This window comes from Camarhynchus parvulus, chromosome 1A (assembly GCF_901933205.1).
Source record: "Camarhynchus parvulus chromosome 1A, STF_HiC, whole genome shotgun sequence".
Lineage (NCBI taxonomy): Eukaryota > Metazoa > Chordata > Aves > Passeriformes > Thraupidae > Camarhynchus > Camarhynchus parvulus.
The window spans coordinates 11,618,746-11,690,834 of record NC_044586.1 but is presented as its reverse complement, the minus strand read 5'-3'; the positions used below and the strand labels follow the sequence as shown (position 1 = coordinate 11,690,834).

Sequence of the window (72,089 nt, the reverse complement as noted above, 5' to 3'; positions counted from 1 at the left end):
TATATTATATTATGTTAGCCTTCTGAAACATGGAGTCAAGATTATCATCTCTTCCCTTGTCCTGGGGACACACAAACACCACCACACCTGTGTATCTCTGAGCCTTGTAGTTTGCAGATAAGGAGACAGATAAGCTTTCTCACACCTGTGCTGTGCAGTTCTTTGCATTTATCTGGTTGCTGTGTGCACTATAAAGTCTGTTTGGAGTATTTTTTTTAAAGTCTGCTGATATGAGACATCTGTCCCCATAAACAGCTCTTTACTCTAAGGCCTTTTGATGGTGAGGAGGATGAACAAGATGGATATTTTCTGTGAAAGCTGAGCTTGTAGTTTGGTACAAACAATGATGTGGTAAAACTTCAAGTTGTAAAAAAACAAAATATTAAATCACCACACCTTGGATTTTCAAATGCTGTTAAAGGATTTCCATGACTGAAGCTATAACTCATATTCTTCCCCAGAAATAAAGCAGCATAGCATTTAGACTGTTTAAAAATTCTTCATGCTCATTGGACTGTACTTTTTAAGCAAATTACAAATACTTGCATCTAAGCCCCAGAGATTACAGAACCAAATTTATTCCACTATACTGAAGCAACAGGGCAACAGCACCATGCTGAGGTGTGGGAGATTCAGGTTGGGCATCTGGAAAAAACTTCTTACCAGCACAGTGATGCCATGCTAGAAACAGCTATGCAGAGAGGTCAGAGATGTTCCATTCCTACCACTTTGGAAGACCTGGCAAGAAAAAAGCAGCCTGACAACTCAGTATTTCCCATTCTGTGCACAGTGCAAGGGGTTACAGCTCCAGTTGCTTCCTTTAATTAGAATTTCTTTAGGGTTTTGAAACTTCTTGTCATAAAGTGAAACCAGTTTACGCTCATGGGGATAGAAAAAAAATCTTTGAGGTAACTTTAACTGGAGACTGGTAAATATTTTCCCCTTGAAGGCAATCTCATCCCCTGGTTGGGAATTCAAACTCTGAGTGGCCCTGCCCAGCTACATGAAGCAGACAGAACAACATTAGTTCCAACTAACATCAGCATTTACTGGGATTGGCCAATTGACCAGAACAAGATGTTTGCTTTATTCCTGTCTCATTCCCCAGCACAAAGCTTAGTTTCACAGCAAAGCAGATTAATTTTTCACAATTTTGAATGCTTCTGTACTTGTTTGTTGTTGTTGTTGTTCTAATCAAACCATCAGTTCTGCCTCCAAAAAATTTCATGTAACCCACACCTGAAAGGAAAAGCACAAGTTTGAGAGAAAAACCAGTTGCTTACAGACTTTCTTGAAGTGTGTCTTAAAGTCACCACTCTAAGAGATCTCCCTCATATCTGTTCTCAGAATCTGCTCTACTTTTGCTTGGGCTTTGATTTTCCATAATGGTGACAGCTTCCTTCACCATACTTTTTATCCTTTTATGCTCCCCTTTCAGCAGAGCTCTCACATTACAGCTGGAATAGCCACCATCAGCCAGAGCAGGCCAGCCCTGGAAATTCCTTTAATCAGCTCCCTGATCAGGAGTTTACATGTGAGCCCCCACATAAAGCAGCAGTCACACCCCCCTTCAGAAATGACTTAAAGGATGCTGGGTCTTGCCCAGCTGATGAGTGAGCAACCCAGTCAGCTGTGAAAAAGGTCTCAGACACAAGGAGGAAACTTGACCTTGTTTTTTGGCTGTTTCCACCAGCTGTAATCTAGATAAATTCAAATCCTGGTCCACCAGTGCAAATATTTGCATAATGGGGAACTCATTTTTCTCATTAAAGTTGCCATGTTAGTTTTAATGAGCATTTTAAGTAGTAAATATTAGAAGTTATCATTAAAGTCTCCAATTACAGATTCATTTTGGTATATGGGTCTCCATGGTTTTTGGGTTTTTTTTTTTCTTTTCTTAAAGAGAGCCTAAAATTAAGGTAAAGGGGAGAAGATTTAAAATGTACTCTTTGAAATTTTGGAGCTTCTTTTGTAATAAATATGATAACTTAGAAATAGGTTCTATACTGCTGACTTTATTTATTTCAACAGCCTGAGTTAGAGGTCACAGTTCACCTGGGAACCCAGATAAAAACAAGCAATGTGTTAAAGTGCCCAGGGAGACTGAGAGCATATTTTTAAACCTATTTAGAGCCTATTTTTAAACCTTGTTCCTACTTAAGTAAGGAGAATGGAAAAAGACCTGGGACACACCAGCGGAGAGCAGTTAATGGATGGGTAAAGTTTGTACTGTATCTGTCATTTGGTAAATGCTGAACAAAGAGAAAGGAAAAGACATCATAACTATGGAGGGAAGAGCCCAAAACTGCATGGAAGAACTTCATACTGAAATAATTTATTTGTTATGCCTCCAAGGCAGAATGCTGCAGCAATCTGCTATTCTAACAGCAGCAATAAAGTTGGAGATGGTTTTTTCACAAGATAAATCCCGTGTTTCCTCCTTAGTTGATGTAAAAATTAAGGGTTATCTGCTAAAATCCCCAGATCTCAGCAACTCTGCTGTATTGACCAGCCTCAGTTGAAGTTCTTTAAAAATACATCAATTAATCAGCAGTAATTACTAATAGAGGCATTAGTCCTGTCCTTACAAACCTGACATGGAAGCTGCCCTGAGAGCCCAGGCACTGAGTAAGCTGAATTAAGTGGTTCAGGAACCATCAAAAACCTTGTCATAAGAGAAAACTTTAGCCTGGATTGTTCCTTTCAAGATGTTTGAAGTCTTAAGAAACCACCACAAGTTGCATATAAAACTTGGAATTTTTATTCCTAAAGCATGCAAGCACTTTAAGAAAAAAGCATATAATGCAACTTACATACAGAACTCCCCTTTAATATTGCACATCTGAGCCTCTGCTTACAAAGTACAAAAGTAAAAGGAGCAGAGTGCTTAAACTTCATTGTCTGCATAAGTGCTGTGGTTCAGAATGTACTGCAGGAAAAGAACAACAAGTTTTACCTGTTCTTGAGGAGTTTACTGCATTCCCACACCCAAAGGCATTCTGTTGATTGTTGCTCACCTGTCAGATCAATGAAAGCCTCTGGGCATCAGTGAAATCTCCTAGGGACAGGGTGCCCTTCAAAACAAGCAGTTTGCTCTGGCATCAGCTACCAGAGCTGAGTTAACCTCACCTTGCCCACCTCAAACACATAGGGACAGCTCCATTCCTTCAAATCTCCACCTCAGATCATTTCCCAGGGACAATCCAAGCCACCTCAGCAAAGCATTGAGGTGGCAGTTTGTTAATGCTTTGAAAAACCTTATTAAAAGGACCATTTTTGCACCAAGGGGAGGGAAATTTCTGTGTTTTCCAGGAGCCCACAAGTATGTGAAATGATGATGTGCTGCCCTTCAAAGATGGCAACCAGAAGATGCACCAAGCATTAGTCTGGCTTTTAGAAACATTGATCATATCTATATCTATATCTATATCTATATCTATATCTATATCTATATCTATATCTATATCTATATCTATATCTATATCTATATCTATGTACCTAAACTATATCTATAATATAATAAAGATATATAATCATATATAAATTTTATATATTATTTATTTATAATATATATAATATATTTACAAATCTATTATATTATTGTAGATTATAAATATATATAATGTACTTATAATTTATAATTTATACATAATTTTATATATTTATTTACATATACATAAATATATAAAAATAATTCTAAATGTAAATAAATAAATAAATAAATAAACAGTGAGATTAATTGAGAGCACCTGTTTCAGATAAAGTGTTTTATTTTTATTTTGCTGCTTCCTGGTAAATTGCTTTTGATAGCTGTTGAACAAACTTGATATCAGAAAGCCTGAATGCTCTGAGCAGAAGCAGCAGCACTCACAAGCACTCAGACTGAAATCTGCACAGCAAGTTCAGGAGTTGGTTGGGTGTTACTTCAAGATTAACTTCAAGATTAAATAACTAAAAAGATTTTTTTTCTTTTTTTGAGATTTATTGTTTCTGACAGACAAATGTAGATTAAATATATTCAGCAACTCCCACACATATTTATTTTAGGAGCTTCCTCGTGCAAATATGGTACCCCAAGGGCATTCTTTTGCCAAGCGAGATTTCATATCATCTAGGTTGTTTCTGGAAAGGTGTGGAATCTATTCAAGCACACCAAATTCCAATGTCTCTCTCAATACACCTGTGTGTTTGAGTGCATCTGTACCAATTTGTGTGCAAGGCTTGTGATAAGAATGTTCTTGAGAATGAATGGAGGGGGGGAAGGCTAAGTATTGAAAGTTGAGAAGGACCAACAGTAAAATTACATTTTTTAGTCTGTCTTCTCATGTTTCCAGCAGATGCTCTGCATTGGAACAGAGAGAAAGGGTCTGATCTTCAAATTAAATTACAATCCAATGTCTGTGTCTAGAAGAAGTCACATTACTTCAAAAGTCACTCAGCCTGCGCTGACAACAGCAATTTCTGACCCAGCCTCAGCGCTCACAAATGCTCAGCTGCCCTCAGATGCCAGCTGCACATTGGCAACAGAGTGCAGCTCTAAAAATTAGTGCACCTTTTTTTTTTCTTCTCAGAAGTATTAAAAACCACACAGGAAAATTACAACAGTTCTGCAACCGAGGCAGAACGTTGAACCTGCCCGAGCCATTCTCTCCCTTGAAAGTGACACGCCAATTACAAGTTTCATTTGGCTGGGGGCTCTAATTTACTACATTTCGGCATTCTGCTGAAGCTGTAGCTTTGTTTCCCCCTGCACAGGCCCAGCCCATGCCAGGAGAGAGCCAGATGCAGAGATAAAGCTGAGCAGAATTTATTTGGCAGCTCCTCCCCACAATCCTGGAAGGAGGTGCTCAGGTGCCAAGTTTAGACAGAAGCCTCTGCTGCATTTTGGCTGTTGCCTCTAAAGCACGTCTGCAGAGCCTTTAGGACCACAAATTGAGGCCCCATGCCAAGAGTTGACTGTAGGAAAGTGAGAAAGTGGCATTTTTACAATATTAATTTTAAATGCACTCTGCATGGACAAGAGGAGCAGTGATTGATCTCTGCAAATTCACCCTGCACCTAAAAGAATACAGAAAATACAGAAAAGCAACTGTTTCTCCCTCACATTGCAAAGGAGAATCAGAAGGGCAAATAGCTCAGGTAAACTAGAACAGCTGGTTTTTCTAGCCCAGTTCAGGCAAGGAACCCCTTGGTAGAAACAATCCCTTCATATTTCAGAGTACCCTTCTCATAATGTTAATAATAAAAGCACAGTCTTCCAAAACACTTCTGCCAAAATCAGAAAAAAAGTACAAGAACACATGGCTCAGGAAGGTCTGCCTGCCAGGGAGGACAGGACCCAACAGCTCTTTTTAAGAGCTGTTTGAAGATCCTGACTGCAAACTGTCAGCTAATATTCAGAATTTATTAAGGCTTGTGCAAATGTAGTTCCTTTAATGACACCACTAAAATCATCTTCTAAGCATTCAAAAAAAAATACATTTCTAGCTTGGCCAAAATGGAAGACAGCTTAATTAGAACAACCAGCTTTTCAGACAGAGCATAACATTTGGTATTTCAGCTCTGTAGTTTTATAGCTCTGCAGGAATTACCTTGTGGAAGCTGAGATCTGCTCAGATTTCTCCTCAAGTTAATATGCTTCCTTTCACAGGGAATGCTCACCTCGTGTTTATGCTAATAAAATTATCCCTCATTATTTTGCCTGTGTTGTATATTCTCTTCCATTTCTAAACTACAAAGACCAACAGAAAAAAATTCTTCCAGCAAGGCCTGTGGCATGCCCAGCTAAGAAACCATCAAGAGAAGTTGGAACTGAGCTAATTTCAATGGCTGAACTGCTTTTCTCTTAATCTTGTACAGCATCAGAGTTGGCCAAGTCAGAAGCATGAGACCATTTCCAGCTTCTCCCATAGGCTCAGTGCTCTAAGAGGATGAAAAATCCTGCATGAATGATCTCGCTTGGATAAAGGAGATGGATGAAACAAGACAGATTGGATGGAAAATAAATTAATCACTAATCTAACAATATATATTGCAGCTGTTAGGGTTTGGTAGGACACATTCTAGAATGTGTAAACTGCCATAATCTCTGGAAATAACCAGTTATCTCCAGCAGAAGGTTCCAAAGGGCCACAGGATGGCCTTACCTTTAGAGAGGGTAAAAAGCAGGTCAGTAATTTAGAGATCAGTCAAACCAACTTGACCTCTGGGCTGATATATTAATCTCCATTCCAACAATAAATAAGGTCAGTCTGAAAGTGCCTCATTCTTTGCCTGCTAAAGATTTACTAGGTGTCACCCAGATTTGAAAAATGCTTCTCCCATTGAAATTCAGCAATGGTACACGAGTAGATTCCCTGGTTGCCCTCACCACTGCATCTTCTCACAAACTCAACAAAAAACTCCCGAGCAAGTAGAAAGATGGCCTGTGATTTAAGGTGAAATTTGAACTGAACTGAAAGAGAAAAAAAATGAATGAAATCAAAGAGTGATAGCCTCAAGGTGTTATGAACCACCAGCTAATTTCACTTAGAATGCCTTTGTAAAGAATATGTTTCCAGTCTGATACCCTTAATATCTAGTTTTCAACTAACTGCTAATGGCCAGTCCTTGCAATGCTTCCCTAGTGGGGTTCATCAACACATGATCATTCAGCAGCTTTGTGGAGCACTTAGAAGTTCAAATCTTGTAGAAGATATTTACTGTGGAAAGTCAAAGCAGGCAGCCATGACAGCTGCCTTCACCGTACAGGACACAGAAATATTATTGTTCAATCTGGATGTCACTGCTGGCCCAGAGTGTGGTTTTGTATTAGTTTAAGCCAACTTAAATGGTTGCTTTTCCTCCCTCATGACTATACTTGCCCTCTGCCCACTCTCGCATCAATTCTGGCATCTATTTGACTCCTCCTTCTGTATTTTCCACCTTGGCTGAGGCTCCTTTGAGGCTGTAGCTCCACAGCCAGTTCACCTGGGTACCAGGTGAGTGTGGCATTCACTGGGGCAGGCACACACGGCCAGGGACAGGCTGAGGCTCTGCCTGCAGGTGTCCCTGCACATTTTGCTGGGCCATGTCACCAGCCTTGGCTGTGACTCTGACACTCATGACCTGATGGGCACCTTACTCTTCAGAGGAGAGAGACTCTTGCTGCCATCTTCAGCAGAAGTCAAGACCACGAGGACAGTAACTGGATCTCTTAGATATCCCTCTTTCTTGCTATTATTTCATGCAATTGATTGATATCCAGTGCCTTCTGGCCAGGTGGAGTCCCATGGCAGGTCTCCAGGCAGTCAGATCACTGTGATGCCACACCTTCAGGTCAGGGCTTTCAAGGAATGATAGAGTGAGCCAGATCCCCTACACCTGGTGTTACTGATCAGAAGAGAAGCACTCCAGGAAAAAAAAAAGGTCTCCAGTGTTTGCATGCTTGCCCATCACACCAGGCTGCCATGCTCTGTTCATGCAGTGAGCCAGGAGAGTGGGACTCAACATTTCATGTTGGTCTGGACAGGGCTTCTCCCTTCCTCTTTCCTTCTGAGGACAAGAGTCATCCTTTTCAAGTCTTCTCTTGCTCAAAGCCATTTGACTCAGGTCCCAGACCTGCACCTCCTCCCGAGGCAGATGAGAAAAACCAGAAGCTTTGTTGTTCACATTGCTTCATGATCATGGATGATGTAAATTGCCCCCAAAGCAATTAATTTCAGGAAGCATTCTCTTGCCCACTGAGTCAGGAACACAGCCACTAAACAAGACATAAAGCTACACATCACAGCCCATTATTTCACTAATCTCAGAAGAGCTGCAGTAGCATGTCTTACTTGTGACTCACAAACCCACATTGTTTGGATTCTACCTGGTAACTTAAAGCCTTGAAATGCTGTCCTGGTTTTCTCTTCTGGATCAGCTCAGGACTTGCATCCTGGAAAATTGCAGCCTCAGACCCCCAAGGGGGTTCAGCATCTCAGCCACTGATAGTCCCAGAGCAGACAGCCCACAAGAGATTTAGAAGAAGATTTAGGGAAGGTGCTGACTGACTGTAATGAGGCAAAGTGGAGGTGCCCAGGTAAAAAGCTGACCTTGTAAAGCTGACCTTGTCATCAGCAACTGACAGGACACACTTGGATAGTTTCTGTAGAGAAACATGAAACAACACATGGATCATCAACAAAAGGAAGTGTTCTGTGTCAGGCTGCTTTCCCCTCACCTCTACCTGCCAGTCAGGAGAAAAGCTGGAATTCTGCTGCTCAACTGTCCCTAACTAGTGCTACCATACCTCCCTGCTGCCTCCTCAGTCTTTCTGAACTATCAGGACCCAGGACATCCCTCTGGCTGTCCTGAGCAGCCAAGATCCCTGCCAGGGGTCTCAGAGCCCCTGGCACAGAGCCCAAAATGCCTGTGGTTTTGATTAGGACGCGTGGAGCAAGTTACCGACCTCAGATGGAGATCTGCAAGCCATGACAAATTAAGTAGAATGATAGTGAATTTATCACAAGGTGAAAAATAGATTTTGGGGTTTTTAGAATGGGAATTCAGGGGGGCAAGATGGAGGGATCTGGGCATGTCCAGCCTTTCTCCTTCTTCTTCTTGGCCTCCATCTTCTGCTGTGATGTTGGCACTTACAGATTGGTTTAGAGTAGAAGCTCACTGTCTAACATAGGTGATAGGTATTGGAAGGTAATTGTAAACATTGTATGTGTAGTTTTTAGTATAAAGACATAACACAACCCCGGGGGCAGGCAGAGTGCCTGGAACTGTCCTGCTGGACGGACCTTGGCAGGGCAGGAGAAAGAATTTTATAGATAAGATACAATAAACAACCTTGATACTGAGAAATGAAGAGCTCTGTCTCCTTCTTCAAGCGCTGGGCTGGGAAAAGAGACTTTAGAACTCTTCTCGGGCTCACTCTGACCAGCGAGAGACCCCGACACTGAACCAGCCTTAGAGGAAGGAAAGAGAAAAAGCATCCAAGTGGGAGTGTGCCCCAGCTGTGCAGGTTTCAGCTGCTCCAGATGTGGGATGGAAATAGGGCTGCAGGTCTCCAAGTGCCACCCTCAGGAAGGCGCTCTCCTTGCTCCAAGGCTGCTGAGTGCACAGGAGGTAAAAGCTCAGGGTGGGGTCACAGTGTTGACACATTTGGTCTGTGCCATATGTGCTCAGCCAGGAACTGACTGGGTGTCACTCCCTGGCTCCTTTGTCTGCGGCTGTGATTGCTGCAAACCACAGCTGGCCAACTGAACTCCAGTCTGGAAAGGCACACCCATCCTTCATTTTGGTTTACATGGGTTACTCCTTTTTTTCACAGGTAATTTCCACTGAAAGTCTGTCTGGTGCATTACTGCAGCCACAGAGAAATCAATGCATCTCTCAGGACTTTAGCTAGTCAGAGTGACCCCAAGATGTGTTAGAAAGTCTCTTTCCCCAGCCCAGTGGTCAGAGAAGGATTCAGAGCTCTTCAGTTCTTGGTCTCAAGGTTGTTTATTATATCTTATCTATAAAATTCTTTCTCCTGTCCTGCAGAGGTCCACTCAGCAAGACAGACAAAGGCACTCTGCCTGCCCCCTGGCAGTGTTATCCTTTACACTAAAAACTACGTGTACAATGTTTACAATTACCTTCCAATACCTATCACCTATGTTAGACAGTGAGCTTCTACTCTAAACCAATCTGGGAGTGCCAACATCACAGCAGAAGATAGAGGCCAAGAAGAAGAAGGAGAAAGGCTGGACATGCCCAGATCCCTCCATCTTGCCCCCTGAACCATCATTCTAAAAAGCCCAAAAAATCTATTTTTCACCCCCTGATAAATTCACTCTCATTCTACTTAAACTGTCATGCCTTGTAGATCTTAATAAGGTTGGTAACTTGCTCCATGGGTCATAATCAAAACCACAGGCATTTTGGGCTCTGTGCCAGGGGCTCTGAGCCCCCTGGCAGGGGTCTTGGCCATCCTGGACAGCCAGAGGGATGTTCTGAATTCCAACATGCATCCATGTGAATTCCCAGCTGTACAGGAAACAGAGGGGAGTGTTGCCCCACTCCTGCCAGCCCCAGCCCAGCCCTTCCCTGTTGCTGGAACCGACCCAGGACGTTTTCTGGAAGCCAGCCCAGGGCAGCAACAAAGGGAAGGCGTTGGCCTCTGCCTGGGCAGTGCCAGCACAGCCCCTCAGGTTACTCACCTGGCACTGCCACCTGGGCAGGTTTATTAAGTGGGAAATGATTTCCAGGGCAGTCACTGATGCCAGGATCCAGCCTTGCTGCAGGGACCTTGCACTGCTGCCACCTCAGCGTGGCAGGATGGCTGCAGCAGGGCCAGGTGCAAGGGAAGAGCAACATGGGGCACATCAAGGCCTCTGCTGTGCTGTGCCCTGCCTCCCCAGCAGCCAGGTGGAAGAGGAAGCACAGCTTCAGAAACCCTGAAAAAGTTCCAATTAGGATTTATAAGAAAAGAGGAACTATCTAATTTAAAGGAGGGGAAAAAAAGGCATTTTTGAACATACTGAACATAGTATTTCCTACTTCTAGATTTTACTTTTTCTTTTGTGAAAGGGGAAGTGGAGGACACAAATAAATAAAATGCACCAGAGACCCACAGAAGTCTCCAGTGACCTCAGAGATAACTCAGCCCAAAGGTGAGAGATCCCCAGCAAATCCTGTGCCCTTCTGTTGTATTTTCAGGATCCCCTGGCATGGGGAGGAAAGATGAATCTGACTCCATGTTCTTAGAAGGCTAATTTATTATTATATTCTATTATATTCTATTATATTCTATTATATTACATTATAGAATGCTATACTAAAACTACGCTAAAGAATAAAGATACTTACAGAAGGCTTAACAAGATAACAATGAAAAACCTGTGACACTCGCCAGAGTCCTGACACAGCTGGACTGTGATTGGTCATCAAGTCAAAACAATTCACATGAAACCAATCAAACAACCACCTGCTGGATAAACAATCTCCAAACCACATTCCAAAGCAGCAAAACACAGGAGAAGTAAATGAGATAATTATTGTTTTCCCTTTTCTCTGAGGCTTCTCAGCTTCCCAGGAGAAGAATTCTGGGCAAAGAGGATTTTTCAGAAAATATGATGGTGACACCCCTCACCTACCCAAAGAGCTCACAGAGCACACACCAGCGTGTCCCCTCCCTAGGACCAGCCAATCTTTCTTTCACAGATGGTGCCACAAATATTTAGGCCCAAGGTAAGCAAAACACACTTCCAAAGCACTGGTAGGAGGGATCAGGCAGCCCAGGTCCTGTTCCGGTGAACTTTTTCCATGAAGGTGTAACATAACTCTTCCAGGAGAAATTTGCCAGGAGCCATCAGTCAGAATTCCTGTAGTGGCGAATAGCAAATTTCCAGAGATAGCTGCTTCCTCCCCATGCCTCATCCCAGGAAAAAATCAAGGCCAGGTTGCATGGGGCTCACAGCAATCTGATCAAATTGAAGAATCTGCTCATTGCAGTGACATCAGACTGGATGGCTTTTGAAAGGTCCCTTCCAACCCAAATCTTTCTGTGAGTCTCATTAAATCCTTTTGGTTAAAAACGTTCCAATAACCCCACCCTTTCTAGTAAATCCTAAAGGTGGACTCCTGTGCTTTCCTAATCGCCAACATATTAATCACTTTTCCAGGAATTCTGCAAGAGGAGACTTTGCAACATAAAACAGATTTAGGCAACATAAGCTGGAGCCAAGAGTATTTTGGCATTAAGGTTAGCAGCCGTGACATAACAGAATTAAACTATTAAACTATTAAAAGCGTTTAGGGTGTGGATGTAACTTGAAGCAAATTTAGGAAATCAAACCCAACAGGCTACCACATAACAAGGTAAGAGCTTTGTTTTGGAATCTTGTAGGGCCCCTGATTCTGATAAGAAGGCATCCAAGTAAAACAAGAAGAATTATGAGAGTAAAATCAATGTATACCCATCAAAGGTTAAGAACAAGTGCCTGCAGTTTCATGTGCAAGCACTCCTATTCCAGCTGTGAAAAGAATCATTAATTTATTTTTTTTTTAAAGCCTGATGGAGTAAACACACTTTTAACCAAATACTCATTCCTTTTCATCATACACCACCTTTGATAGGTGAAATTCCTCCATGACAGGACTATTGGATGGTGTTCAGCAACTGAGACTCTGGGGAAAAAGAAAAAGTTGTTGTCTGGGCAGAGAAGCTGCTGTTGGAACATGCTGTGGTTTCCTACAAAAGAAGGATGCACAAATGATAAGAAGAAGGAATTAAGCCAGAAAAAGTCACTCTTGACCCAGTTGCTGTATTTAAGAGCAATACTACTGCTGAAGTATGGGTGTCTCTGGGTCTGGATTGAAGGCACTTGAGACAGTAATTCATGTTCAGACTCAAGTGTTTATTATTTCTTATCAGTAAAACAGTCTCACTACTGTGAGTTCTGCAGCTTTTTTTTAGAAGGCACAAAATGGCCAACAATCTCTTGTTACAAGGTCTTTTAAGACTAAACTATCCAATTAAGAGCTGACACCTGGATTATTTTCCGTTTTAACCCAATAACTGATCCCAAAGAGCTGCAATGCAGAATTTCTGCCCAATTACAAAATGCCACCCAAACCCAAGAAGAAGAAGGAAGAAGAAGCATGAAGAAGAAACCCAGGATGACACCCTGTGCCCTCCATCTTGCTTCCATCCACAACAGACTAACAATCCCAAAACCTAAATTTCTCACCAAGTGATACACCTACACTGCTCTCTATAATCTATTTCACACTTTTGTGGATTCTAGTCTATCTTGAAGTGCAGGAAACTTTCTCCATGAATGAGGGTCAAAGTCAGTGCTTCTGTGGGGGTCAGGGCACCCCAGAGCAGACAGAGAAATATTCCCTGTGCCCTGGCTTTCCACACTGAAGGAGTAAAAGCAGTTTAACTACAAACTCCATGCATGCCAGCAACTGGGCTTTCAAAAGCATGATTGTAGTGTCTTGTATAGCTCTCTGAGAGTCCCTTTGGAGTCACCTTATATTGGGAAAGAGGTTTGCTAAGTTTGCTTGGGCTCAAACCATGGAAGAGGAGTAGCCAAAGAGTTACTGGGAAGGGCATCACTCCCAGCACAAGTGCTGTAATGTCTTCTGAGACAGAAGAGAAATAAATTACATTTCAGATGACAGGAATGCTGTAAAAACAACAACAACCAAAAACACCAAAACAAACAAACAAAGGAAAAAAAATAGGTAACAAAGGAAGCTAAGTAGGGATCTGCCTGATTAGCACTCCTCAAGTGTGAGAGGAGAGCTTGAGGCTGGGCCCTTCACCAGCAGTCCTGAGGCCATGCATTTCTGGCGCTTAAAGGGTAACATTCCTGGGGGTCATCCAGGCAGGAGACCTGGGAAGAAGCAAAGTGCTAAAATGAAAACCTCACATTCCATTAAAAATCTCCCTCTGCAGTTGTTGTTCCCTCTGTGCCTCAGACTGAGCTGCATTTCTGTATTTTTACCAAGTAGCTTTACCTGTATCATATATCTTTGGGGTTAGCCAGACAAAGGGGAAGTAATAAATTGGAGCATATAGAACAAGATAATAAAATGCAGAAGTTTTATACTGCTGGCCCATCAGCCTGAGAAAATATATGAGATCTTGGCTCGAACAATGATCAAGAAACACATTAAGGAGCATTAATTCCTCTCAAGTGCTTTCTTGAAAAACAACTTCTCTTATCTTAGCCCCAAAGTTACCTCTGTCCCTTGCAAATTTCTGCCTTCATTCCAGCAGAAGGATGGCTATGATTTCAGTAGTAAAAAATTATTTGCAGAGATAACAAATCTATTGTAACTGAAATGACTGATGGACCCACTAATCTCAAAGGGAGGAAATTCACAGAACTTAAATTTCCCATTTTATTCATTTTTATGCATCTCTTCAGCAGTTCAGCCCACATTAGCAATGACAGCGAGGTCACAACAAGTTCAAGACACACATACACCATTACCTGAACAAAGTTTTTTATGCTGTGAAATCTATCTCCTATCTGGGTTATAGGGGGAAACATGACCTGTGCTTCTAAAACTGGTTTTATATGGAGCCAAATAAATGATTTATCTATCTTTGACTTAATCAAAAACTTATTTCCACTAAGGGCTAGCCTCTGCCTCTTCTGGTTGAAACATCTGGACTATAACATCCTGCAAGGGAGTCTGTTGAACTCACAGCCAAAATTTCAGCCAGATAGGCACAAGCCAGCATTGAGTGAGAGTGCAGGGTGTGATTTGTGCCAGGGGAGTGCTGTTGTCAGTGCCAGAGCTAACTTGATGGAAGATGAAGTTCTGCCCTGCCAACATGAACCAGCTGAGAAACTGCTGTGGTATTTTCGGGGTCCCCGTCGTGGGGAGGAAAGATGAATCTGACTCCATGTTCTTAGAAGGCTAATTTATTATTCTATTCTATTCTATTCTATTCTATTCTATTCTACTCTATTCTATTCTATTCTATTCTATTCTGCTATCCTAAACTATACTAAAGAATAAAGAAAGGATACAGACAAAAGGCTTAACAAGGTAATAATGAAAATCTCATTACCCTCACCAGAGCCTCGACACAACTGGACCGTGATTGGTCATTAAGCCAAAACAATTCACATGTAACCAATCAAACAATGACCAGTTGGTAAACAATGTCCAAACCACATTCCAAAGCAGCAAAACACAGGAGAAGCGAATCAGATAATTATTGTTTTCATTTTTCTCTGAGGCTTCTCAGCTTCCCAGGAGAAGAAATCCTGGCGAAGGGATTTTTCAGAAAATATGACAGTGACAAACTGCTGCTGGCTCTGGGCCCCAGCACTCTTTACCTCCTCAAGGCCCTGCACAAGGACTATGGAAGCCCAGAAAGAGCAGCATTAGGCTCTTTAGAATGCAGTGTGCACATACAGCCCGTCCTGAACACCTCTCCACAAAAAGAGCAAGCCCTTCTCAGGCAGGGGCAACCCATCAGGTCTGTTGGCTCCCCTCAACTGTTTCCAAAACTGGGCTCCATTTATTGCAAGGAGCTGGCTGGCAGGTCAGGACTTCCAGGGCTGATTCTGGCATCCTGTAAAAATCACATTCCTACACAGCTCAGACAATGAGATCCATGGTTTTAATACAATAAAATGAAAATTCCAGTTTTCACTCTCTCAGGGCCTGTGTGAAACCAAGCAGGCAGTAAAAAGAGGGCACTGTACACACTTAAAAGCTAACTGTATCTTCAATACTGAAAATTGATATAGATTTAATTTGCCTTTTTTGCTGTACTTGAGAAACAGTAATGGGACACCCCACAGGGCTAATTTAATATAGTTTTGTGAACAAAGCATCTGCTTCACATCTCCAAGCAAATGAGTTTGAAGTCTTATACAGAGTGGATTGCATTAACCTTTCTAATTATTTTTCTCCTGAGAAAGCACTTCCAGATTTCTCCTGACAAAACATATTTCACTCCTGAAGTGTATTTACTGCCAATAATTAAAACAAAATTAGAGCTAATGCACACACAGTCTTGTAAAGCAGGCAGCCCAACAGCAGAACCACAAATGCTAAAGAGCCTTACAGCTCCACAAAGCCTTGGAGCAGCCTGTAAACACAGCTGATAACAAATTCCACCCAGCACAAAATGCGTGCCAGCCACAGATTAAATAACCAAACCCCTGGAAGTTAAGGTCTGACACCAGGAGTGTGTTTAGTCCTCTCATTTAAAAAGCCCTATGTTTGTGCTAAATGCAGAGGCTTGACATGCTCCAGCAGAATGTGTCTGTGCATTCCAGCACAGCAAAGGATCAGTATTTAACATCAAAACAACCCTAGGAACATCCATGGGGTCTTTAAATGACAGACAGACAGTGTGTCCTCCCTCTCTGTCCCTACCCCAAATTGTGCATAGCTCTGTGTGATGCTGCTCCACAGGGCAGCTGAGACACTGGATGGTGCCTTCCTGTGATAAATAGGCACATTTATTGGGAACTCAGCACATTCATAAAAATGAACTGAACCAAAGCAAAAGTGCAGCGAATCACCAGTGGCTGGTTCCTTTGAAGGGAAATGGAAATTGGAGATGGCACACTGGAAAGGATCACCTTTCCTCTGCCTCTGTCAATGCCTTTTACATGCCACTTGCATTTTTAGCTCAAATCTACAAAGGAAAAAATTCTTTTATAATGGCTGCATTGAGCTGATAAACAATGGAAAATTGCTGATTTGATTCTATTTAAAAGAAGCACAGAATTATTTTGGACTAGGCACAGTAGCACTGAGTTCTGTTTTAACTTGGTATAATTACAACTGGCCATTCATATGCTGAACTGACATCAAAGAACAATTTATTTTGAGTAATAGCCCATAACTCACCCTAACATATGTAATTAGAAATGAAATTTAATATGTGCCCAGGCTATTGAGAGAGAATGGGAAGTGCAGACTTTTGAATTCATACTGTGTAGGAACTGCTTAATAATATGACAGCTAAAGATGAATCACCCATCACAGTGCAAAAGATCAGGTAATACTAAACAACCAAACAAAAATCGAGCTGCTGAGCACAAAGGAAACACATTATAAACACTGTGGAAATTATACATGCCAAAGCTAAATTAATTTATGGTATAACCAAACCATTATGAGAAGAATATTTGCACATAGTGGTTTGTCCTGGTTCAGGGCAAATTTGGGAGATAAAAGCACCATATAGTCAACCAAAGACATGGTCATAGTCCTTTAGGTAAGCACCAAAGGACCATACCATAATGTACCAGGCAGGCAAAAAAAAAAAAATCTGAAAATGCTGACCTGGAAACCTCCTATGTAAACAGGAAAGGGTGAGTGGAGTACAAAGGTGCAGAAAGGCTTTCAACTGTTAAATTGCTGTCTTATGAAAAAACCTGCTGCCTGTGAAATACAGTGAGTTATCTGCTTCAAATAAAAGAAATGAAGTAGAAAAGTCACTGTGATAAAACATCTATATCAGGTAGCACATGGGGAACAGGTACAGCTCATGGCTAATAACTCCCCCTTTCTAAGCACTTTGTCCCTGTAGCTGCTGCACATTTTCTTGAGCTGGTGTCTCACTGAAGCTTTGGTAACTAATTGACAGTCTAATAATTCTGGTTGCATTTAATGGATTTACCACTTACCTTTGAATGGCTGCATTTAAATCTTTTTCATCCTGATCATTTCTCAATGTATTCTGTGATTCTGCCTCTCTATCCACCCCTCACATCACCTTGCTATCCACTCCCTGCGACAAAAATGCTGTTTTACTGAGACATTCAGGCAAGGGAGTACAGTGAACAGGAAGATTTCCCTTTGGGTTTAAATGTTGGGTTTGAGGGTTTTTTGGCTTGGCTCTTCTGCACTCTTCCCATTCTCCAGCTCTGAATTTGTTGGTCACCAGGACCTGTCACCAGCTCAAGCTGAAACAATACCTTGTGGAGGGCACCTTGGGACAGGAGATATGGGGTGGAAAGCTCCAAAGAACCAAATGAATTAAGTCACAAAAGGAAAAAAGGAGGACTTGAAATGTTTCTTGGTCCCCAGTAAATATGTCAATATATTTTGGAGGTAACCAGCAGTTGCTCTGGATTACTGAGCTTTCTGTAGCACTCAAAGTTCCATCAGAGCACTGCCAGAGCTGCCTGTGCTGAGTGTAGGGACCACACTTCCAGGTCTTTTGGTTTAGTTTATTTTTAAAAGTTGCCTTCTGAAGTTACCTCTGCTCTTCCTCTTTACTCAAATGCATTTGACCAAACAAATGTCAGCAGGCAAAAATCTAATTCTGTGGAAGACAGAGAGCAAGAGCCAGCTGCATTGGTTTTAGCCAGCTGGGAAAGTCTCCAACAGCCAGGGTGACTTCCCTGCTCTTTGCTCTTCCTTCTTCACATGACTTTCTGTGAGCTTTAACAGGACTACAGGGCTGTATTCATGTATATGTATATATTGTTATATATATTACATATATAATAATATATAATATATAATATATACATAAAATATATAATTATATAATAATATATATAATACATTATATATATTATATATACATATATATATATATTACACACATTATTCTTATATACACTTTAAAATTAATCCCATACATGTGTGTAGAGATATAACCTGCTATACAATCATAGGTTATATAGTAATATGTAGTATAGGTTATATAGCAACCATGGTTAACCCTAATAAATGTTAATAATGATCCACTGGTTGTACATAAACACAATATCAAGGCCACACACACAAGAGGCTCCTTTACCCACCACTGTTAATGAAACTGCTACTTATAGAAAACATGTTTGTTTGTGTGCTCATGATAAAGATTGAGTAATGAATTCCTCAGGGTTATTTCAGGTTCACACACATGCAAAAACTTAAAGTGCTTACACAGCTGCACCTGGACTTCTTCCCTTCTGTTTGGCAGCCAGGAGCTATCCTGGGCTCTGAAATAGTCTGTCTTGTTTAACATTAACGTTAAGCAATGCAAACAGCTAACAATATCCCACAGTTAGCCATAATGCTAAGATACACACAGCACTGAGGAGCCCTCACTCTCCTTGTTTGCAAGGATAATTAGGCAATTGTAGACAGGGATATACAGGGCCATTGTTTGCCTGGTTTTCAGGTCACTGGAGTCCCACAGAAATAAGGAAGACTGACCATTGCCAGATCCATTTCAACAGGCTGAGGAAATCTCTTAAGTCTCCATCACCCAAATCATGACTGAGAAGCTTCAATTTCCATGGACATCTCCCAGCCTGCAGCTGCTGCACAGGGGTGGCAAAGGGAAGGCAAATAATGGAGCAAAACCCTCCACTTAACATCTCTGGGGACATGTGGGACCACAGACACACTTTCAGCTGATAATGAGAATGAGCACTAGGCTGATGTAATGCTCTTCAGCAGACACTGCATCCAGTTCACTCCTGGCATGGATTGAATCACCATGGAATGTGGTGTTGTGAGGTCCCCAGGACGAGGTGAGAGATGAGAATTTGACTCCAAGTTCTCAGAAGGCTGATTATATTATATTATATTATATTATATTATATTATATTATATTATATTATATTATATTATATTATATTATATTATATTATATTATATTATATTATATTATATTATATTATATTATATTATATTATATTATATCAATTATATGCTATACTAAAACTGTACTAAAGAAAGAGAAAGGATACATCAGGAGGCTAGAAAATAATGAATAATAAAAACCCATGACCGACTCAAAGATTCTGACACAGCTGGCTGTGATTGGCCATTAATTAAAAACCACTCATATGTTTGGATAAACAATCTCCATGATGCCTGAGAAGCCAGACCAGATATGATGACACCTCAATACACAGCAAATCTCTAAACATGATTAGGTTGGAGTACCCTGAAATGTCTTTGGGAGCTGATATCATCCCCTCCTCAACAACCATTCAGTAATTTGCCCACATTGTTTATAGGTATTTCAAACAGCACTGATCTTAAAATTGATCTGTAAAGGATTCCAGTTGGTAATCCCCCTCTATTGTGAAAAACAAACATTTTTCTCTGTCTTTTATCAGTATTTGCAGCTTGCCTTATCACGTATCTGAAGAAGTCTGTGTCATGTTGGGGGAATTCCCACAGGCCTAGAAGATTTCAGGCAGAATCCCACTCTGTAATTCCCCGTTATCACATAACAATACACAAGATATGAACAGCCTGTGCATTGACTAATGATTCCTGGCAAGAAAGAGCAAGCTTTTCCCTTCCAGGAAAGCAGAGCAGGAATATAAATTCTTACTTTCAAACCACAAACCCATCAAATCAATCATCTGTGAACATCAATTTTTTTTATATATATATATATATATGGAAAACAACCAAAACAACCACCAACCCAGAATGAACACTGACACTGTTGTCTATGTCAGGGAACATCATTTCATGTCTTGCTTAAGTGGTCACCAGGTTCCTTCTGTTTGCTTGAAATATACACTAAACACCTTAACTCAGAATCAGAAATGAGCAATACAACAAATGTTCAGTATCCATTTCAAGATAAACAGGAGAAAAACAAACTACATAATGAGAGAAGACACCGCACTGTCATAATTTGTTTTTCTGGAAGTACACGGTGTGTGGCCTCTCTCTTTAGCACTGTACTTTCAGGCTAGTGGTCACATTCTGCTCCTCTTTTCCCTTTCAAATTCTCCCCTCCCATAGGCACGTGCTATTCTGTACAGTCATAGCTGTCAGGGCAACATCCAAAACCCATGGATTAATAGAAGTGTGAAATTACCTTCGTCATTTGACACTGCAGAACAATTTAGGTGGACAGAAATATTATCCTATCAACTCAACACTGAGTTATCCTTCTGCTGGTACAGCCAGTTACTTGTTATCCCTGAAAAATGGCTCCCACTGGCATCTGTGTCCAGCATCTTGCCCCCAGGCTGGTGATTATAACTGGAGAAAGCTGCAAGGGAAAAGCAGTAGCCATCCAGTTCCTCAAACATCATGTCCCAAAGCTCACTTTCATTTCTTCAATCACCAGCCAGCTTCTCAAAGCTTTTCTTTATGTAACCTGCCAGAAGCATGGCCTGAGGCTGTGCAGTATCTGAGCAAGAAAGCTGAGACTGCATTCAAACAACCTCAAGAAAGAGAAGAGGCTTTGAGGATTGTGCATGTTTTCTCAGGGGAAATCTGTTGTTATCAGCTTTGACGACAAAGTTTATTTATCAACTGCCTAAGCAGGCTGCCTGATGTTAGCAGATAGGGTTAGAGATCCTTTTGAAAGGCACCTGGGCTGTGGTGTATCTGCTCCTGCCAAATACAGGCCTCCATGTCTGCAATTCCTGTCAACTGTTAAATCCCACAGTCAGCATTGTGCAGAGGGCAAATCAGCCAATTCAGTTCCTTCAAGCTTTAATAGTTGTGAATCTTGAATTCTGAGGGGACAAGAGCACACGAGTGCCAGTGCCCCCCCTGGTCCAGCAAAGTGCCCAAACTGAGAGGGGCCATCGCTGCCCATGCAGAAGAGCTTTGTGTTATTCAGAATACAAGGCAGTCCCAGCATCCATGACCACAGCGCTTCTGACACACTGCACACCCAACTCACAGGCAGAATCTTATCTCAAATCTTTCTTAGGGAAGTTCCCTTCTCAAAAGTTATTTACTCTTTCAAGACTTCCTACTATGCTCCTCTCCTTACATTGCTATTTATTTCCTAAACCACAAACTTGCATGTACTTGAAAGACATATTTGCTAACAGACTTCACAGTGCATTGTCTGATTGAAAGCAAGATTTCTCATAAAGCATTGAGAGGAAAACTGTTTCCATGTCAGGAAAAGACAGTAGCAGGCTGTTAGCACTTTCATGTGAAATAACAAAATGCACATCCATAATTTCTCTAGGTTCAAATAAACACTGTGGTGAATATAGTGACATGAGACATCTGCCAAGTCCACAATACATTTCTTGTACTAGAAGCTTGTAGTCTATCTGAATGAGAAAACAGAGAACTCCACCTTCTGAAAAGCTGCAGCACTGACTGCTACTGAAAGAGCTAATGTCAAAATAAAAAATGTCTTAAAATACTTTCTCCATTACAGTGGGTGGAAAACTAGTCCTTGAAAGTACAGAGCTATTATCACTTTCCCTAATGCCTGAAAATGAAAGGAAAGGATCCAAAAGACTGAGAATTAACTATTTCCACCTGACACCAGTGTTGAATGCTCTTTTAAGGCAGAAGAGTAAGCATCAGCCCTGATGAGAAGTGAATCAAAAAGCCTGGATGAAAAAGGCAGATGTTAATGTTGTGAAGTAATTACATCTGGAATTCCACACATGTGAGGTGTTCAGGTTTCCTTGGCCTTCAGCAAGGTCAGAAGTTAAAGCCAGGAGAAAACTCCCAGTGGGACAGCTGTATGTTACCAGTGCATCCCCTTTCTTAAGAGATTTTGCTTTTAACCACAGCTGAGTTCCTCACATAACAACTCTCATCCACTACTGAGCCACTTAAATAAAGATATCAATTATTAGCCACATAAAAGGCTCCAATCGTTGATCCAGAAAATCAGCTTAGTCTTCCTTGGCTATTGCATGAAGTCAATTATGCAGATGTGGGGCACTGGCAGAGAAAGCCAAACTCTGCAGAAACACTGTAAATATATTTACTTAGCTAATACGCCAAAGCTTACCCGGCACGAATGGCACCAAAATTCAGCATATCAAGCTCTTGTATTGCCACCTCGTGGCTGATGCACGTATAACTTGGCTTTTCCGGGAGAAAAGTGGATCAGGAATTCCTTCTTTTGCATAAGGGAGTGAATGCTGGCACAAATCCAAGCAGAGTTTTAAACTGAGTTATATTTAATAATGATAATTTGCAATGGAATGAGGATCTTCTCTGAAAGAATAGGAATCAAATACTGGGTGAAAACTCAGGCATGAAGTGGAAACTTCAGCAAACACCTCACCCATGATGTGCCAGCTCTGCACTTGTCCCTCAGCCTGGCACTCTTCCTGGGAGGACACAAAAGACAACAGTGCCACTAACAAGTGACTTCAAAATTATTCCAGCTAAGTAACCTGACTGGGAAATTCTTTTAATAGTTTCCAAGACCCCAGGTGATTCGATATTCAATTCACATAGAGAGAGTTGTGGTTTACAGGAAATGTTACCTTTCTTTGGGAATGACATCCCACAATACTGTAAGGGCTGGGTTTGATTATATCTGCATCTACCTGAGAATAGTGAAGGGCAAAGGAGCCATGGGCTCAGTGAAGAGCAAGGAGGAAAATACAAGTGGAGGGGTGCCTGCCACTGGAAGTGCCATCAGCTACTGCCCAGAGAACTGTATGGGTGCTCCCCAGGCTCCAGCCACGCCTTTCATACCAGCATTTTATATTTACTCTAATTTCACATAGCAGTCCCCTGAACTGTCCAAGTAATTTCCTTCAAACCACCAAGAAGTTTATACACCTGCACTGGCAAGCAGAGGAGTTTCAGCTTTCATATTTACGTTTATATTCTGAAAGCAGAAGGGTTTTCTCTTTTCCACCAGCATCATCCAGAATACTAAATCAGCCAGGATAAAGGATTCATTCTGAACAACTGGCTTAGAAAAATAAACATTTGTATTCTCATTATTATGCCTCGTTAATTCTTGTTCTAATCTGTGTTATTTTTCCAAGTACATTGCCATGAAAATAATGATCCTTTCATGACTATTCTATTTATCATAATGGAAGCTAAGCCTTTACTATCAGTTCTGGATTTCCTTGTGTGTAAATACTTTCAAAATGCCTGAAAAAATAATTTACTTACAAGACTACAGTAAATTGCTTTGGGATTTATAGGAAGACAATCACACCTAAAGATTGATGATTTATAATGCAAAGACTAAGCACCTTAATCATCTCCAACTGCATCCACATTTCTTCTACTTAGGCTTAGCCTGTCTCCTAATGGGATTTAGTCCCGAACACTTCCTACTTTCCCTGGTTACATTACTGGTATCCCATTATGCAGCCAAGAGAGATCACCCTTGGCTTTGCTTTAATCTTTTAAGTGAATGGTTCTCAGAATGAATAATTTGACCATTACAGTGGCAAAATAGTCACAAAAGTTTCCTCAGTTATGTCACAAGCAAATACTTTGTTAGTGGTGATACCAACCCATAAGCTTTGGGGGAAAGATCCCATGTGCCTATACATATTGTGTAATTACCTAAATTTCATGGGAGACGCAGAACTTTCTTCCCAAGACTTTTCTCTTATTTGCATATTAGCTCCATGCATGACTGTTAGTGGAGAATGGGGAGATTTTGGACTTAGGATACTGTCATGTTTAAAAAGGCTGTGTAAAAAAAGAATAATTGCTGAAAGCTAACAAACCACAAATAATAACATTGTCACAACAGTATTTTAAAAATAAGGTGCATTTTTATAGTTGATTCTGGGTCTGAGGTTGTCTTACAAACCCAGTATTGAAACTGAATTTGATGGAGTCGAAAATCAAGGACAAAAGCAGCTGTCAGCTGCAAACCCCTGGGTTGTTGTAAAGTAAAAAAATATTATTTAGCATGGAGAAATATGAAAGCATATTCCACATTAATTGGTCTGGTGTTTGAAGGATGGATATTAAATCTAAAACAAGATCAATATGGCATAAAGACCAATTAAAAACAGATATGCACCTATCAGAGGACATGAAGAGAGGTCCATGAAAAAGAAACTAAATCAAACAATCAATTACAGCAGAGAAAGAGAGGAGAAGAAAGGAACACACAAGCACCAAATACCCCTGGGTGGAGAGAGGTGAGGAAACAGGGAACAAGCTAATTTTCAGGTGAAAAAGATGACAAGAAAAAAATTAGATATACTGAAAAATAAGATCAAATGAAATAAAATAAATGTGAGGGAGGGTGACAAACCACATCAAAGGAAAACTATTTGTTCAAATGCTCTAACTAATCAGAGAGATAAAAGCTGCAGAGGGATTAAGGACTGCAGAAAACAACTGTCCTCTTGCCTACAGACACCACAGAGCCAGGCTACCCCTTAGATGTACATTGAAAGCAAATGCTTTTCACACCCCTCACAAAGAAAAAAACCCTCAGAGTACAGCATAAGCAATAAAAGGAAAAGAGGTGTATTGGTATGAGGTGTGCTGTGTGCTCTGGAAGGCAGTGGGCACAACAACAGCATCTGCCATCACCAGGTGATTATCCCAGCACCAGGGAATTTACTGGAGAGGGGCTGGGGGAGGTGGATTCTAAAGCTTGTGCTGATGTTGTGGAGCTTTATGCTGGCTCACCATCCCAGCAGCCACAGGCTGTCCCTGTGAAATGAAAGCAGAAGTACAGGAGACATGAATAAAGAACAAAATGGCAAAAATTAGCTCTGTAACAGAATTAACTGGTTCATTGTTGGTAACACAACACAGCATCTCAGAGATTTCAAAAGTAAATTTCTGGTCCGTCACCAGTTCAATCACCCTTCTCTGGACACACTCCAGCACCTCAATGTCGTTTTGAAAGTGTCATGAAGGGCCCAAAACTGGACACAGGATTTGGGGTGTGGCCTCACCAGTGCTGAGCAGAGGGACAATCACTGCCCTGGCCCCGCTCTTGCCAACAGAGGCCAGGATGCCATTGGGCTTCTTGGCTACCTGGGCCCACTGCTGGCTCAGGTTCAGCTGCCCCAGGCTGATTTTCCCCAGGCAGCTTTCCTGTAGCATGGCAGGGGGCTGTTGTGAGCCAACAAGGGAAGAAAAAGGGATTGTGTGAAGCCACTGGCCCCTTCCAGCACAAAGGAATCAAACCATCTGCTCCAGATGGGCATTTACCTGAACCTACAGCAAGGAAGAACTTGTCATAGTCATTGTTTTTGCTAGCACTTAAATAGGAATAGAGAGTACTGGAGAAGAGGAATTTCAGCTGAGTGTGAAAGCGGTGCATGGAGAACATTACCAGGCCCATTATGAGACAATGGCTGGTTTTTGGGATCTAGTGTGTCAGAATTACTCTTCTTGTCAGTATTATTTGGAGAGTTAATAAGCTAAACTTTTCTAAGTCTGCACAGTATTTCCATTTATTGATCTTCCCATTGTATTATCACCTCTACATATTGCTTCTAACACAGAACAGCAAAGATTTTGACAATGCCTACAGAGTGCTTGCCATTGTCTCAAAGGTAACCAATGGCCAACTGAGCCCCCTTTCCAGCCAGTGAGAATCTCACCAGACTGCCACAGCTCCTCAAACATGATGGAGTGGCTTCGACATTTCATCCAACCAGTCCCCTCATGTCCTGTGAAAGCACCTGACCATGTCCTATGGACCTGTGCACCTCCAGGTGTGACCATGTTCACAGGGGTCTTAGGATGAGGGAAGAGACGAGGATCTGACACCATGTTTCAGAAGGTTTGATTTATTATTTTATTATATATATTATATTAAAACTATACTAAAAGAATAGAAGAAAAGGTTTCATCAGAAGGCTAGCTAAGAATAGCAAAGCAAGAATGATAACAAAGGCTTGAGGCTCGGACAGAGAGTACGACCCAGTTGACTGTGATTGGCCATTAATTAGAAACAATCACATGAGACCAATCACAGATCCACCTGTTGCATTCCACAGCAGCAGATAACCATTGTTTACATTTTGTTCCTGAGGCCTCTCAGCTTCTCAGGAGGAAAAATCCTAAGGAAAGGATTTTTCAGAAAATATCATGGTTCCCTAGACAAGCTCAAAACTCATCTTCTCCTGCAGGAGGTGGTTCATGCTCCTCACCCTTACCTTTCCTTCTGCAACTCTGCCGGGGTGCTTGAACACCTGCCAATGCAGACTGAGGCAAAAAAACCACTGCATACCTCAGCATTCTCCCCATCCCAGGTGTTCCGTCGCCCTGCAGAGGGCCCATGTTTCCTCAGCATTCCTTTTATCACCCACAGCTGCCCACCTCTATCTACGGCTTGAGCCGCCTCTTCCCAAGCAGATACGTAACATAGCTAAAAATTTCTAGGAATATAGATAATAAATTCTGGTAACATAACTAATTCTACGGTGTAAGTTCTAAAGCCCCGGTGTGACCAACTCAGGCAGGCGGTACCCGCTCGGCCAGGCCGATTCCCAGCGCCGACAGCGCCGAACTCCCGGTATTCCGGGCTGGGAGAAGCGCAGCGGAGCAGGAGCCAACGCACGCCGGTTCTGTCGCATCTTTAATGCGGCGGAGAAGAGCCTGCAGCCGGCGCAAAGCCGACCGCAGCCCCGCAGTTCCCTGTGCCCCACGCACCACCCGGCCCGCCCCCGCCGGTTCCCGGTTCCGGGGCGGTCCTGGCGCAGCGGCCCGACCCCGGCGCTCCCGGCGTGCCCCGCGCGCGATGGCGGCGCCCGCGCTGTGCCGCCGCTGCGCGCGGGCGGCGGGGCCGTGGGGCCTGCGCCGGGCCCCGCTGCCGCCGCCGCCGCTCCGCCGCCGGGCCCACGAACAGGCGCGGCGGGCGCGGGGCGCGGCGGGGCTGCTGGCGGCGCAGTGCGAGCGCGGGCTGTTCCAGGAGGTGTTCCCGGCGCAGAGCGCGGAGGAGCAGCTGCCGGCGCTGCTGGAGCCGGGCCGGCCGCCGCTGGCCGCCTACTGCGGCTTCGACCCCACGGCGGACTCGCTGCACGTGGGGCACCTGCTGCCCGTCATGGCGCTGCTGCACTTCCAGCGCGCCGGCCACGACGTCATCGCCGTGGTGGGCGGGGCCACGGCGCGGCTCGGGGACCCCAGCGGGCGGGAGCGCGCGCGGGAGCCGCTGCCGGCGGGGCGGGTGCGCGCGCAGGCGCGGGCGCTGCGCGCGGGGCTGGAGCGGCTGTTCGGGAACCACCGGGAGCTGTTCTGGGAGCCGGGGGCCGGGCGGCTCGGCCGCGCCGCCCTGCTGGACAACGCCCGCTGGCTCGGCCGGGAGCCGCTGCTCCGCTTCCTGGGCGGCGCGGGCGGGCGGCTCCGCATGGGCACGCTGCTGAGCCGGCAGAGCTGCCAGGCGCGGCTGCGCAGCGCCGAGGGCATGAGCCTGGCCGAGTTCCTGTACCCCGCGCTGCAGGCCTACGACTTCCTGCACCTCCACCGGCACCACGGCTGCCGCATCCAGCTGGGCGGCCACGACCAGATGGGAAACATCATGTCCGGATACGAGCTCGTCACCAAGTACGGCGGGAGCGCGGGGCGGGAGGGGATGGGCAAGGTGTGGGCAGCGGGACCGGGGGTGTCATTGTCACCCTGTGCTGGGCACTGGTGAGGCCGCAGCTCGAGTGCTGTGTCAGTCCTGGGCCCCTCAGTCAGGAGGACACTGAGGTGCTGGAGCAAGTCCGGAGAATGGGCTGCCCAGGGAGGGGGTGGAGTCGCAGTCCCTGGAGATGTGTAAGGAAAGATGCACATGTCCTTTAGTGCCATGCTCCAGGTGACATGACGTGCATGGACTGCCCAGAGAGGGGTGGAGTCGCAGTCCCTGGAGATGTGTAAGGAAAGATGCACATGGCCCTTAGAGCTATGCTCCAGGTGACAGTCACAGGTTGGACTCGACAGTCTCAAAGGTTTTGCCCAACCTCACCAATTCTTGTGATTCCATGACAGAATGCCGTGTGACTTGGTGCTCACAGTCTTTAAAGCAACAAGAGGTTTGGCCACACACAAATCCCTGTGATTTAAGAGGAGTAATTGATTGGCCTGACCATTAATTGGACCATTTTGACCAGGTTTATATGAATTTTTAAGAAAAATAACAGGTTCTTGTATTAGTGAATCCAAGAACCAAAATCAAACAACCTGAAGCATGGGACAAAAGCGAGGCAAGTCTGCCAGCATACACATCGTGGTGTAATCACGCCAAATATGATTATGAGACATTGCAGTATATAACATATAAACTACTTAAAGGACATAAATGTCTTACAAGCATACAAAATAACTTAAAAACTTATGGCGCTGGTTCTTTCCCCTAAAGTCCTCTTCACACAACAGTGTTCTGGCGTATTTTTGTCCATCACCCCCATCTTTATATCAAGGATAGAATCTTGCAGAATGCTTGTATTTTAGTCAGCTTTACCAAGATATGATTTATTTTTCTTAACATGCAGTGACTCTTCTTTCTCAGGATGACAGGAGCAGAGGTGTTTGGAATTACTGTACCTCTTATTACCAGTACTACTGGTGATAAACTGGGAAAGACTGCTGGAAATGCAGTTTGGCTGAACAGGGAGAAGACTTCTCCTTTTGAGCTCTATCAGTTTTTTGTCAGACAGCAAGATAACGTAGTTGAAAAGTAAGTTTTTTTCCATCTTGCTTTTTGTCTTTGTTCCTAAAACCTGATTCTAACTGTTCACTGTAACTGCTTCATTTAATTATGTGCAACAGAAGCTCCATGTAGAAGTATGTGTTAATTATAACTGTTGATGAAATAAACAGGCATGACTGGTTCTTAAGTAGACAGGATAGTGGAACTTCCATATGCACCAGAAAATTAGAAGAGGGATGACAGAGGTGTGAAGCAATAATGCATTTTGTTCTGCCTATAAGAGAGTCATTGGGTTGACTCTCTTATATGGCATATTAGTTTTAGTACTGTAGCGTCAGTTTTTTTCAGTACACTACATTACTACATGGATTTTAATTAGTTCTTCTGTGTTCTTTTCTAAATCTGTTTTACTTTAAACATCAATAGCACTGTTAAATCTGAGCTACTTCCCTTTCATATTGGGACCTGCCTTATAACCTACTTACCTCTCTGAAAGGTTTATCCCCTGATAATTCAAATCCATGTTCTAATCCCAAACACCTTTCAGACTGAAAAGAAGGGTATGTGGGTACTTAAGACTAAAATATTTCAGCCATTCAGACTTTTTACCAGTAAAGGTACCTTTAATACACTGCATGGGACTGGCAGCTCATTAAAATGGACTTTGTTGTAACAAGTAGGCTTAGGGTGCATCTTTAAATTTTTGATTATCCTAAATAATTTTCCTGCTGAGATACTTGCCAATACAAGTATGCTTCTGTCCCATGATGGCCACAGACTAACAGTGGGATTTTGCATTACCATATTGTGGGTCTCCTAGGATAAATACTAAACCTTGTTAGCTGACACACAATTCCAATAAATCCTATAAAAGTTTCAAGAGGAAACAAAATTGTTGACTGGAGTACAAGCTTCATAAAAGCATCTGACACTATCTTATGCCTGAAGACTTGATCTTAGGCAGAATATTAAGTAAAATGTGAGTTTTAAAGATTAGATTGAAAGCACAGAGTATCTTAATATGTATTTCTTAAATTAACTAAGAATCATTTTCATGCACTTACTGAAGTTTGAATGACCAAGGCAGGAAATCTGTAATGATGGCTATACAGACAAAGTATTTTTTTCCCTGCTCATAGATACCTGAAACTATTCACCTTCCTTCCTCTTGAGGAGATTGCCCACATCATGGAAATGCATGCTAAAGAACCTGAGAAATGGGGCCCTCAGAAACGACTGGCTGCTGAAGTAACTAAGCTTGTCCATGGTAGAGAGGGGCTGGAATCTGCTAAGAGGTAAAGCAGAGTTTGATTTATCGAGCAGTTTTGTTTCAGATTTCTATAGGAATTCTCCATAGCTTTTCAGGGACTATTTTAATACATTAACTTGTTGCTTAGATGTTAGAAGAGAAAAATGTGTAATAATCCTGTAGACTTAAAAATACACTGCAAATATTAAAAAAATTTGCAGGGCAGTAGAGTACAATTAAAAGTGGGGGTGTATTTAAAGTATTTTTGTTAGTTTGTGGGCTCCCAAAAGAAGGGGGATGGAATCTGATGGGTAGCACTTTGTGTGAAAAGAAGACTAGCTCTGTATTTTGAATGCTCTTTGTTCTCACAGGTGCACTAAGGCCCTTTACTACAGCAGTGTGGAAGCACTGGAAGAAATGTCTGACCAAGAGCTACAGGAACTTTTCAGACAAGCTACTTCTGCTGAACTGCTGCTTGAACCTGGCATGACTGTTCTTGACTTGTGTCGCAAAGCAAATGCCATTCCAGATGGACCTAGTGGGTGAGTTCTCACCTGTGCTCGTGGCTAATTCCCAAAACGGTATTTGCCCTTCTCAAAAGGTGTAGTAGAGGCTAAGGTTGGTTTCAGTCACTGTTGACCTGGACTGGAAATGAAGTGCAGAAGAATTAAAATGTATTCAAGTATGCATCCAACATCAACCAAAAAAACCCCACAAAAAAAACCAAAACAAACAAAAAAAACCACCCCAAATGAACTCTCATTTCTTAATAAATACCTTTCTCTTGCGAGTAACAGTTTTTTCTGTTTTGTTTTTAAGGTACCGGAAAATTACAGATGGAGGAGTTTCAATAAATGGGAATCGTGTAACTAATCCTGAGACTGTTCTTATTCTGGGACAGCATATTCTGAAGAATGGAGTATCATTACTTAGGGTTGGAAAGAAAAATTACTACATTATAAAATGGCTGCAGTTGTGACAACAGATTATCTCCCTAAAAGGACAGGTCTCTGACTCTGCTGCTTGAAGATGTACTTGAAGATATTTCTGTACTGTGTATTACTACACAGCTCACAGACTGCCCAACACTTCTTTTTCAAAATGCACCAGAGTTCAAATAAAGGAGCTGAGTTATACCACTGAAGAGATTGTAGATACTCTGCCTTATTCAAAGCACCATTCATAAGGATCTGCATTAGAAGAAAATGAAAAGATTCATTTCAGAGTCCAGCGATGGAGATGTACTTCCCCTCCTATAAGAGCCCTCTGCGTTGTAGAGGAACAGTGGCCAGTTACTCCACAGGATAACCCACAGGAAAATGAGCCAAAGCAAACTCAAACCCACTCCTTCTTACAGCCAGTGAAAGAAACTTTGCTGGAGGCAAAGACAACCAACCTGTGGTCATGTTTCCCTGAACAGGTTTGCTTTGAAGGAAGCTGCAGAAAATTCATAATAAAAATTCATGATAAATGATTAGGCACTAATGTAAGTTGGTTCTTGGTTATGTATGGGGACACATTGCACCAAAGTTTTCCAGCCTTCCTGTGGGAATACATAGCAAATTCACTTTTGAAATCTGAAAGTACAGAGCCTTTCAAAGCTTAAGTCAACCTAATGAATCCCTTTTAGGTCTTCTCTGTGCATAGTATGACTTACATGGGGAGTGAGAGTTGTTCTACTTCTTTAATCCTATGAATGACATCCATGCTATCCAGCATTCCTTGTTGAAGGAATATCATGGTACTAGTTCTGTAGGCTCTGCAGTCAGCTGGAAGATAGCACATTGTACCAGAAGATTTGGAGCATGTACATGAAAGGTTTTTTTTAATGTTAGCTGCCCAGGAGTTGTGGTGAACAGCACCACAAGGATGTCTGGACCAGGAAACACATGAGGGAAGCTGAAGTGCTTTGCAGTGTTGCTTTCAAGGATCAGGCCTCACTCTGAGGCCACGGAGAATAATTTCCTGGTCCATGAAATCTTCAATACAAATTTGCGGTGACAGCAGCCACAAGGGGGAAAGCCTTAATCTTACCTTCTGGAATGTGGTTACATATTCTAGAGTTGGGTGGGGAGTTTGTTACTGTTTTAGATATCTTTCCTATGTTTCTTTTTACTTTATAAACTTCATGCTGATTTCATTTGCACCATGACTCAAGATTTCAGCAGTAATAAAATATAGTGGCTTGCTTGTTATAGATGACAGTTTCTTCTGACAATGGAACTGAAATAATGGCACTTTCAAAAGCTCAGCATGTTCTTAGTGTTAATTTCAGTTTCCAGATCCTACTTACCTGTCTCATAATGAAACATCTCTAGCCTAATCTCTATTACATAACAAAGAAAAGTAATTGAGTCATTTCTACCTCAAAGAAAGCACATAGAAGAAAAGGGGGAAGGGAAGGGGAAAGTTCATCCACCTAACACAGCCACCTTGTTCCTTAAATGACAGAAGCATTGGAGCAAATCAGAAATATGCACCTGGGACCAAAATGCTCCAGTACACATCCACATTCACCTCCAGAGAAATACAGCAGAGCCCATTTGAGAGTTTCTGGTAACAGGAAAATTTCCAGGAATAAGTAGTGTTTTATGTCTGATCTCTTTCCTGCCTGTTTTCTGTCATCACCAAATGGTGCAGACACACATATATATCCACCTCTAATAAATCAGTAAATTTATTTCTTAGCAAAAACAAATAAAGTTCTTTGCATGCAAGGTTTCTAATAAGATTCATAAACCCCAAGAAATTTAGTCCATGCTTGCCTTTGACCAAGTCCTAGCACTCCAAACCCTACCCTGACTCTTCCCAGAGAAACAGCTGGATAGCAGCACCACTTTCCATGACCATACAGGACCATCACAACTGAGCATTTGAACACTTGGATCAGGGATGACTGGAAAAATCATCTATTTCTTTCTTAGCCTGGTCTTAATTCTTATATACAGGTATGTTCATATAATCAGAAAGAGATTCTCCAAACGTGTTCAAATGTGAACAAGGAGTAATTAATATTAAAGTATTTAACATGGTTAGACATGCATGATTTAAAAGTGCAAAAAGCAAAGTAATTATTTGGGCAAGATATTTAAAAAAAACCTAAAACCAACAAAGTAAAAAAGCTCCACCAAAACCATTTGTACAGCACAACCTGGAAGACTTGAATTTAACCTTATTGTGGCACCTGCTAGTCAAAAGGTTGAAAGGGGATGCAGCAGGTAAACTCAAAACTATGGGAGCATGAAAGCATCTTCACTAGTTTAAAGAGTGTCATTGAGCACAAAACCATATCCAAGTGTATTAAACTTTGAGGAACCAATCGTCTCGCTCTCACCTCAAAGCAGTGTTTAATTAGCAACAAAAAGCAGATGCAGTGGAAATCCTCAGTGACTACAAGGAAACACCAGCTACTCATTGCTCTCACAGCTGAGGGAGAAAACTGCAGAAAAAAAATTACCCAGGCTAATTCCATTCAAGTTCCCAACAGGGGCACAACAAAGTAGCAAGTTCTCCTGTCCTGGTCCATAAAGCAGGGATCTGAGTTTCCCATATCCAATCTGGCATCTGTCATTCATCCACAAAGCAAAGAACAAAGGTAGGTTTTACACAAGGTCTGCTCCGTTTACTTCAGAGTAAGGTCTGAAGCACACAGACGCCACCACCCCCTCTACCCATCTGTTTCACTAAGTAAAATTTGAACCTGACTACTGAATACAAACTGCTCACATCAGAGGATACTGTGTTTTAGTTACAGCAGGACTACAACAGCTCAGGTATCAGCATCAGACATTTACTGATCTGAACTTGGCTACAGGGGGTTTTCCCCTCCGTGATTCTCTCCCCACTGGAGAGCAAGTTAGCTAAAACTCATGCATTGGTGACAACATTTTTTCCAAGTTTAAATTAAACAGGTGATCTAGAAGACAGTTGTAAACCATCAGTCTAATCTGGGAATTTTTCAGTTGCTGCCCTCATTAGGCTTCTTCCACAGCTTTCCCACACTTTGTTTTAGTGCTGGTAGTAATAGTGGCATTTGAAGTATTTTAGCTCAGTTCTAGAACAGCAGCCTGTCTACATATGAGTTATGGAACTATTCAAGAATGCAGAATTGAGTGAGAACAACTGAAATCATAATTAAGGTTGTAAACATATAGGTACTTATACTACTAATTTACAAGTGCATGTAAGTCCTGCCACCAGAACTACAAGCCAGTCCAAAACTATTTCTGGAGTGATTAATTTTGTGTATTATCTGTTTATTAAATAACAGGATTGTTACAGCATGGACCTTCAAAGTCTTGCATTAAGGATTACAAATCAAGTTCATTTCTTGGCACTCAAACATTATCAAATTGAAACTTTTTGTGAAACTTAAACAAAAAAAGTCGTAACATTTCAGAAACCAAATTAACACTGGAAATTTCACGTGACATTACAGAGCCAGGTATCACTTGCAAGAATTTCTTCAATAAATGAAATTCACTTGCTTTATGCAGCATTTCAAAACTTTACAAATCAGAGTATTTCTTCACAAAGAGACTGTTGACTGAACTTTTAGAGAGTTAAAACTTAGGTAGCAGATCACTTATGGACGGCACTACCTTGTTGAAAACCTCTTGGATGTTGAAAGCAAGAGAGAGAGGTGTCAGGTGAATACCAAACAGAAATGTGATGCTTTTGACAAAACTTAAAAAGCTTTCACTGATCACCAAATTGATTTAAAAAGTGGTTTGCACTTCAGTCATATTTCTTAAATCTGAGAACTACCATCCCTGGATACAATGCAAGATAAAAGTACCTCCTTTGTATTCCTTACACGTAATGCATACACCATGACTTCTTAGGCTGTTTAAAAATACACCATATGTATTTCTGTGTTCTGCATTAATTACCTCAGATCATACTTGAAGGATCCAAAAGTTGCATCTGTCAGACTTAACTCCTCGTGCTCATATTGATGACAAACTGAAGATTACCATGAGAAAAATACATTTTTCAACAGAGCTTCTTGTAAACTGAATTTTTAAATTTTCAATCTTTAGCAGCTTACCACAGGAATTCCTATTTTGCTAACTGATTTCAGGGGGAAGGAACTGCATATGGTAATGAAAACCTCACTATCGTGGCCCAATACCATAAAATCAAGCCATGGAGGTTAACAGCAGTGTCCTATTTTTCATGCAAGTTGTATTAAAGAAAAAGTATCAGCAACACTATAGTAAACATTTTCACTTAATACAAAAAGAGTGAATCTGCTTGAAAAGTACATGCAAGTATGCTGGCTGGAGTTTAAATAAATTTTTATTCATAAAAATTAAAATGTTTACTTTTTCAAGGCTAGTGTGATCAATAGTCATCTGTATGAATTATAATCAAAACAAAAAAAAAACCTCATCAACTTAATTTCCAACCTAAAATTTAATAATTTTACGATTGTCCTCAAAAAAAAAAGCTACTTACAGCACAATAAAATTTCCTCAAAAGCAGCTGTAATCTCTGATATAAATATTCCAATTCCACAGACTTTCTTTCATACTGTCATACATTCCAAAATTTGCAGAATTTGTGGGCATCCCCTTCTCCCTGGCCAACTTCATCTCTTTTTAAAAGAAACGCTTACTATCCCATGACAGTTTTGAAATCCAGTTTTATTTTTCAGTTCTGCCAGAGCAAATTTACTATCAGATGGTCCAGGGGCTTGGTCCCAGGGGGGAGGAAGGGGAAGGTGTCCTTGTGCCTGATTATAAACTCCAACATTCATACACAAGCTCCAGTGCACGTTAATAACTCTGCAGCCACTTTTTAGTAGGCTGTTCTTGTTCACAAGCTCCAGGCTAATTCTTCCTACATGATACTCCATGAAATCAAGTCTGAAGTTTTGTCTGCCATTGAAACATTTGGGGACAAAGAGAAAAAAAAAAAGGGAACACACATACATAGTAATACGTTCGACATCTCTACTGTGCTATAAAATGGAGACCTCCATCTGCCACAGTGCATGCAATATATTCATGAAAGAAAATACTCGGTGCTCTCTTTTCTTCACAGTATTGAAACTTCTACTGGAAAAGCAGCTTAAAACTATGCCACAAGACTACACTGGCTGTCTTAACCACAGGCAACCTGTTCAGCAAGTCAGGCACTGGAACTTGAATGTTTTCCCCAAGTTCAAATGAGACTGTCACTGAGACAGAAGACTTGGTCTGCTTTAATTTGCACCAGAAACCTGGTAAGGAAACATTTAGAGCCATTTATTATATGGATTAAATACGACTTCTTTTGCAAAATACAGCATGTTTTTCTGTTTGCAAATCAAACCAACTGTCTTTACATGAGCAGATTTACACAGTTGCAGTACACAGATAAGAAGAGTTCATAAATAAAAATTCTACTCCGTATACCATGCCTAGCAATTGTCAAGCCAATGTAACCTCCAATGCATATAAATAGTGTGGCTGATACAGTCTTCACCAAAGATGTGTCTCTCGGATCTCTGCAATGATCTGGCTGGCTCGCTGCAGGGCCTGCACACAGGAACACACAAAAGCCAGCGTCAGTTATGATGCAGAGATTTCCCAGGGACAAAACAGCAGTGGTCTGGGAAGTGCAAAGCTAAAAATCAAACCAAAGCTAATCAGTGTCATTATAAAATGTCCTGGATTGCCAGGCAAATTGTATTCTATTTGCCATCTGTATGGCAGTTGTCTTCTGTTAAGTGGGCAGTTTTTTCCTTATCTCTTCCACAACCAATCCTCCCTCTAGGGAGACACCTGCTGATAACAGGCTGTTGAATGTCACTGCATGACTGATAAGAGCTACAGCATCCCATTGTGAGATGTGAGCCCAGAGGGAGGAGCCAAGCATTCCTACCCAGATATAATCTGGAGATTCTGGAACACCAGCACGGCTTCTCCGCTGGATTTTCCCACAGGAACAGCTGTCTCTTCTTTCACTGGAACTTCAGAGGAAGACTACACCCTTCTACAGGATCCCTGCTCTAACAGAACCACACCTGACACTCCAGGAGGACTGCAGCCACAATTCCAATTGGACTGCTACCAACACCCTGACCCACAGGGTGTCAGGTTGGGTTCTGACTCTGTCAGTGTTGTTTTAGTTTACAGCGTTGTTTATTTTATCCTTTTATTTTCTCCCTATTAAAGAACTGCTATTCCTGATCCCATATTTTTTGCCTGAGAGCCCCTTAATTTAAAGTTTATAGCAATTCAGAGTGGGGGGGGGGGGGTTATATTCTCCATTTCAGGGGAGGCTCCTGCTTTCCTTAGCAGGCATCTGTCTTTCCAAACCAAGACACAAAACAAGTGGCAACCCATTACATTCTCAAGAAGGGCAGACTTCTTCACCATACACAGTTCTAAAAGTCTGCCATAAAAGAGAAACTGCACCTACCTTCTATCTAGCCTGCTAAACTGCAGATTTAAAAGCTTATATGCAATCCTTTCTGGTCATGCATTGGTTTTAATTCCTCTAGCAGAGAAAAGCAATACACTTGCACAGTCTTAAAAAGCAGTAAAGAAAAAAGGAAGACAAGTCTTCAAAAAGCCTCCCATTGATTTGGTGAATTGCTCCGAGGAGCTCCTGATGTCCTCATTACCTTGAGCATGTCAGCTGCCTCTTTCCTGCGCTGTGCCATGTCCTCAGACTCTGTGAGAAGGTCATCCAACAACAGGGATTTGTACAGCTGGCCCACCAGCTCACTCTGGAGAGTGTCCTTCACGTGGTTCACCAGAAAATGCATCACTGCCTTTGGCACACTGCAAGCACATCAAGATTGTTTCTTTAAAATAATTGTTCAAAACCAGGTCTGTTCCAGAGAAAAAATGTACAATGAGGGCAAGCAGCTACGCATGGAATTGGCTCAAACTACCAGGAATCAATCACTACCATAAATAAAAACTCTCTCAAGTAAAAGCACCATCATGTACAATATTACAGTAGAACTAATTCATATAAACATAATTTCTTCCAAATAGAAAAGCTGCATTGTAAAAAACATAAACAGTGTAAAACACAAAATAAGAATAAATAACTTTGCCCATTAGAAACCCACTTCTCTCTACTGTGCATGAGATGACACACATTTAAGTATGTCAACCCTACAACCAAACTTTATGTGTAAATGGGAAGAGAAAGAGGCAAAGAAATAATTCTCATCTCTGATATTACATAGTACAAACAGTGCAGTGAAGTTAAGGTAAACAAAGCACTCCCCTGCCATGAAATATTAAAAATTATATTGAAGGTATTAGTTTACTGGATAGACTAAAACACCTATGAGCCTCACTAACCTGCTCTAAAATCTGGTTTCCAGATTCCTGTACTTCACTCCAGACTTCCCATATACATAAAAATACATATGAAGCTAGACCTTCCACAAAGACATAAACAAAAAAAGTTTTATAGAATTCCTTATTAAAGAAAAAGTATGACTTTTCCACAGTAGAAAGAACTGTTTGATGCCATTACCACCCTTATAGCTAAGTGCTAGAAAACTGAGCCACACACACTAGCTCCTATTTGACTTTCCCATTTGAAATTACAGGATGGCAAAGCTTAATTCTGTCCTGGTACACAGCAACTAGAGTTTATTCCAGTTATTTGCTGCAAATCTTCCATCTGAATTGAAGCATCCTCCAGAAAAGCAGGCATCTCCTAAATAATTAAACCTTTTACTTAATAATATACAGAACTTGAAACCATTAGAGGAAACAAGTGATTCTTCAAACTGCTTCATTCTGTGAAGGGTCAAATTTTACTGCTGTTCCTTCTAAAAAATTAATTTATTTTCTCTCTTCTTACAAACATAAGAACATGATAAAAGTAACATGATCATATATATGATTCCTGAAATATCACAATACTTGCATGGCTTAAATATTTCAAGGAAGTTTAGGTTTACCTGTCCTGAATGTTCTTCCTGACAATAAGGAAGTAAGATTTAATAAGTCGTTCAATCACTTCACAATCTCGTTGCTCACGGGCAGAAAGTTTGCGTGCAACAGGTACAGGCTGTGTGAAAAAAACAAAACCCTCAGCTTACCAATTCTGCTCATTTGCATCTGTAAATACAACTCAAAACTCTAACTACTGCTCTTTTAGCCTGAGTTTGATAGATGTAATCTGTCTTGCAACAAACCTATAATTCTTCAGAAATAAAATTGCAGACACATCAAAATCCACATATGTGAAACAAAGGTCAGAGGGCACCACTACATTTTTTCTAAACATCTCCAAATACTTCAAATATCTCCATCTGTTTTTAACTTAAGTGGGTTTTGTCTTTAGTGGTTCTTCTCCTCTAATATAAACAGTAAAATTCAGCACAAGAAGAGCAGGAATTTGAGTTGAGCTGAGATTTGTTTCTGTACCAACAGCTATCTAGGCAAGGAGTTCACCTGCACAGGAATTTGTGAAAGGAAGCCAGTTATCCCAATCACAGCCTGAAACTGGAGCAGGCAGGGAGATTGCAGGGAGACTGGAATCAGGCAAGGAGCAAAGGAGGAGATTGGCTGGAGCTCCTTGTTGCAATAGTGGGAATTATTTACAAAGAGACCACATATTAGCAGCAAAGTTACAAGAGCTGGAATTGAGATGTTTTCTTTCCTGAGAATGAACTACAAAGAAAAGGAATTTGTCTTCCAAGACTCACCACATCTAATAAGTTTACAGCATGTCCTTTTTGAGGACTAGCAGGTAGGGCTGCAGCTGGCTTGGACTTTTCCTCTGCTGATACCTCTTCTGCTTTGGAGGGTTTCAGCATTCCTCTCCAGTTCCCTGTTCCAGACTCCTGAGGTGCATCTGCTCCTACAGCAGGATTCTGCACAAACAGCACATTGAAAAAACATGGCAGAATTAGAACTTGGCCACTATAGAGAAGCATCTGATCAAATCACTACAGGTAAAACTCACTAAAAATAAGATTTCCATAGGTATATTCCTTCATTCTGTTCTTCCCATTCTCCACATTTATTGTCCCTTTGCTGGTTACAGGTCACAAAAGGTACCAGTAAAATGAAAGTTTTTAAAACTCATACTGTCCCTAATAAAGGGTATGAAAATGTCTCATCTGGAGAAGCTCCACAGAATTTTAAGGGTCTACAAATCACTTCTGAAATATGGGGTGGTCTTTCTAAGTCATTTAGCTTTGACCACACATCCTATACTATCAGGATCATTCTGAAAATATATTTTGAAGATCACCACAGCTTTTGCAATATTTGAATTTAAATACTTCAAGTTTTATTTAAATACAAACTTAAGTTTCTTACAGTAACAGCTAAAAAAATATGCCCAATTCTGTTTTGAGGTGGCACAGCTATGATCATATTTGTGCTGTCAGAATTTATGGAAGGCTTTTTTATAACAAATCAAAACAAAAATCTTCATCTTCTCAAAGTGAAGATCAAAGATTCTGGGGAGTTCCAGACAAAGAATGACTCATGAATCTTCTGAGAAAAAGATGTAACACCTATAACACCTAACTCTCAAACACTAGGAATCACTGAACAAAAGAAATATCAGTGGAGGGTATCCACCATATGTTAATTAGTATTAAAAAACACAAAGTTTATTTTGATGTAGAATAGGGGCAAATTTTATTTTGTACCTTTCCATAAGCCTAATATCTTTACTTTGTGCTTTAAAATCTAGTCCTGTTTGAAAAAGGTCATTCAAGGCTTTGTGCTTGTCTTGCTTCAGGTATAGGAGGAAAAAAGCTAAATTTATCTATTGTGTTTACAATGAAACACCACAGGCTGATCTTAAACCTAAAAAAAAAGTGAGAAACAAAGCATAGCAAGTAGAATAGCAGCAGCAGCATACAGGGGGAAACTCAGCTAAGCTGCGCACATCAAAAATTTTATTTAAATTGCTCAGAGGCATTGTACAACACACCAGGAATTCAAATCAAACTCTGCTAATAAGAGAAAATTATTGTTAAGGAAAGCTCCACTGCATGATTTCTGATTGCAAGACAGCTGTTCAAAATGACAAAAATGCCACTCTCATTCTGCATTACTGTGGAGCCTGCTCTACCTCCAAAGCAGTTTCAGCCACACAAGAGAGTGTGAAATGTATCACCCCATAGAGGACAGGGTTTATGGGAAATGCAAACCAAATCTGGCAGCTTCCTGCTACTTCCTAAGTCACAACACTATCTTCACCAGTGGCTCTTGGTTTCTTTTTAAATTTTGCAGCATATCAAACAAAACCTCTAAAACACTGATAAAAATAATAGTTAAAATTCTACTATTTACTAGATTTGACTTTAACCACTTTGCTCAGGACAGAAATGGAAGCTTTGCATTAAAATCTGAATGTGCAATAAGGCAGAAAGCCTGAGTCCTCTTGGTAGTCCTAATACACAAACTTGTGACTGCCCATCTTTTCTGACTCCTAGCAAGAGCAATTAGCAGAAAAGCCTTCAGAGGAATAATGAGCTGTTATTTTAACACATGAGACAGCACACCTAACATGTAAAAAACACTGCAGAACACATTTCACAAATATAAGTAAACCAGGGATTCAACAATTATGTGAAACAACACAAAGGAGGTTCAGTTTGAACAAAGCCTGTAAAGATTCCCTGCAGGAAGCAGGAAACTCACATTTTAGCTTATCTTCTGTCCTCCTTCTTTAACTGTCAACACATTAAAAACATGCAGTTTAACAGCCATGCTGAAGACTTTTGATTACAGTACTGTTGCACCCAAGAATCTATGGACAGTTTGAGGCAAATCAGGTGCATATTTGCACCACAACTTATTGCAAACAAGAGTTCAAAGAGAAAGCAGTGACTTGGCCACCTCATGGCATGTGTTGACATGCCACTGCACATAAAACCAGTAGTGCCAAGTAATCCACACTGGGGAGGACATCCAGACTGAGTAGGACACACTGTTGGTGACAAACACCAGGGACAAACTGCTTTCCTTACACCTGGGGTGCACCACAACAGAAACATGCATGCAGTGCTTAGAGGAAAAATCAAGACAGACCTTGCCATCAGCCTCAGCAGAAGCAGCAGTAACAGTCTCCTGGGAAGCAGGTGCCAATGCACCTGGAGCTTTAGTAGACTAAGGAAGGTAAAAATGCAGGGAGAGGGAAAAAAAAATTCAACTGAAGACCACCAAATTTACCTAGCAAATTGTATACGCTTTTACCTACTAGCATCTTTCAAAATCCAGAAAAGAAATATTTTGAATTTGCAAGAAAAATAGTAATAGAAGAAAAAAAAAAAGAATAAAAAAAAAGAAGAAATAAAAGAGAAAGAAAAAAATAAGAAAAATAAAAAGCATCTCCAAGACAAGTTATTTTGGAGTACCTGACCTTCATTAAAGCTCCTACACTGATGATTTAACTATAAAATCAACAAAATGAAGGATCAAAGAGCACTGAAAGCAATCTCTAGATAGCTACCTTAAATTTCCAGTTCATCCATCAGTTGTCTTAAGACTGATTAAAGGCAACAGTATTAGATCTGCTCTGGGACTTCATCTCACTTTTTAAGGTAATGAACTTAGTGAACAGATTTCGATCAGCTGTAGAAACTCCTGTTACAACCTCATGAGGATCCTAAACTATGGTCTCTATCTTTGAATTCTTAATAATTCACATAGTATTAAATAACTGTCTAAAATTCCAGCCTGTTGTCAGACTGTTCTTTTCTACAGCCACACAGTGTTTTCCATGACATTTGGTTGGTTTTTCCACTCCTGTCACTGCACTAATCCCAAAACCTGATAAAGTTAAGCAAGTTCCAGAGACAGAATACATGAACAACTGAAAATGTCAACTCCAACATCTGCTCCCAAAGAAAGTAAGACTGCAATAAACTGCAGTTTTAAGAGCAACTTAACAAAAACCAACCACAGGTCACTATGCTGGCACTGGATATTTTAAATCATTTGTTTATCTTTTGAAATGAGTTTGTCTCCACTACAAAGTTAAGCATGAAAGTTCTGAGTTCATCTTTAACATCTGCAGGCATATTACACCTTACCTGAGATGACAAAATTCAAGTAATAAGTGTATTATTACATTTATAGACAAGTCTTCCAAAATACCAGATTTAAAAGCTCCCAAAAATTGCATCCGTAAGAAAATTATAGAAGAAAAAAGAAAAGAAAATTATATTCCACTTATATCTTATGAAACTGAAAAGAGAAAACTCAATACCTGCAAGCTCCCAAGACTGTTACTAGAGCAGCATATGAAAATTTCCAATTCTTAGATTGGATCTAGGAGAATGCATTCAGCTTTATGTAAAAAACAAAATCAAACATTTACTTACCTTGTCTCGTGGCACAGCGGAAGGCAGTTCCCGGGTTAACCTGTTCCGCCTTTGCTCCTTTAAAAACAATCCAGCAAGATCTCAATTATGTATTACTCTGTATCAACACACAGGCAAGATCCACATTTTACAGATGACTTCCATTTTAGACACAAATACGAGTAATTTCATCTCATCCAGTGCCATGCTAATACTGTGGTCTATGAAACCCTTGATTATTTGGATGCTTTGATTACCTGGTCAAAACTAAATTCTCAGTATAAGAAGTTTTGCTAGGTTTTTTTGCACCACACTCACTAATCAAAGCCTGAGCCTTTAAAAAACAATATCAAAGCTCCACAATTTGGCTCACCACAGATTCCCTACAGCCCTCATTAAGCAGTAACTCCTCCAAGTGATCTAAAGGATTTCATTCTGTGGCCAGCACATGATTAGTCCAAAATGAAGGAGGAGGCAGAATTTGCTTCATAGAAAAATAGAATTTGAAGCAATTAGGACAAAGAAATGTCTGATTTTGCTTGAAATTAACAACTGATTGTCCACCAAATAAGGCTTGGGTTTACATGGTTTGGTTCTTCAAAAATGTCAATGTCCTGTTTAGGAAAACATTAGGAAAGAATTACTTAAAGTAACACACAATGATACAATTTTGTATGTTCAGCTTCACAACGTCCTAATTTCTGCACTCTCAGCAGTTTCCATACACATTGTTTTTGAACTTAGATTTTGTAGATTAAAGAGCAGTCTACCAAGTCAAATGCAAATGCATGCCTCGTCTGTACAAAATATAGGTATAGAAGGAAGAAATTTTATAGATTATAGAAGAAATTGCATGGAGTAGAAATTTTAATGTAAACATTTAAAAAAGAAACACTACAAGAGCATGTAGTGGCAGGACAAGGGGGAATGGCTTCAAACTGAAAGAGGGTAGGTTTAAATTACATATTCCATAGGAAGAAATTCTTTACTGTGAGGGTGGTGAGGCACTGGAACAGGCTGCCCAGAGAAGCTGCGGCTGCCTCATCCCTGGAAGTGTCCAAGGCCAGACTGGAAGGGGCTCTCAGCAACCTGGTCTACAGGAATGTGGCATATGGCAGGGGGGTTGGAATGAGATGACCTTCCCAGTCAAGCCATTCCATGATTCTGTGATGAATGAAAATGATGTGTTGGATAAACACAAGGGTACTAATGAGCTCTTATTAATGAGATTGCAAAAACCACCAGATTGGTTCTTCCACTCTAACAGAGCAGACTAGTTGTTGAACTGCTTCCACAGGATGATGGCAGCAACAAGTACTATCAGATTTGGACTTGAAAAACACAAGATTACTGACAGGAGACTGAGAGAGAGAATGCCTCAGGGAGGCTGAAGTGTGGTAACACAGAGATTCAAGAACAATACCAAAAGCAAGTAGAAATTAGAACCTGAACAGAGGAAACAATACTTGTATTATCCTTTCACGAATGAGAGGAACGTCACTGATACATTGTGTCAAAGACAAAATGCAGTTACTTCAACATGAACACCATTTCACAACTACATATTTAAATTTCACCTTAAAAAATTTCATTTCATAGGCAATACTCAATTAGATGCCCATCTTATTTTCCAGACTGAAAAACAGACAGAATCCTTTCAGTGAAGTATCAACCAGTGATCCTAAATGTAATATGCAACAGAAATTAACAAATCCACAGATCACTAGTATTCACAATACTCATAATTCATCACATTACTCATGCCTCAAAATGTAGAAATGTGCTTCAAGGAAAAAAGCTGAAGCACTTGTTATTTTATTAATTTCACCTTCACTTAAAGAGGCCAGAAACTTTTTAAGAGAACATACTTTCTTACCTCTATGTTGTTATTCATTAACCCACAGGCATCAGCGAAGTCTGGATGTTTGGTATTGATATAAGCTAACTCAATGGCCACCAGATTATGAACCTGCAATGCAAAATATTCCCAAATCAAAATTCAGGGAGTAAACCTAATGCCAGTGCAGAGCAATGACCTACAATGCTGGCAAGCACAGCTTAACTGCCAATAGCAAAGATCACTCAGCCACAAAACCACCTACAATATGTGAACCAGGGGGAGATGGTTCACTGTGAGGGACAGTGAGTATACAAAGCAATTTTTGCTTTTCACATCAAATGCAGAGTCAAATACTGAAACACTCTTTACTGCCCAACAGGCAGTCCAAATGAGATTTTAATATTAATACATTTATTTAAAGGTACAAGTTGAACTTTTAGTTTTCACTAGGTAAAGGACATTACAAGCTTCTGAAACACACAGAATAAGGATTACAGTTTAATTTTCATCACTGTGTCCCAAACTCTACAGCTTCTGTTACAAGGGAGGGAAATAACCTATATGAGGAAGACTAGAAGATGTGAAATTGAAATTTTGTAGAATTCCTCTTGGGAAATTGAAACATAGGGGACAACATGCTTAACCCTAACCCCACCCCTTTGTTTTATATGCATCTATACTCTAATATAGAAGAGTGTGCACATATTAAATGTGTACACATCAAAATGTGTACGTATTAAATAACTATCAATTTAACAAATAAGATTCATTTAATAACTTGGGTTCCTGTGCAAACAGAAACATCAAGACTCGAGAAAATATGCACTTTTACTAGCAAAATTACAGTAGATGGAAACTTACCATTTCATTTGTGACAGGAAGTCTCCTACGCAAAAGACAGGTTACTACTTCAACTATGGCATCGTGCAATTTAGGAAACCTCAGTAATTCCTAAAAACAAACCCAAATTTTACTGGTGAGACTTCCAGAAGTTTTTAAGCAAGTAATCACACACCCACACACACATGCCATGATTACAATCCCAATTGTAGAGCATGCATTTTTACCTGTGTACTGTAATTACTACAGTGCTGAATAATCCTCTGCATTTCCTCATGAACCAGCTCCACACAGCGCAAGCTCGGTTCTTCCAAACGTTTGATTTGCCTTTTTACCAGCAACTCAAAGGAAACCTCAGGAACAAACAAGGCAGGACGGGGACCCTGGTTCAAAAGGAGGGAAAAAGCTGCTAAATTGTATATAAAACATGATGCATTTCTAAGAAGTAGTATTTAATGAGGCCCAGAATAAATCAGGTCACAGTGGCACTCAATACAAATCTCAAGTATATGTAAAAATAAAAGCTGTAAGTTCCTATCTTTAAGACAAAATGTATTAAACAATGATTAACTAGCATCCTTACAGAATCTCAGAGATTTCTACCTACTCATGTCACTTTAGGTTTACAAATACGAACAATGCTTTTTCACATTTGAGGATCCACATTTTGACGAAATCTATTATAAAGGCAAAGATATTTTCTTTCTAATTTCAGAGAGACACACTGCCATTATTTATTGGACAGCCTTGGGCATCTAAGGCCATACAAACAAGACAGGTGAATTTCAGTGTTTGGAGTAATTTCATTTATGACCATACAGACCAATGCTTCGCTACACATATAACATTTTTTACCTGAAATATGACATCTTTCCTGTTACTAAATCCTGGTTTTACATTTTACATTTAGAGGATAGGCACATACACACAGATCATTGCCATGGAGTACCTCATGCTCCAAGACCATGCAGAAACCTGCCTGTCTGTCCACACACAACAGACACAGTACAAAAGCAGACTGACATGTCTGACATCCAAAGTAAAGCCTGAAGGAGTGAACATTATACTATGTACTGCAAAATTTAAAAGTGGCCTTACTCTGTTAATTCTCAGCAACACCAACCCCCATATTAGCAAGAAACCAAATCTGTCAGGAAAACACTGAACCATCTCAAAGTTGTGCCTCTTATATAGAATTAAACCTCAGCTTCCTATCTAACATACAGCCACAACACTCAGAAGTACAGAAGAACACTCACAGTGGCATTTCTAATGGCAGTCAGAATGTCAATTGTGTTAAGGCCACCCAGAGGGTCAACAGATTCTAAAGTTCTTCCAAAAGTCTCATGAAAAATATAACAGATTCTGGCTCCACCACATCTGAAAGAAGAAAATAATAACCGAAGTAGCAAATAATAAGAAGAAAGCTCTCATTGAAAACCTTTTTTACAGTTGCTTGGATTCAAACTTTTTTGAGTATGTTATGGTCCAGTGTAGTAATACTGCCAGTGAGAGCCAGTAAGAGCCACTGGGTCAACCAAACCACTCAGTCAATATTCCAGGAAAACACTTGTACTTACAGCTCTGAAGTCTCTATGTATTTTGCTGTTCCTTCAATAGTATTACAATATTCTGTGGCAAATTTGGTGATCAGCTGCAATAAAGTAGCACTTTTGTCTTCAACAGGTTCCCCATAGCTGTTCAGTAGAGACTGGTACTGGGCAGCTAAAACATTAATTCTGGTTTTCAGTTCTGGCAAGCAATCCCTGATATGATGCATCAGCAACCTAAAAATAGAAAACAGTCCCTCATTAGAAGGGAGGAAAAGTTTCAGCTTTATCATCTCCATCAAAACAGAGAAGAGACACAAAACAACCATGAAAGGAAAACATTTACTTGGGAAAATTACAGTAAATTCAGAAACAGAGAGAACCAGTGTTTGCAACCAGAGTTTTCTTTAATGCATTACTGTACAGCACCAAAAGAGACACTAAGGGTAGAAAGAAAAGTATGCACATATGTCTAACCCATCAGTTCATGTCTTCAAGGAATACCTGTTCAGTGTTCTAGCAAGATACTTGGTTCCATTTCGATTGGCAAGGGAAGGATATTTCTTTTGAAGAAACCCATACTCATCACGAATGGAATCAGCCACACTCTTCTTATTGTTAATATCCAACTGACTCCTGAAGGTAAAAGGCAGAGTTACACACTAGTTACTGGATGCAAAGTAAAAGTAATTTACACTTCTGCTTTTCTGGACAGAACATTTAACAACTGGGTTGTGCTTTACGCACATAACTCACCTTCCTTAGACTTTAAAGGTTTTTATTTATTTCTCCATGCAGCATAGTCAACAAATCTATATTGGCAGCAACTATACACAGAGTAAGCAATGGTCTTATTAAAACTACATGAGATTTGACCTAAATAAGGTAAAAAAATGCAGAAAACAGAACCACAGTCATATGCAGTTAGGACTAATATATACGGGACCTGTGCTGGATCAGAGCTAATGTGAACAGCTGACCAGAAGCACCTTTCAAGCTGAAGGACAATAGCAGAAGTGGTGACACTACAGTTCTTCTAGAAGTGTTTCTACCCCTGTCTGCATTAGCAGTTGGTTGAGTGGAAGAACAAAGGCTTTGAGAAGTGAGCAACAAGTTTCTCACTTGCTTATTCAGAAGTTTATTTCAACATTGTCACCTTACTCTTAAAAATATATTCATGGCTAAAAAAGCAAAAGCATTACTTCATATTAACAGAGTTTTAAAATAGCACCAGTGTGCCCACACAGACCTATTCACTACTCCAATGATGCCAAGTTTGACTGGAATCACTCTTCCCATGAGCACATCCATAGCATCAGTGCCAGCATCCATGAGATCCAGCTTTGTGATAACAGCAAGGGTTCTTCGACCTACCAAAAGGAAAACACTCACAGAGATGTTCTGATTTCATCAGAGTACCTAAAACTCATAATTCAGCAAATGAAGAATTAGTGACCTAAATTCATTCAATAGGGAAATGTAGCCCATCTAAACCAGTAGGTTAACACACACAGGATTTGTCTGGGACCTCAATATTTCCTGAGCTCTTGGTCCAAAAAAAATGTGCCAAGAACCTTTTCTTTAAAATATAACACACTCTTTGAGTCTAAAAAAATAAACCAGCATCTCAGTAAAATCAGGAAGTTCTTGGGTCTTGAAACTTTCATCTGAGTGTAGTTACTTTAGTACTGTAGGTTCTCACCATACAGCATTACTCCTGCAGAACCTGCAACATGATCTGCCACTCCAGACCTTTAAGTTTCAGAATTTTGGGAAGCGATCCAAAAGACACTGTCAATCATTTTTACAGGAGTAAAGTAAAAGGGATATCTTGAACCAGGACAGTTTAACTAACAGACTGCCAGAAGAGATTTTCCCTCCAGGTTATGTGGCAGACAAGTCAAAGCAGACTTGGAGTTTGAAAACAATCAAGAAATGTTACATTTTATGGAAAGAAAAATTTGAGGGTACCAATACTAAATTTTAGCCTAATTTCTGTATGTTTCTTTTCCAAGTGTATTAATCCATGTTCTTTCAAATCACACAATGCCATTTGTTAGTCAATGGTACTGACAGCACTTTGCAAAAGCAGGAAGACAGTAGCTTCAGTTCTATTTCAAAGTCCTTAGGTAAATATAAATTTATAATCTTCCTATTCCATTAAATCAGTGAGTTCTCCCACATAAATACAGAGCAGAGAATTAATCTTATCCTTACCAAAAGTCACAGCTAGACAGTCAATTACTTAGCTGGGGGTGGCATATTTTCTCTACCAAAGGAAACAATATTGGACAATAAAGCATGAAATTGCCCTGACAGACCACTGTGAACTACTAAAACTCTGGAAACCCCCAACATTCTTAACACCATTTTGCTGCTGTAGAAACAGAAGTGAGTTCATGACTATTAGAACAGTTATTTGGCCTGCTGGCAAGCCAGAAATCTATCAGTTATTGGTTCATCCCAGCAGCCTCTTGAGTTGCAGAGACTGCAGCAAGTCTTCAAGCAAATACAAAACCTATATTTCTAGGAAACATGGTGACATTTACTTTTCTTACTATATTTTGCTCAAACAAGCTCAGTTTTATTTTAGGATTGAGTTTTCAAAAACAGTTGAATTACAGCATCCAGTTAGCCTTGGTGCTTACCATCTGGATCCACCTCCCGAGCTATTTTCAGGGCTTCAGAAGTGGCCATGTCTGTGTTGGCAGCCGTGACTGCCAGGATAATGGAATTGGGGTTGCTGATGAACTGAAGGATGAGCTCTCTTATTTGAAGTTCAATGTCTTTAGGCTGGTCACCAACAGGCACCTAGAGAAAAAACCAAGATGGAACTGTTCAAAATTGTGTCTTTATGCCTATATGAGTTTTGGTGTCCAAGAACCACATGCACAACTGGCAGAGTGGGGTGGGGATGTGTGCATGGGCAGGGAAAGAAGTCATCTTGTCATCTTCATGTCTCAGAAAATTATTCCCTATGTAACCTGAACAAGAAGGATCTGAACATTTCTGTCAGGATATCCTCACTTTATACAGCCTCTTACACAAAATATACACAGCCACTCCTGAAGAAGCAATGTGGAAGAGGCCTTCCAAGTTGCCAAACACTCATCTATCTGCAGGTACAGCTCTGAGACCTGGAGTGCTACCTCCTCTATGGCAAGGAACATGCAGCCCACACATCTACCATCACTTATATGTAGAAAGAGGAGAAACATAAGCAAATCTATCTCTGACATCAGCAAAGTGCAGCAGAAACCCAAATCTTACCCCAGAAGACAGTGACATGTCACATTTACATAACACTACTCAACCCCAGGAAAGCAGTTTATCTAGCAATGCAGAACAATGGCACAGAGTGAACAGGCACACCTTGTTCAAAAATACACACTGAGTCAGAAGAGGAGCATGCTGCACCTTACCTTTGTCATTCCAGGTAAGTCCACAAGAGTCAGATTTACAACATTAGCTGAAAAAATCTTAAGATGAATGGGTTCAGGACTGATCCCCTAGAAATACATTAAAAAGAAGTAATAATTACTGCCCTGGATTATTTAAATTCATCACATGAAAATCCAAAGGCTGTGGTTTCATACTACAAAGACTTTCTTTCACCACATACCTTAAAACACACAGCAAGGAAAAAAAGCCAACCATCTGTCAACCAATTCTTTTGTCTTTGTCAGCTGCCAGTTTTATAACTACATAAAGCCAGGTATGTAGAAAAATGAAAGCAAGTTTAACTGAACGTTTATTTTTTGCACTTTTATTACAGAATCTTGAAGTAAAGCAACAATTCTCTGTCTTTCAGCTGAAGTAATTGTTCTCATGAACACAGTGAACAAATCTCAAGACAGCAAGAAGTATTCTCATGTTCTTCATTAGAACAGGTAAGTGCTTTTCACTCCTAACTGTTGAAATTCTTTAAGAAAGGTTTAAGCAGCAAGAAAATCAATAGCAAGACAACAGATGGACAGTACAGGATTTACCTTATTGTTTCCTGAAATCCTCTCTGTTTCATTTTCTATTTCCTGACGAATTTCATCAAAATCTGTATAGATCTGAAAGAAGAAAAAAAAAAGTTTAAAAATCAAAGACAGCATTCACTTACTTAACTGTAAAATAATGTTCTCCAAGGGATGGTGAAAAACTCTTAAGGTATACAGAATATTTAAAAATATTTAAGAATTACTAGTAGCCCTTAAACTCATGCAAACAGGAATGATCAGTGCTAAAAATTACAGAAATTGGTATTTAATCTGTTGACTAATTCTGTGAGATGGCAGTTACTAGCACTTATGACCAATGTCAGACACAAGTTGTTAATTTGTGTCCACCTACAGAGAATTCCAAATACTTAATTCCATTTTGAGTCTAGTTGTAATCCTTTGAAGTTAATAAGCAACATGTAGCCTAATCCTCTTCTCACAGTGAAGAGGACAAAGGGCAGTTTCATTTTCAAATTTTTCCACTCTCGTAATAACTGTTCTCCGGCCCCAACGAAAAATGGTTAGCACAGAGCTATCCTTCCACTGATTCCCTCTATATTCCTCTCTAACTTTACTTCAATTTCTAGCATTGCCTAGAAGGTGAGAAAATCACTTTAAAATAATAAACACTTGTATCATTTATCTGCCAACAAAAATATGACTGTCTTCAAGCAAGAATTAAGCTTTGACTCTTCCTGAGGTGCTGGGTTCTCTCAGTTTGTGCTCCTTCACCCTGATGCACATGAGGTTCTTTTTCCTCTTTCTCACAACTTTCTAACAAACCTCTGAAGTAGCCAATTCTTCAATGGACTGAAATTACTTGTGCTTGTATCTGTCCTTGTCTTTGTGACATCCATTCTAATTTTGGCAATGCACAAAATAGAATAAACAACAAAATAACCCAAAAAGGACTGTGATAACTCAGCAGAATCAACAACCCACACAACAGACATTTTATGTTTTCAAGTTTTCTACTCATAAAAAGCAAAACACAAAATCCTCAATACTCTGCCATTTATTCAGCAGGTACAAGAATACCAATAAACATCTTTTCAGGAAAGTCAGGGGAAGAGATAACAGAATTAAGTATCTATCTGTTAACATACTTATGACACTGCTACTTCATCAAGAGAGTAAACATACCTTATTTTTGGTATGAAGAAATTTACCCCATTCTGCAGCATCTACCTCTGAAAATAAAAAAGGATACATGAGAAAAAAGTAGATTTTTCACTAACATTTTTTCCAAGGCCTGGTCATTGAAAACTAAGAGATTTTTCTTTTCAAGCACCAAAATAAAAATTAGTTCGCTTTCTACAGTTAGATGTTAAATAGCTCAGTATAAATAGATTTATGATTCTGTTTATTGAAACATTGCACCTCACTACTATGTCTAATTTGTCTCACACAAGGTCCACCTTCCTACCTATGACTGAGCTAATCACCCATCCTGCAATCTTGGTCTTGTTCACTAAATATCAGCTTGTAACAGAAAATAAAAGAACTATTAGCAATAGCTTAAAAACCTGGGAAAGAAAATGCTAGCATTTAGCATCTTTTTTTCTAAACCATGCAAGTGAGATCAAATTATAGCTGAAAGAAAAAGTTAGAAAAACCTGTAGAACTAAAAGCAAGCAAACAGAAAATACATAAGAATTCTGCATAACGAAGAAGCCTTAGGAGAACATGTCTCTTCCCAAATCTGTCAAGGACCAAACATCTTCACTCTCGTCAGTCACCACTGAGGTCCAGAATCACTCGGGGACTATGCAAGAGCAGTCCCAGAAACAGCAAAGGAGGTTTTGTTCAATTCCTGCTTTGTAGCACAGGCAGCAATTTGAGCCACACTGCAAGATATTCACATTTTCACTATTAGGTTTCCAAGTATTAGAGGCAACTTCCATTTCCAATTTTTAGTTTGGGGTCATTTCCTGTGTGCTCCCTGACACAGCAATCTGCTCTACGAGAACTGTCTACAAGAAATCTGGCCCTTTGGCAAACACGTGGTTTACCTACAATCAAGTAATCTTTCCAAACATTTCTTTCACTTAAGTTGAAATTTAAGAAAGTTGATCAACAAAGTTTTTTTTTTAAGGATTTGGGAATTGAAAGTGCAGGAAGTTCTATGAAGCAGCAACAGCATAGAAGAAAAGCAAAAATTATCTCATTCTAATGCAACAAGGTCAGAAAACTGAAAATCAATCAGATCACAAGACAGCAAAATAATCAGCACAGTAGCTGAAGTGTAAAAGGAAAAGTGTAATCAATCAACAATCAATCATGTGGCATGAAATGTGTGTGATTAGTGTATATAAGCATGCACTTCAGGTGTAGGGAGCAAAAGCAAGTGGATAAAGGCAACCTTTAGCAAGGTGTCTTGAATTTTTCCATGTAGCAGGGTCTGCAGTTAAAGAGAAACAGCATTGAAAGGTGTTTAACATTTTTAATCATATTTAATATAGCATTTTATTCAGTTTCAGTACCAGATTCAATTACAAAAAGCACAAATGCATGCAGACAGATGTGCATGCTATTCTAGTATTGATGAGAGTGTGTAACATATTAGCAATATGCACAGAAATAAGACCTTAACTAAACACATATAAATGAGGCCTATTAATCAGATATTCTACACAACAAAGTTGACTTGATGATGATCATTATTGCCATACACCTAACTCCAACAGCTCAATGTATTTTCTTATCTGAACACAGAAAACAGCACCACTGAGCTCCACAGAGCTGAACTTCTTTGGCAAAATATATTTCTCAGAATTTACTCACAGGAAGAACCAGAAAGAGTAAAGAAACATTTATAATATCATTGGAAGTAGTGTTACTGTATGGGAAGGAAATCTGATGCTGTGCATCAATATTTTTAAGACTCGATTAAAGAATAACATCAGTTCTGAGACAGATTTAAGAAGAGACAACATATGCATTATCCTTCTCAACTTTTAATTTTTCAAAGTAGTTACAGAAATTTCATTACAAAAAATCACCTAACTTCTTACTGAGGGGTTGATGAATTTAAAACTCTATTTTCCTGTGATGTCTGTACAACACCCTGAAAGTACAAGCACCACAACAAACTGGTAAAGATATTTTTGGTTTGGTTTGGTACAAAATTCAGGTAGTACAACAATAATCAACTCATCTGTTTGAAAAGCTTATCTGGAGAGTTGATGTTTTGCTCAGTCAAAGGTGTGTGTATCATCAATAGAAATACGATTTTTATGGACTGGATCTGTTAAGGAAAAATTTTTAAAACCAGACTTTTACCCCTACTGTTCTGCAGGCTATGAAGAAAGAGCTATGAAAAAACATCATCAGGAAAAAGCTTTTGTTGTATCAGTTGGTAAATAGGCAAAATGACATACCAGTCTCTGAAGTAAGTGCAAAATGAAAGGGTTTCTCCATTCCAGGTTATTTAACAGGTTTTATTTACTTTTCAGAGGAAATAAAGTAAAATGCACAAAGAGGAAGAAACTATAATGTGTTCAGTATTGTACTGCTCATTTCTTCTTGAAAATTGAATCTAAGGGAGTAAAGAGAGGCCTAAAGCCAGGAAGAAAAATATACAGCAAGATACTGCCAAGTTACATTTGAAAGCTATGGACCAAGCACTCTCTGGTTATGTCCCTCACTGGGAGATGATTTCCTTCTCAGACACTGTTTTAGTCTTAAATTATTCACTTTCTGGAGGCATGGGAATTTGCAGCCAGGTACTAGCCTTAGTTCTATGTATAAATCATTTTTTTCAGTATTATCTATAAGTTTCTTAAAATAAATATTAAAAAGACACGCTTGGGTCAGAGACACAGCATTTTAACTTGCTAACACCTATGGAAAAGTTTCCCAATAGATCCAATTTAATGGAAAGGAGCTTTTAGGAAAGGAGGAAGCATTTGCATTTCTCTAAAGGTAACAATGCTCAAGGCAAGGAGAAAGTGTTCTAACAAGCCTACATTCAGCAACCCACTTTTCTGGTTTCCACAAAGAATGCTTTTTTTATCACTCATTTAACTGGTAGATCAGCATTCCCTCAGTTACGTTACTTTTTGGAAGCTTTTCAGGCAATAACTTTGGAAGAATTAATCACCTGATTACACTAAAGATTAAATGCTAGATAAAGGTGTGACAAAACAACACTTTGGTCATGATGAAATCCAGTATTACACACTGCAAGAAATTACTAAAAACAGCAGCTATTAAGAACAAACAGATCCTGCTTTTCAAAAAAACCATCACCACACCTCGTGAATAAAGCAACAATCTATATTTTTCTGGTTTTCCATATCCTGTAGTAAGACCTGCAAACCTTAATTAACACCCAGGAAAAGACATACATTACTTGACTTTTCTCAGGACTGCCCTCCACCAAACTGTACTTGTTATGTCCTACTCTATAACACTCCTTTAAGAAGTTCAATAAAATACAAAGATTACTGACTTCAGTTATTCAGGTATCTCCTCTCTAAAGCAATAGAAATATTACTCATTTCCAATGAGAGAAGCTGCTGGGAGTCATGAAAGGCCACCACCATAGAGGATTTCCAGCAGCATGGCAATGAGAACTTCCCAAACACTAACTGTTGTACCATTTTTCCATCCTTGACACCAACTAGACTGTAAGCACTTTTGAGGGAAAGCTCTTCCTCTCTAGTGCTTCTACGAAGCCAAGCCCAGTGAAGCAGGCCACACTGCTGGGAGCTAGGGGTAAGAGATTCCTATCTGAAGTAGAGAGCAAAAGGCTAACAAAACAATGTTATTTATCAAGCAATGGATCTGTATTAATTATTCCTGTGTTCTGTATCAATGCTGTCTGCTCAGAATTTGAACAATGTTCAGTTTCCTATCTTGGAACAAATGAAAAAAAGGAACCCATAAGCATTTACTACTTGGCCACTGGTATGTTCTCTCTGCTTTTCCATTTCTGAACTACCATTACAGGTCTTCACTGCAAGGCCAATTTAATAATTCACAAGACCAGGCCCAGTTCTCTGATAAGTGCTGCTTCTCTTGCAATTTGATCAGAGAACACCACGGTGTGGTATCGTCACATCAAACGCACCATATGTGCTGAATCACTAGAGGCAACAATAAACAGCAAAAGCATGATGAGAACATTTCCTTCCCATCAAATTATACACATTCTCTGTAGAATATACAGATCAGCCTGTTATAAAAATACAGAACTTCCCATTTAATGGAAAATTTATCTTTGGTATTTTCTGACTCTCTTATTTATTGCAGTGATCACAGTACAAAGGGTATTACTTGTTCCTCCCTAAGTGAACAGCACAGCAGTCAAAAGCGCTTTCTGTTAAAAACTGGGAAGCTTTCTGGATGCCAACACGCCAGAGGTAAAATTAAAGCTTGTAAGAACCACAGAGTAGCAGCTATTTTGAAATGGCTGTGTTAATATACAATACCAGTACAGCAAGCATTATGATAAATGATCCTAATTAACAGGTGACAATCACAGAAGTCAAAAGAGAAGAGAGAGTTGTACAAAACTATTTGTGTGCACAGAGTTCAATGCCAGCATTCAGAAAGCAGCATGCCAAGACTGATACTCTCTTGTCCAAATATTCAACCTGTAAAGAAATCCTTCATCTGGATAAAATCCTTTTCTGCAAGACTATTTCCCTCTGGGAAATCCCAAACCCATCTTCAATCCTACCTCAACATCCATCTCATTACAAATAAAATTACCTCTAAAAATAGACCTCTAATGGCACTTATTACAACACAGTACAGCCAGGATAAGAGGTTGTCATATTTTTTCTTTCCAAGCTACTTGATCCCATCTTCCCAGATGTAACACCACAATCTGAACATAAGCTAGACAATTTGCCTGAATTTTGGAGAGAAGAGACATTTCAAACTCAATTGGTAAATCATAATTTCTGTTCTTATCAAATCCCTGTTCTTACCAAACAAGGCCACATCTCTCTCAGAAGAACAAGATGAGATTATAACATTAATGCCTTACATATTGATTGTTTTCCCAAAAAAAAAAAATCTAAGTGGGCATCATAAATAATTTAGCCCAACACCCCTATGAATTTTAAATTTAAAATCCAAATCCCCAAATGAAATGCAACCTAAAACAAAAAGGCTCTGCCTTGACTCAGAATACTCCAATTACAAAACCTCCTTTTACACCTGTAAAGTAGCAAAGAAGAGTAAAATAGTATTTTACCCTACAACTCAGAATCCAAACATTCTGAGTTCTAGAAATACAAACTATACACTGCACAGTACAAGCAATGTAAAACTGCATTTAAAGATATCAAATGTGCCATTTCTAAAAGTTGCACAGAGATTGAATCCTCCATCCTTCAAGGTTTTCAAAACCAAGCAGATAATTCCAAAGAAACCTGGTCTGGACCTCAGAGTCGGCCCTATTTTGAGGAGGCTGGGCCAGAGGTCTCCTGAAATAATTTCTAGCCTGAATTGTCCCTACAATTTTTCACATGGTTTGCATGCTAATTGTTATGAACCCTGCTTGTGTTCTCTGCTTGTGACAGTAATGAAGATTGGAGCTTAAACCTTTCAAACAGCACAATACAAGTAACTGTCCTTCAGAAATCAAAGGCCATAAATATTACAGGAAAATAAAGACTGTAAAGAACACCTGATACCTTGACTTATTATTGGTAGAGACAAATTAAAAAAATTTGAACACAATGAGAATTAATATTTATAGTCCCAAGTTTATCATGCCAACAAAAGTCTGTGCAGTTATTAGTGTCCACATAAAAAACACTAAGATTTATCTTACAATCAGAAGGTGGACATGCCCCTGCTGCTCCTAATCAGGAGCATCAGTTGGTATAAAATGAGCATTGAAACTCCCAAGGGACAACTGAGATCACTTTCTTGATCTGCTGAAGGATAAAATAGAAGCAGTACAGAAGACAAGCTTCAAAGTGGAAACTACAGAACATTTAAAGTGCCCTGCTTGATGCACTTGAAGTCTCTCAGTGCAGCCCAGTAGGGTGGCATGTGTAAGCTACAGAACTTGTCAGTTCAATTCTGTTTGCATCTACTACAAGTTCGTTTTCATTTCTCCAGAACTAGGTATTTCCTACCCTCCTTCTAAAAACTCTCATACTCATCACCCCCTCAATGAAATACCTTATATAAACAGCAAAAGGGGAGGGGATAAAAAGCACACATAAGAAAATCATGTTCTCTACACTCCAGACAATTATCTTTACAACTGAAATACCTGTTTTTCTCAAAAGAAATTCCCAAGAACAGGAAAGCTTCAAACATTAAAGGTATTTTGAATATCCAAAAGATTTTGACTTCGTGACATTTGCTAGATGGAAAAAACAGATGTGACAACAGCTGTGTTTTCTTCCAAACAAATTTTAAAAAGCATACTAGAGTTTTAAGATTACAGCAACTGATTTTTCATTGCAAAGGACAGGAAAGACTTGAATAAAAAGGCAAAACACATTCTTGGATCACACTTACCATTTTCATCTCCAGCTCCTTTCCGACCATCCTCTGGGGAAACGTGCACCAGCTGCAGAATAAGGGGTCTCCGGGTGACAACTCCAGTACCTCGTGGGAGCAGATCCCTCCCCACAAGACTTTCCAACACAGAACTTTTTCCACTGCTCTGAAAAGTGAAAACAGCTACATTACTTTCTGAAACATAAAAATGCTGTGATGTTTTAGTTTGCTTTCATCTGTCTTGTCCTCTGCTACAGAGCCTGAAGGAGCCTGTGACAGACTCCCTGCAGACAGAGCAGTGCCACTGCACAGGCACTGAGGGACACAGGTCTGTCTTGGGATACTCAGAACAGATTTCTATCTACATGGTTTGTCCCATGGTTTTTATCTCTTAAGGTCAAACTAAACTCATAATAGGTTTCAGAAAAATTAATCTCCTATTTAACATTTTCTACCACAATTATCAAACTCTCCAGAAACATTTCTGGAAAAAAATGCTTTTCTTTACAATGGTCAGAAAGAAATTTGATGTCTTGTACTATGTCATTTTCTAACATCTTGAAGTAAAACTGCTGTGTAAACTGAGGAATTTAATCTTCAGTCAGTATCTGTTAGAATTAACAAGGGCAGGCTGTATTGATGCCAGCAGCAGCCATTACATGTACACATACATATATTAACAATGTATACTTGACTACATAGTCTGCTACAATGTTATACTCCTTTCAGTTTGAGGTTTGGTTGGATGGAGGGGTTTGTTTGGGTTTTTTTGGTTGGTTGGTTTTTGAGTTTGTTTATTTTGTTGGTTTTTTGGCTGTTTGTTGTTGTTGTTGTTGTTGTTGTTGTTGTTGTTTTGTATAATGTATTGTATCAGCTTGGTAAGTAGACACTGTTTTGTACCCTAAACATAGAAACAAACAATGTTTCGTGGCACCCCACACGCTCTCTCTCTGTATATATTTAAGTATTTACATAACAACAAACTGTAAAAAGTTGTGAAATACTTAAAGGGTGCGTAATTACATATATTCTTTGAGAGTCTACATTTAAAATGTTCTCCTGCAGAACTCCTGTGTAAGATTCACAACTGGTCCAACAGCAGCTGTGAAAATCTGGGTCTTAAAAGTGATTCCAGATAAATACCACGTTAAAACTAACAATAAAAAATAGACACAGATATGCCAACCTAATACTCAATCTGATTGAGAAGATTTTGTCTTTTTAATAACACTGTATTGAACTCTTGCAATTTTCTACAGCTCTTAAGTCTACACAGTGATGCCATGAGAAAACCTGCTCTGACAGTCATTGCCACCATCTAGGAACTATTTCTGTATTAATGCAACTATCAAACAATTCTCTTGTTAAAAAACAAACAAACAAGAAAACAAAACCAAAAAAGGAAACTAACAGATGCTTCTGACGGCTGGAATGTGCATTATGTAACTGCTACAGAACCTCCACTCAGCCTACCAGTTCTGAAGCAACAGTTCTGAGACTTCAAGCAAATTATGAGTATATAACCTAGCATAGCATGATATAAAACACCTGATGAATATCCTTAAATCTCACAAATTTAGTGACATTAGGTGGCTTTTCTAAAACTGAAAAATACATCAGAGGTCAAGCAACACGTTACTATCAGACAGTACATTTCTATTAGCACAGTAAAACAAGACATGAATATATTATATGAGAGTTTTTAAACCTATTGAAATAGCGCTTGTATGCAAAATGACAAAATAAGTATTAAAATACAAGGCCAAACCCCTAGAAAGTTTGAACAGCAACAAGTGAAAGCTGCCTTTTATTGTATCACTTTATTGTATACGCTTTATTGTATCTCTTTATTGTATATGCTTAAAAAAAAAAAAAAAGATGTTTCATCAAAAATATCATTTGTCTCAATAGGCAAATAAAACACCAATGCAGATTATGTGTATTATTCAAAGTAAATCTAAATCACATTTGACAGCAGTGAGATCAACAGTTTAGAAATACTCGGGAAAAGAGCAGGGTCAAGCAGAAATACAGCCTTATTAAGATTTGGTTTTCCTTCAACAGACTCCCCTAGAAAGTTATTAATAATTTTCTTCAACTGTCCTCCAAATCAGCTTTGGGAACCTTCACTGCAAGCACCTTATAACACACTGCTGAGCACTGAACTCTTACCAAATAACTTAAGAACAACCTGACCAAAGCATGAACTAGGTCTGCAAGCCTCCATGAGAGAGTTCCTGTTCTGGCCCACTTCTGAAGAACTACTGATATTATAGACTGTGCAAGAACAAACTTCACAGAAACAAATAACAAAACACTTCTCAACACACTCACTTAAAACAAGTGAAATGCCTAACCAAAAAAAATGAGAGATGATAAAGGTTCATCTTCTGCATTGGAAAAAAAAAAAACAAAACAAAAAACAAAGACCAGTGCTTCATTTATTAAAAATATTTCAAATACTAAGAGGCATCTGGATGTAGCACTTGGGGATATGGCTTAGGGGTGATTATTCTGAGTTGATGGTTGGACTAGATGATCTTGAAGGTCTCTTCCAATCTTGATGATTCTGTGGTCTCTTGAGCAAGATTTTCTTAGGCATGGGAAAAATGATGACTCAGTCTCACAAGGCTGGAGATCAGACTTAGATGAAGTGGCTTCTCATGAACATATAATCCAAGCACATAAGGGACAGTAACAAATAGCAGGAATCCTTATCAACAACCTCACCATGAAAGGAAACCAAAATCCATGGGACAAGCTGCTGTACATTGCTGCTCTTTAGCCTTTCCAAAGGAGGGGGAATGCAGGAAGCTAAAATGAGTACACCAAGCTACGCATAGAAGCAAACCGCTGTGTCTTACACCACTGCCAGTTACCTCTGGATGGGGAAGGAACAATCTAGATCCTCTGCAAACACTAAATGAAACATTACAGCGCTCCATGCATCAGGAAATTCTTTCAAATTGCATTACACTCCCAACTAAAGCAATCTGCTGTTGGAATACAATTATCTAATGACGCACTTCTTAATCTGAACTCCTCAGCATCCATTACCAAGAATTGTCTGGGAACACGGCGCAGTAAGCAGTAAACACAAAGCTGATCCTGTCCTGCCAGTGAGGGGGAAGCAAGGGATATGGGTCTGTTAAGAATACAAAGTCAGTTCAGCCAGTCCTTCATAGAATAGATGTAGACAGACACTAACACTGATAACGAAAGGAATTTTAAGGAACCAGTCTGCAGAAGTACCACACTTGTTCTGTCATCTCATTAAAATGCTTGTCGCAATTTTAAGCGTGAACTGAAATCCATAAATTCATTTCATGATGGGTCAAAAAAAGCATTAACAAACTCTAGATTTTCACAGGTGATCGTGCACATTTTCCTTCTGGACCCTAATATCTGATGCTAATTTGAAATATCTACTAGCTGTGATATTTAGAGGAACTTAACAGAGGTTGCTCAGAAAAAAAGCAGGGGGGGCAAATACAGGAACACGTTGTGTCACTCCTCTAACCTTTGTGTCAAACTACCATGGCTGAGTGTATTACACTCTGCCAACCACCATTAATTTCACAAACACCTGTGTCTGGTGGATGGTAAATCCATTTTCCCCTGAAGTACTAAAAGAAAAAGAGATGATGCACACAGGACTTCAGTATTTTACGTTCTATGTACTGTCAGTGTGTGTTGAAACCTTATCAGCACTCTGACTGCCTCTGTAACTCCTGTTACATACACCTCTGTATGTTCATCTTTGGTTTAGATTAATCTGAAGATGATGCTGCCAATCAAGGATGAAGGGCAGTCACTGGGAAACAACTGCGCACTTGTGCTCCCAATTAAAAAGCTGTGAGCTTTAAGAACTCTGATCCACTCCAAATAACCAGCACCTCTACTTTTAACAGTCCTCATAGGATTGCTTTGCTTCCCTATCCTTCATTTCTTCTTTACTTGTCCCTGCATGTTTCAACTGTGCACGCTTAAGTATCAAAAGGCATTTGCTCCCATCCATTACACTAATTCTTAAGAGAAAATGCGGGTTACAATCTGCTGCATTACAAACCACAGTTTTAGGAATTCAGAACACAGCACACAGCAAGTGCATGATTTTATAATTGACCGGCTTCATTAACAGCCAGAGACGTTACTTCCAAAAACACTTTAGGGTTGTTGACAAGTCAGATGGAAGAGATTCCATCTCGAAAATGCTGAAGTAACACTCTGAACAACCATTCAAATTCACCCCATCCCATTTACTCCACTGGCTTTCTTATTCTATTTCCAAATCCTCGTTAGCGTTGCTATTTTAGGAGTCTTGTTCCCTACACCAAACAGAATGCAAAGATGTTTTCTCCATATCAAAAAAAGAACCCTGACCCAATCCTCTTGCAGCATTGATTATTCTCAATTTTTAACCCTGCCTAAAGGGACAAAGGCCTAGAAGACCCTAGAAGGGCAAGGAAAGGATCCAGCATCTCAGCCTTGTCCATATTCACTGTTCCTGGATCACCTGTCACAGACAGCAGCAAGCCTTTTTTTCCCTATTTCTCTTTTTCCTTAACTCCTGATCCAGTGCTAAAGTTCCTGCTGCCTTTGATGCTCTTACCACTAACAGTGGCTTTCTCAATACCATCTCTGCCTATGCAGGCAGGATTTTTATACCCCTGAGCGAGCTTGCCCTTGTTTCCACCTCCTGCACGAGTGTGCTGTGCTGAGGCTGAGTCATGAGTTCCCTCAATTCTGCTCTCCTTAGACCTCCAGTCATTCTCCCAAGCAAGTGGATGGACTATTGCTTTGTGCTCCATGGGGCTGTCCTTAAAGGAATGCCAGGTCCCTTGTGATTCACTGTCCTTTAGCTCACAGGGTCTCACCAATTAGCTCAGTAAATAAGCAAAGTCTGCTCTTACCCTTATGAAGTCCATGAAGCAAGAAGGCAAATTAACACAAGGCTCACCTGGAGTCCCACTGATGCACAAGAACCATCAAATTTCTCACAGTCACATGTTTGGATTGGTGACTGTTGTATATTTCAAGTATTATTAAAATGACAGTGGACTTGAATCAGCTGCAACAAACTTCATGTCATCTTACAGGAATCTCCTGCCTTCCTTGGTCTATCTTTAGACTTTATGAAGTATTTGTGGAGCCAACACACAATACATCTGTGAGGAAAAAAACTTGTTAAGGAAACACGTTCAATAAACTACTGGGAAACTTCCAAACCAAAAATTAGTTGAAAGGAGTGTAAAATTTAGCTCATTGCTTTTGAACAGGGCAAACTGATAAGTTTTTTTTACTATTTCATGCAATAGGGAAAATAATGCAAAGAACTCCTGCAACAGAACACAGACTTTTTGTAGCAGAGCACAAGAAAATAGAGGTAGTGATGTCAGAATTCCCAATGACTTTTGGAGTGGCACAATACAAACATTCAGGAATGACAGTAAGGAGCTGTGAAGAAAGAGAAACTTCTCAATGAGACATACTAACCCCTGAAGAGTTCTATTAAGGAAAGAAATGCATCTGCCTTTGACATCTGAGATGAAATGGTGGCAATTCTGCAGTTTCTGTCATACAAGTAGTACAAAAGTCCTGCTAGTAAATCCTGCTCTTGGCAATCTGTACATATGTAATTTCCTAAATTTTCATTCTATCATTGGGAAATAAAAGATGATAATGCACTTGTGCTGGGATCTCATCCACAGGAATATTACCCACACTGGTGCTTTAAAAAGTTATTTTCAGTAGCCATTCTAGAAGAGTTCAGCCTGCTATAACTGAAGAACAGCAGTATTTCTTTTTCTCTCCTTATTTTGCAAATACAAATTATTCTGGAATAAAAGGTGAGTACACATGCAGTTTCAGAGCAGGTCCACAAAGGAATTGCTTTAGTTGGAACAGATAACAACATTTTCCTATTCAAATTAGGAATGCCCCAAGCTAGGCTGGCTCTAAACAGCTAACAAATTTAAAAATTTAATTACTAATCAAAAAAGAATGCTAAAGCTATAAGCAGGCCAAATGGATTATTTTAAGACATTGTTTGAAACAAAATAACACTTCTAAAAGATGCAGAACAGACAACAGGCTGATCCCAACTTGAGAAAGCAGTAAAACCAGCATAATGCACTGCTCATTGTTGCAAAATACATGCAAGATCTTGTCCAGACTACAAGACTCTTGTTCCTGCAGGGCATTCCCCATTTACTTGAATAAAGAGCTCTCCTGAATAAGTCAGGGAGAGACTCAAAGTCACAGGAACTACCTCCAGATAAACCAGCTTATGTACCACCAGTAAAGAACTGGCACAGCTCAGCCCAAACTCCTCAGAAATCCTGCATTTACACCATATAACTGCAGACAAGTGCCAAACAGCAAATACAGCAATGATTAGCAGATGTTTTCTTCCTCAGTACATCAATTCCCAAAGCCCTCCAATAATTCACTTAAGAAAAAAAATGCCTCATCTAAGTAGAAACAAGTTACAGGCTCTCAGTTACACCATGGGACTGTGGTATTTGAAGATTTACATTTGCAAGCCAGATATCCTGACCTCACACAGTACTGTGGGTACTGCTATATTCATGACTTGCAGTAAAGTAAATCAAAACAAAACCAACTTGCATATTCAAATTTTAAAAGTTCTAAACAACAGTATTATTAAAACAAATCCAAACCCCAAATCTCTAAGTTAGTCAACCTTCTGGCTACTACACAAACAAATATTTTCCAATAACTACACAGGCATTTTCTCTCCAGATTGTGAAAATCAAATGCCTGTGCTGTTTTAATACTCTTCCCCTCCATCTTCCTGATAATATGTTTTCTTTGCACTGTGCCACCTGGACAACATACAAGATTCACCTGGTCTAATTAAAACACCAGTTTTCCAAGGAAAACAACTGCCAATCACAAGATGAACAGAACAGGGCCCTTGCAGTAAAGCATCAAAACAAAACAAAGCACACAAACCAAAAAAGAAAACAGAAGCACAAGACTTCTTTATCCACATCCTTCTACAACTGTGAATTCTGTGCAGACTCTCCACTCTTCCAAAATAACCAGGCATTTGCAAACAATGAAATTAATATATTCTAAATGGTGTTTAATAATGTTCTCATATTAAGAATCATAAAATGCTGAAGTGCAGGATGAAGTTATTAGACCTGTAATTTTAATTCACACGAAGTCTGCAGCCAGAATCAGTGAAAATGCCATCCTTTCAATCACAGAAACGTTCAGCACCCAAAAAGTTCAGCTATTAAGAAACACAGGGAGCCCATCAGAGAAAAGAAGCAGCACAACACTAAATGTTGTTTGCACTATATCATATCAGCAGCAACATTTCTTTTATGTCTGGTAAATGCAAATAGCTAATTAATGTCAGCCTCACTTTGCTGCTTGTCTGAAACAAACAAAACAGTCAGGGCATGACTTGACAGGAGCAAAGGATGGCAAAAAAAGGAAAACAGTTACGCCCAAAACCAGAGACTGTAAATGTCAAATATGAAAACAAAGAAAAAAAAAAACCAAATGAAACCAGGAAGTTTGCAAAACATTTGGGAGAAAAAACAAACTGTCCCCAGCCAGCATGGAAGCAATGCTCTGGTTACATCCTCCATTCAAACGTAGATACAAATGGGGTTTTGCATCTGCTTGAATTGCCAGAAAGATCCTTGGACAAAACAACAACAAAAAATCAAAACAAACAAACCCCATAAAAATCAAACCACCCAGTAAGAGAGGAGGGAGGAAGACATCGCTGTGCTTGGCATGGGGTTTTCCTTGTTTCTTGGTACAAACTGGAATTTCCTTCACCTCAAACTGGCTTTTTGCCAACACTGAATGAGGCTACACTGAATTTAGGCAACACTCAATGAGCTTAGTGGCTTGAATTTCTGTTCCCCTGCCAGGGAGAGTCACAGAAGCTCTGCAGAACACCTGAAGTTCCAGACAAAGGTGCCAGTCTCTCTCAGACAGGATGCTTTGATAGCATCTGCTGGATTCATCTCCTCATCCCACTAGCCAGGACTGTACATCACCTTCCCATTGCTGTCAAATTCTTAACAGCCAAATTAGCATTCTTCCAACTATTTATCTTACCAAAACATAAATTTATACATATCCACATGCTCAGGCTGTGACCCCAGATGAAGAAACCTTCCGCCTTGCAATAAAAAGTGGTTTAGCACTAGCATCAAGCATACTTACACCAAACAGTAAAAACAAAAGGAATAACTGTAATGCTCACCTGTGAGCCAATCCCAGGGGAACATCCAAGAGAATGGATTTATTAATTAATAAATACTGTAAACTACACCTCCCCATTTAGTCTCAAAATGGCATTGGCAGAAGACTGAGCAAAAAGTACTCCATAAATGTACACATGACAGGCCACCCCAAAATCTCATGTGTCAATTCCATCAGTTGCTACATCAATTTCACTACAATGTCTCTATTTCAGTTAACACTACCAAGTGCAAATGAGGCCCACAAGGTGTTTTATAATGTCAGTATTAGAAGAATTTTGCTACAAAGCTGGCACTAAAGTTTGTATAAAACTAGGCTGATGACTGCTAAAAACCCCAAACATATTCCAGGAATTAGTGGCACAAAAAATAAAGACAATTCATTTTTACCTACTTCTAGGCAAGTATCTTGTTGTCTGGCTGGCTTTCTTAAATTTATTCTGAATCTTATGATCACTTTGGTAGTGTAGGCACTTAATTTTTGTGATACAACCTATCCACACAAAAGGCCATAATTAACCAAATTACTTTTCTTCCCCTTGCTTCCTTTACTGTAGTTTTAATATGTTTAGTTGAGGCACTTCAATACCACCTTGTTATCCCTTAAAATATAGAGCATAAAGCATCTGTATAAACCAGAACACTAAGTATTACAACATTACTGAGCTCATATTTTTATACCTTATTCCTAACCTGGACACTTTTTTTTTTTGCAATTCAGTCATACAGTTCTAAAAATGGAACTGGAATACTGAATTGGGGAAAAAATAGAACACCTCTCTGAAAATGGCAGAAAAACCCTGAAACAGTGAAGAAAAATTGGCAGTCTGAAGGTGTCCTTTGAGTTCTACCAACACAGTCCCCAGTTTTCTTAAATGACCCTGTACTAGGATACAGAAATAACTGACACAATATTTATGGGGAGAATGAGAAGGAATTCTCATATGACTGCATGGCAGGAAAACCACACCAAGTGGCCTGCACAAAACCACCTGCAAGAAGCCATCTAGATGTGCATTTACTGAGAAACAATTCACAACTAGTACCAAAATGTATCTAGAAAGAAGAAAATTTAAAACATTTCAATTGGGCAGGGCACAAGGGAGGTAGGAAATGAATCCCCAACAACAGAGGTGGGGGAAAGGGAACACAGGAAACAGAATTTAGGCTTATAAACAGCTCCTAGTCCTAAATACTCTAGAAAAGAAAGAATTAACTTAATGCACAGAATGAGAAGCAGAGAAAGACAAGCACAAAAAAACAAAAGGGTAGAGAAGAGAGAGAAAAATAAACAGAAAACTACTCCAAAAAGCATTTTTCCTCTCCTTGCTGAATATGTGAAAAGGTCATTTAAAAAAAGCAAGTGGCAAATTGGAAGCAAAAAAGCATAACTCAATTAACAGAGAATTACAGAAACCTGAAATGGCAGAATTTGCTTCCTACAAGAAAAATGGAGGTGAAAAATTCAAGACTGCTCATTGTGAATATTATTCACAGACGAAAAAGCAAAGACAGCATATGCCAGTGGGCTACAGATACATCAGCTGTGTGAACAAACTTAAAGGCCACACAGCACTTCACAAAGAAACAAGACTGTCTAAAAGGCACATGTGAAAAAAAAAAGGGAAAAAAGCTACCAGCAGCAAAACTATGAGCTCTAATGCCATATCTGACACATCTCTAGAAATCTGGTCTCCAATAAATTAACTCAAAATTCATAGATTAATAATATTTTATTTAAACTAAAAGTAATTGCATAAAATAACCATCCATGGAGTTACAATGTCAGTAAAGGCAATCTTTTCTTCCAACAACCCTGACTAAAACAAACAAAAAAAACCCAAGATACAGGTTGTTAGATATTTTTGTGGAGTCCATAGAGGACTTTGTTTTGGCATGACAGGAAATTTCATGCTAATTCAAGGAGGCTCAAATATCATGGATACAGCACTGAATAGATATTGATACTGATGGGGAGACTACTGAAGGCAAACATGTCAATACTGTTTTAGTTCTCAGTACTTACTTAGGGGAAGTATTTACACCTAGGAAAAGAAAACTGGGACAGAGTTGTTTAAAAGTATTTTTTTAAAATGCCACTTCAATATATTTCATGAAGTGAAACTAGAAAAAATACTTTTTTAATCTTACATAGAGAAATGCCATTGCATTTACACATACAGCTGGTGTTTTAAGATATCAATAAAAATCCTGAGTACAGAGTACTTGGTATTGAAGCCTTTGGTGAGCAAGCTACTCTCAAGGAGCACAGCACATTCAATACATATTTAAATTCTACAGAAACAAAATGAGAGATCCATTAGCTTCAAGTCTTAGCTTCATCTTCTACTCCCTTGTGACCGCTGCAGCTCTGGTCAGGCATATTCAGCTGCCAAAAGTTCTGCTGAAGAGCAGCATCCCATCTGAAGAGATAGGAGAGGCTCTGAGCTATCTCTGAGCCCAGGAGCATTACCAGGCTCACACGCACGTGTTGCAACTGTTGCAGCCAACAGTCGCCGGCCTCGCCTCTCACCTCCACTCCCCGTCACCAGCTAAGACAAAGGGTCCAAACGGCACAAGAACTCGGGGGAAAGGAAAAGACAACCATCCACGCCCGCAAGATGCCGTCCCGCCAGCACATCCCTTCTGTTCGGCCCTCGCTGCACGGCCGTTGTCCAAAAAGGGAAGCCAGGAACCGGGTGGCGATGGCGGTCACGCTGACCCATCGGGGTGGCTGCTGCTCCCCGGCTCCCCGACACCACCCGCATCCCCTCGGTGCGGGCCGGAGCCACAGGGTCCGGGGGCACCGGCCCTGCCCGCAGCCCCGCGGAGCTCCCGGGCCGCTCCAAGCGCTCCGGAGCGGCGCCCAAGGACGGACGGACAGACGGGCGGCGCACGAGGCGCTCCCAGCGCAGCCGGGGCTGAGGCAGCGGAGCCGCCGAGGGCGTGCGGGGGGAACGCGGGCACCGAGGGCGCCCCGCCCGCCCTCGCCCCCCCCGTGCCCTTGGCGGAGACAGCTGCGGCTCCGCGGTGACGGAAGCGCGATGGACACCCCGAGCTCGCCCTCGGGGCGGAGAACGCCCTCGCCCCCGGCCCGGCCCGCCTCACCTGCGTGCCCACCACCACGATCTGCGGCAGCTGGATGATGTCGGCCCCCACCGTGTTGAACACGTCCTGCAGCTTGTTGATGACGGGGATCAGCGCCTCCATAGCGGCGGGCGAAGGGACGGGGCGGGCGAGGCCAGGGCGGTCGATGGACGCGACGGGCACCGGCGGCTCCCTCAGCCGCCCCCTGCGCCTGCCGCCATCGGCGCCGGCCCCCGCGCACGGCCCGGCCCCCGGCAGCCCCTGCGCGCCCGCGCGCGCACCGGCGCCGCCGCCGGGCACCATGGGAGTTGTAGGCCGTGGGGCTGTGGGGACCCTCCCGGGTCGCGCCCTGCTCGGACAGCGCCGCGGGAGCGGGCGCTGCGGTGTTGTTGTGTCACAAAAACTGCCGGGTTTTACTACACAGAATCACAGAATCAGCGAGGCTGCAAAAGACCTCTGGGATATTTGGGTCCAGCCTGTGATTGAGCACCCGCATGTCAACTAGACCGAGGCACTGAGTGCCACCTCCAATCCTTCCTCAGACGCTCCCAGGGACGGTGACTCCAGCACCTCCCGTTCCAATGCCCAATCACTCCTGTGAACAAATTCTTCCTAATGTGAAAAGTGCATACTATATGGCTCTACGCAGATATTCACTATATGTATTATGTTGTATTGATTAGTAGCGCTGTATTAACATTTTAATAGTATGGTAAATGTAGTTTTGTAGTTAAAATGGAATTTTTGTAGTTAAAATAGAAACTATGTATTTTTTTTAAAGAAAGGAATGAGGTACTCGCACCGAGATAGCAGCCACAGGACACCTAAATCTTTCAGAGAAAAAGAATTTCTTGCTCCATTATCAGAAGAAACAAACCTCTTCCTGCCTCGCTCAGCCCTGAAGATGCTGTTAGGATTCAGAGGAAGAAGTTGACACTGACCAGAATCCTTTGTTTGAATGGAATTTATGCATCATGTAGGAGATGTATGAATATGCAATGGGCTATGTGTCCTCTTTCTCGCTTATTTTGCCCAGAAAGAGGCACCTGGACTGTCCATAACACTTTGTTTTTATTGTCTCGTATTGTCCTAACCTAATTGTTCAAATTTTTATTACTCCAATTATATTACTATTTTTATAACCATTTTATTACTATTACACTTTTAAAATTTTAAAAACAAATGATTGGCGTTTTTCACAAGGTATTATGGAGGTCATTTCTGGGGAAGAACAGAACTGGAGATCTGCTCCTACAAACTGCACAGTGAAAGGAATTTTCCTGCATTTCTGTTCCCATATTGAGGATTGCAATGGACACACGTGGAACAGCTGTATTTATTTTGTTTGCTTTCTTGGGGATGTGTTTTGTTTTGCTGTGAGGCTCTTGGATAAGCATCTGAAATTCTGTAACCTAGATGTGTAATGATAGGTTAGGTTGAGGTGTCTTAGGAAGTAGGAAACTGTGTGAAATCTAATACTCAGCTGTGTTATGAAAAGAGATAGCATGAAACCAGAGGATGACTTGTGATGTGAGATCACAACAAATAACCCATCTCATCTTCAAATGTCTTTCCTTTGAGTGCATTTTCTGAAAGATAAATTATGAATATGCTGGCACTGTGTTAATTTGGACTTTTTTCTTTCTTGTAAACAACAGAGTAAAAAGGCTTCTGAAAGTTTCAAGTTTTGGATGGCATTAGAATTCTTATTCTTGTTCTATACAAATTAGTCTTTTGCAGT

At 40.3% G+C, this 72,089-nt stretch overlaps 2 protein-coding genes across 3 annotated transcripts; one reads left to right on the top strand and one right to left on the bottom strand.

Moving 5' to 3' along the window:
- The first annotated feature begins 25,829 nt into the window (after window positions 1-25,829).
- YARS2 (tyrosyl-tRNA synthetase 2) lies at window positions 25,830-32,218 on the top strand. The gene is made up of 6 exons (XM_030959757.1): window positions 25,830-25,856; window positions 26,603-27,687; window positions 28,634-28,801; window positions 29,914-30,069; window positions 30,395-30,565; window positions 30,843-32,218. Exons 1-6 carry the CDS (start codon window positions 25,830-25,832, stop codon window positions 31,000-31,002), a joined length of 1,767 nt encoding a protein of 588 aa, XP_030815617.1. The 3' UTR covers window positions 31,003-32,218.
- A 2,026-nt stretch (window positions 32,219-34,244) lies between these two features.
- Window positions 34,245-70,584, bottom strand: DNM1L (dynamin 1 like). 2 transcript variants are annotated; one of them, XM_030959430.1, is made up of 19 exons: window positions 70,370-70,584; window positions 59,025-59,172; window positions 52,677-52,723; window positions 51,534-51,605; window positions 50,967-51,053; window positions 50,193-50,355; window positions 48,794-48,914; window positions 48,049-48,180; window positions 47,575-47,781; window positions 47,254-47,374; window positions 46,222-46,377; window positions 46,016-46,105; window positions 45,191-45,283; window positions 43,336-43,392; window positions 42,041-42,118; window positions 39,694-39,861; window positions 38,944-39,053; window positions 37,639-37,798; window positions 34,245-36,547 (listed from the first exon to the last, which is right to left on the bottom strand). In XM_030959430.1, the coding sequence occupies exons 1-19, from the start codon at window positions 70,469-70,471 to the stop codon at window positions 36,491-36,493; spliced, it is 2,169 nt and encodes a 722-aa protein (XP_030815290.1). In that variant the 5' UTR covers window positions 70,472-70,584; the 3' UTR covers window positions 34,245-36,490. The 2 variants fall into 2 exon arrangements, with proteins under 2 accessions (XP_030815290.1, XP_030815291.1); XM_030959431.1 differs by lacking the exon at window positions 42,041-42,118.
- Window positions 70,585-72,089: the final 1,505 nt, after the last annotated feature.

Bases quoted from the DNA above. Each gene is read 5' to 3' on its own strand.
- YARS2 (XM_030959757.1), top strand. From the start codon at position 25,830: ATGTCCTATGGACCTGTGCACCTCCAG. The intron at 25,857-26,602 runs GTGTGACCATGT...TGACCAACTCAG, and splicing joins ATGGACCTGTGCACCTCCAG to GCAGGCGGTACCCGCTCGGC. The intron at 27,688-28,633 runs GTACGGCGGGAG...CTTCTTTCTCAG, and splicing joins GGATACGAGCTCGTCACCAA to GATGACAGGAGCAGAGGTGT.
- DNM1L (XM_030959430.1), bottom strand. From the start codon at position 70,471: ATGGAGGCGCTGATCCCCGTCATCAACAAGCTGCAGGACGTGTTCAAC. The intron at 48,181-48,793 runs GTCTGTGTGGGC...TTTTACCTTCAG, and splicing joins ATCATTGGAGTAGTGAATAG to GAGTCAGTTGGATATTAACA. The intron at 46,106-46,221 runs GTAAAAATGCAT...GTTTGTTTTTAG, and splicing joins GTAGTAATTACAGTACACAG to GAATTACTGAGGTTTCCTAA.